This window comes from Podarcis liolepis (genome assembly GCF_965112155.1).
Source record: "Podarcis liolepis genome assembly, chromosome: 5".
NCBI lineage: Eukaryota > Metazoa > Chordata > Lepidosauria > Squamata > Lacertidae > Podarcis > Podarcis liolepis.
In genome coordinates, this window is record NC_139556.1 from 99297698 (window position 1) to 99357406 (window position 59709).

The window sequence follows — 59709 nt, forward strand, 5'->3', positions numbered from 1 at the left end:
ACACGACTAAACGACTAAACAACAACAAACAACAACAATAGTTAAATGAAATGTTTTTTATTTGCAAAATATGTGTAGATATATTTTTTCAAAATGAGAGCAAGAGAGCATGAAGCCGTGATATTGAAGACAATCCTAGTTGTGACCCAGAATCGCCGTTCGAACAAAGTGCTGGAGAAAACTTCTTCATAATTATATTTTGGTAATGATTCATGTTATTATGTAGCTGCATTGTTTTGTACTTTCTGTATTTCCCACGATCGTATTTTATAATAACAGTTGTGTTCTGTGTTATAAATCCAACACAGCTGGGAGCTGTTCCTTTTTGTTTTCCAATCTATTGCTTATCAAATATATATATATATATATATATTGTGGCAGGAGTAAATTTTTATTCTGAAAAGTGTGGCCCCTGGTTTGAAAGAAAAGAGACCCTCACAGGACTGGATCCACAATCTCTCACAACTACCGTAAAGCCACACACGTGTGCGTCAGGCGATGATCGCGTAACGTGTGAAGGGTGCCCGTGTCTAGCGCGACCCGCAGGTCCGGCCGCCAGGGGGCCCTCTTCGCCCGAGGCGGCCGCTTTCCCCGCGGGAGGGACGGCGCGCCCGCCTTCCGCCTAAGATTGTCCTGCGGCGACACCCGTCTTCCCCCCGCCGCCAGGGGGGCAGTCAGTCAGTCAGGCGTCCCTGCCTTAGCGACCAGCGGCGAGGGAGGCGGGGGCACCACCGCCGCTAAGCCCGCGGATTGGTCACCGGCGTTGCCAGTCGCGCGCGCGAGGGGGGGCGATTGGCTGGCTGGGCGGGGCCAGCCGGGACCAAAGCGGGTTGGTTGGTTGGTGGGTCTGTCTGGGCTCAGCGGCGGGCGCAGCGGGGTCCGGGCCGGCGCGCTCTCGCCTCCTTCCGACGCCCCCGCCCAGGTCCGTGAGGGAGCGAGAGCGGGAGCTCAAGGCCGGGCCGGGGGGCGCCCAGCCCAGCCGCGAGGAGCGGGACCATGTCGGGCCAAGAGGAGGAGCGCGCCAAGGAAATCCTGAGGGGGTTCAAGCTGTATCCGGCCTGGCTTGTGGGGCGGGGGGGGGGCGGGGAAGGGGGGTAATTACGGTAGAGAGATTGCGGGGGGCGCGCCAGACGGGGAAATACGGTAATGGCTAAACATTATTATGGGCGGTTTTAGCGCGGGGAGGGGGAAAGCAATGGATGCATGGGGGCGTGATATTCGGAGGGAGCGTCAAGAGTTGTAACTACGGGGTGTGCAGATTCCTGCATTGGAGGGGGTTGGACTAGATGACCGCCGGGGTCCCAGCCAATTCTGCAGCCCTGTGTTTGGTACGCCTAGCTGGTGGAGAAGAATACCCATAGATGTGCTTGCAGGATTTATTTGGCCGGGGCGTGGGGAGCTGGGTGTGTAAATGTTCCCTTGTAGGTGTGTGCAAGTATTGGGATGAATGGGGCATGCCTGTTCATTTGGGGTGTTCAGCGAGTCAGTAGAATATACTTGGGTGTGATTTAAGGTGTTTCTGGCATGGGGAGAACTCCAGTAGCCGGTTTTGTGTCTTCGGGGGTGTTTGGGAATGGTCTTATGTCTGCAGCAAGCCTTCCTCCTTATGCACTCTCCATGGGAAATGGGAGGTGGGGACTTTCCCTCTGTTTCAGATGCTCCGCAGTTCTAGTCTGCTGGAAAGGGGTCTGCGGTAAGCTTCAGAAACACATTGACGTGTCTGTTTGTGGCTTGGCGCCAGCGGGCCCTGGAGCTTGGCAAGTTTGCAAGGCTTCCATATAGGAGAAGAACTGGAGATCTGGAAAGAGCCAGAAGCTGCGGCTCCGGCCCTATCCCCCTTCATTGCAAGATTCTATAGATGGGAGCCTCTGCGGGATTAACCCACATAATCCAGATCATAGTGTGCCAAGAGCAGGAATGGGTGCGTTGCAGGAAAGGGTTTCCAGAGCACTTGAGCAAATGGGCCCAAGTCGGCCTGATCTGAGAGGTGGTAATTCGTTTACCCATCAATTTGTACTTTCAAATGACAGCTGTCTTGGGCTGCGGTTCTAGGTATGATTACTTAGGAGTAAGTCCCATCAAACTCACAGGAATGGACTTCTGAGTAAGTGTGCCTAGTAGCTATGGCCACTTCTCTCTCTGCCCCCTGTTTCTTTACCATCATATACCTACGAGAGAGAGGAATGCAGAAAGCATGCCTACAACGTCCTGCACGACAGTCAGCTGGCTGCCAGTGTTTGCAAAGTGCTATGCACTTTGTCGCAGGCACATCTTTATCTGCCTCCCATCTAGCACCATATAGATATATAATATGTTCTTAATTAAAAGATTTTTCTTGGGCAACAATAGACCACACACAGTCTCTCTTTTCAAGTCAGAGAATCATTCAAGCAGATCAGTCATTTTCAGAGTGAAATTCTAATGCTACAGGCAGCATGGGTCTGAGGGCAAGAAAGAGGCAAAATTCATTCTTTTACATGGTATATGAACAAAGCTTTTGTGTCAGCATCACGTAAACAGATACTTTATTTTTGCTGGCGTTGCGAAAATCCGGAGGGCCCAGGAGGTTACACCCAGTCCTTTTTTGCTGGCAGCACTCAAGGGTATGCAGTGCCAGCACCTTTCCCCCCAAATGTTAAAAGTGTGGCACTTACTGTAACACCTTCATGATAAGAGCCAGACCTTTTTTTCCAAAAAACAGGAGCACTGGTTACGCCTAGCGCCAAGTGTGACATTAGGTATCAAGTAGGTGGGTGCAGCTGAAAGGAGACAACTGGTGGGCCTGGTTAGGCCTGCAGGCAAAAGCTTCTCCCTCCCTGCTGTCTTTGGTGCCACATGTTTTGAATGGTGGTGGTATAAAGCAATCAAACTTCCAGCTCTGGGAGGTGCCATGTATTAGAACTGAGTGTCTGTAGTTTGTAGAAGGAGGCATTTGTGGGGATCAGTACTTTGTCTCCAATGGAAACTCTGGCCAGCAGGTGGACGGCATGCCTCTCTGGTTTGCTTTTGATTATGAGCACTGCACATTTGGGCAGCCTGGGGACTGTTATCACACGCAAAGTGGGCTCAAATGAGCTTACTAAACTCCAGGAAGTTTCAAACACAGGCTTCCTGGCTGAAGCAGAGCCTCATCCGAGGACCCCTGTGCTTGATTGGTATGCTTTGCACAACCTGTGTTCTAGCCCAATTGTGTTTGTGGCGGTCCGTTTTTGTTTGGTGTTCACAACTGGAAAAAGGACAATTGGAGGAGTGGAATGGTTCTTCTCTAGGGCAGAGGTCAGTATCCATAGGGAGTGGCTCAGTAACGCTGGGTAAATAACTTTCCTGAGAAACTCTTGCAGCCTTTCTCTAATGTCTCTAAGAGCTTTTATGCACTCCCAGCTGGCAGAGGCACATTTCATTGCAACTGCTCTTGAAATTTTAGGGACGCGGGTGGCGCTGTGGGTTAAACCTCAGCGCCTAGGACTTGCCGATTGCATGGTCGGCGGTTCGAATCGCCGCAGCGGGGTGCGCTCCCGTTGCTCGGTCCCAGTGCCTGCCAACCTAGCAGTTCGAAAGCACTCCCGGGTGCAAGTAGATAAATAGGGACCGCTTACCAGCGGGAAGGTAAACGGCGTTTCCGTGTGCGGCTCTGGCTCGCCAGAGTAGCTTCGTCACGCTGGCCACGTGACCCGGAAGTGTCTGTGGACAGCGCTGGCCCCCGGCCTATAGAATGAGATGGGCGCACAACCCTAGAGTCTGTCAAGACTGGCCCGTACGGGCAAGGGTACCTTTACCTTTACCTGCTCTTGAAATTACCCTGACTTTTCAATAGTTATTTCACTTTGCAGTATATATGGGGTTATTAGTTTTTTCTTTTTTAGGAACTTGGTCAGCTAGGCCTCTAAATAGCTGCCTACCTGGTCACCTGTGATGAGTTAAAATTTCTTCCAGGTGACCAAGAAGTAAAACTTTGCAAAAAATCTTCAGCTGACGGACCAGTATACTGGTCAGTTGGTGGACTAGTATAATGTTAGGGCAATCTAGTAACTCTGTGAAATTCACCTGCAAGGCCAGACCTCAGTTTTTAGCAGAAGTGGCTCGTTATTTTTCTTCTGGTTATGAGAACTAAGAACTAGCTGGTAGAGGAAAAAGCTGTAACTTGCCATGTAGGCCCCAGGATACTACAGGAGACTCTGCATCATGGTTACCAATTTCTTGAGCCCTTGCTTATGAGCCCTTGTTTCCTGATGTTTTTCAGAGCTAGGGAGGTGTGGACAAGGTAGATTGAGAAGATTCATAGTCAACAAAAACGGAAGGCTTGATGAAAGTTTAAAGACCACATTTTGAGTTCCTTGACAGCAAGGTGTCCATTGAAAATAGCGCCAGGGAACCTTCTTTATCTGGGCCCCGAGAGAAGTTTCTCACATCCATCACCCCCCCCCTCCTAACAGTGAGAGCTTGCTAACGCCAAAGCCTTACTTTGTAAGTTTCCTGATGTGATTCCTCCTCTGTGATTTTTGTATTTGTGCTGTGGCTTTTCCATGTCAGGATTGGTGTCCTTGCAGTGCGCTCACCTTCGTCCTTTTGGCTTCGGTGGAGCTGTCCAACAAAGCTGTTTCTGATAGGAAGCCTCTTGAGTCTGACGCTGTACTCTTGGAAAGCAAGCCATGCCCTGAAAGAAGAGATAAAGCCACCAGTATCTTCTCTGCAGTTCAGCTGTGCTGAAGCATGGGCTGTTGACCGAGCTTTCACATTCTCCCTTGCCTTAGATCAGGGGTGGGCACTTGTGTCCCCACTGCAGTTGCTGGACATCAACTCCCATCCTCCTCACCTTTGGCCATGCTAGCTGGGGCAGGAGTTGGTGCCCGGCAACTTTTGGAAGGTCGTGAGTTGCTCACTTCTACCTTAAAACGTTGTGCTTGTCCATCCGTCCTTTTCCATCCTTTCCCCTTTTTGCTGCCAGAGCTCATTGCTCTGAAATGTGAAATTGCAAGCAGGCAGAGTACTGTACCACTAAACAGCAGCATACCACACATCTGACATAAGAGCTTCCAGGTCACATGAGGCAAGTTCCAAGCAGTTATGAGCCTTGACAGTTTTCTCTCCCTCTAGAAATTAAGTGGTGTCAGCCACCCTTGTTTTATTCCTCTTTCACCCAATTTCTTTGGAAGCAAGTGACATTAGCGAGGATTGGATAAGCTTGATTCTTCTCTTTTCCCTCTGCCCCCAGTGGAGGCTTTTTCAAAGCACGAGGTTTCGGTAATGTTGGGTGGGAAACTCCAGAGAGAGCCATTATTGTACTACCCTCCCAGCTCTGGGATTTCCAGAACTCTTCTTTGTGCAGTTGATGCCACAGTCCTCTAAACTTTCTCACAGTTGCTTCTATTTACTTCTGCGTCGCTCAGGAAGTTTTCTTTCAAGACATGATGAATATAGACATAGCTGAGGGAATCCACCCTCTGACTCAGTCATGTTGGACAGTGATTTCCTTCCTGTAACAGTAGTAATGCAGCGATGTTCTGTGGGAATAAACCTTGGGCCTGAATAGTTTGGTCCAGACTCCATGGATTTAAATATTTAATTAATGGGATTTGTGTATGGGGTGTTTTTGGGTCCTCTTGGTTGGGCTTTGCTCTAAGAGAGAAGATGTGGGTTCAGAAGAGTTGAGGACAGTTTGGTTGTGTGCTTTTGTTCAGTGTCCTGGGCCTGAGTATGGGATCCTTTCAGTGGGGTAGGAGATGGGGGCTAAAGGGTGGAGATAAAAATTATGTAAAATAATATAGTTGTGTGGTCATTTGCTTGTTCACCAGCCTGTGGGCAACCACTCATGTCCCACTGCCACATACACAATTTAACCCACAAAAGTGTGCCTCCTGAGAGCAGATCCGTGCATGGGATGATGGCCTGGTGTGTGTTAGGTCTGAATAAACAGCTGTGTGTGAATCAGAATTTGCTCCTTTTTATAAGGAAGCAGATTGTGGGTTGGTAGCTGTTGAAGTGAGGGTTCCTACAGCCAGCTCATACTTGATTGCTATCTTACTTAGGGTTGCCATATTTCAAAAAGTGAAAATAATCTCAAAAAAGAAAGAAAAGAAAAGCAAAATGTAGACTTCCTACATGGGTTGCCATACGTCTGGATTTTCCCAGACACTTCAGTGATTTCAGCCTGGACGTTGCTTCCGACTGCCGTATTCCGGCTATGTCTGTGCAGGCGAGGTGAGCAGGCTGCCCTGGGCTGAGTTCTCTCACCTTGTGGAAACTCAATTCTCCGTATGGTCCTGCCAAGTGACCTGAAGAATCTGATTGTGCACCTGGTTGAGATTTCTGGTAAAATGACTCTGTAGCCATCTTAAATTTCTTCCTGCTGACCAATCTTCCCTGCAAAATGTGGGTCAAGTTGTCACTCCTACATACATCTGGTGTTCTGTGGATGGTGGTGCTTGGGATGCCTTCTGTAAGATACACAGGTTGCACCTATAGCCATCTGGCCAATGCGTGATCCCCATACTTCTGTTTTCTACTGTGTGTAAATCCTGAATTATTTTTGAAGTATAGGCGTGAGCTCTGTGTGCTACAGATGTTAAACAAGACTGACAACTGAATCAGTTCCTAAAAATGAAATTCCTTAGCCAACAGCCTCAGGCAGGCAACCACTTACACATGTGTTTATCTGTGTAACTGTGTGTTTAGCTTCTGACTTGCATGGGGAAATGGTTGGGCATCCTCCAATATCAATACGTCTATTACTATTGCTACTACTACTACTACTATGTACTAATATTTAGCTCTAATATAGTGCTTTTGAGTGTTTCAAGCGCTTCATGCAGACTATATTATGGTGAGATTTACAACAGACCCATAAGGTGGGCTGATATTATCCCCATATTGCAATTAGATGGTGAGCCTGACCAAATGTGACTTCCTGATTTGCTCATGGCGTAGTCAAGATTCAAAGTACAGTTTCTGGATCCACAGGTCAGTCTCTTAAGGCCAAAATGGGAAGTGTTGGCAACAGACTCATATAGCAGAATTTGGTTGCTGCTGAGAATCCCTACAAAGGTGGGTTTGAAAGTACAGTGTGAGAAGCTGGGAAGAGGAGTTCTGTGCCTTCCCCCGAAACTGCCTCTCCCTAGCCTCTTTCTCCCAACGCTGGAAGTAGCCCCCGCTGGAAGAAAACCAAAGTGGAAGAAGTCGTGCTGGGAGGGAAATAACACGATTGTGTTTTTAAGTTCCTCAAACACAGTAGAAGGGAGACGGAGGCACCAGTGGGTATGATCCCAATGCTTTCTGGGTGTGAGGGCAAGGGAGAGACATTTATCAAAGGACGGACGTATGTGCTTCTTAGACTGCCAATGAGCTGCAAGATAAGGCGCCTCAATCCAAGCTGTCTTCCAAGGATTCCTCGACGAAGAGACTGAGATTCTCAAAATGCATTTGGGAACATAACCACTCGTACAGCTGTCATCTTTTTAAACATTTGGCTCTTTTCCACAGCTGTTTTTGATCCGTTTTTATCTCCTTTAACTCCCCCCCTCACCACCACTATGGATCTTTGTGCACGCACACCTGGAATTTTGGCACAATCTAATTTGGATCATATGCTCACCAGCTCACATTGAATTCTGTGATAACCCAAAAATAGATATACCGTATTTTTTCGCTCTATAACACGCACCCAACCATAACACGCATGTAGTTTTTAGAGGAGGAAAATCCGTAGGCATCCACCCATAGGCATTCCCTCCATAACACGCACAGACATTTCCCCTTACTTTCTAGGAGGAAAAAAGTGAGTGTTATGGTGCAAAAAATACGGTATATTTCAGGCATGTGTTAGTGAGCGCTGATTTTCATGCTTAGCTTGTCTGTCAACTTTCAGCAGTCTGGGTCTTGAATTTTCAGACGCAAAATTTGGGATTCAGTATTCACCAAGACTATAACATCCTTATGGATGTAAGGAGCTGCCTGATATGATTCTTGGTCTGGTTCTGGATCCAAGGTTCTGGGCAGAGGTCTTTCAGACTAGTACTGAGACCGGGGGATTGAACCTTGAATCATCTGCCTTTGAAGCGTGTGCACCCTTTACTGAGCTGTGGTGCTTCCTTGTTTCATCTTCTGTGTCTATACATTGAACAAAAAGCTTCAGTCTTATACAGTCGCACCTTGGTTCTCGAACTTAATCTGTCCCAGGAGTCCGTTTGACTCCTGAAACCGTTGACAAACCAAGGCACGGCTTCCGATTGGCTGCAGGAGCTTCCATTCAGCTCATGGTATTTGAGCTGTTTCTGAATATATGGGTTGTGTGGTAAGTGAATGTTTGTTTGAATAGGGCGCTCTGGCTTGTGACTGCTGTATGCAACATGCCTGTGAGACGGCAAAAACTATTTGAAAATTTGGGGAGCTTTTAGGTAGAGCAGGCAGAACCTTGGCACATCCTTCTGGGGAGTGCAGTAGAAAAGAATGGGAGTTGCATGGTTCACCACCCCGGGGTGGGGTGGGGGTTGAATCTGTGCAGGATTGGACTTTTTAAGTGAACAATGCCCCCTCCTTTGAAAAGCAGAGGATTCGGCTATGGTTGAATTTCAAGGCAAGCCCCTGCCAAAGAGCAGCTCATAGGAAAGCTGAGCTTTTAATCTGACATAAGTCTTCCACTAAAGTGCCCGACGGAAATGCTTCTGATGATTGCTATGAGCATACGCCTGGTAAATAAAGCAGATCATGCCCTTTCCCAAAATATTAGCAAAAACTGGATTAAGCAGATTCTGCCGACTCCTTGCTCCCAAGGACACAAGAGTTGCTCACTTGAGGAGGTTTAAGGCCATGCAGGGAATGCCAAAGGCAGGCAAAGAAATGGCTGGATGACCAGTAGTTGCCAGCTTGGACCAGGGAGCTTTGAACTTCGTACTTTGGCAGCCAGGGTTGGATATTTGAACGGAATTCCATTTCTACATGTGGCCCATGCAGTGTGGTTCTGTGGCCACCGAGACAGAGGTCCCCACTTTGTGTCTCTTAGCCCTTTCATGCTTCTCACCTGGCCACAGGAGAAATCCCCTTCCTAATGTTTCCAGGATCTTCTGCCCTGCCCCTTCTACCCCACATACTGTTGTATTGGGTCCTACAATCACTTCTTTTGCCGCGCCTCTTATTCCTGAAAATTAAGCTGTGTCCACAGTGGTTGGGAAATGAGACTCGTTTCCTGCTGCAGCTGGTGTGCTGCTTGGAGAGTGGACAACCCTCTTGCACGAACGCTTTGCAAGGCTGCGTTTGCTTCTTGATGTAGAGCAAAAACTCCGGTGCCCTGAGCAGACAGGCTGCTTCATCCTAAAGCCATCCCTGTGTCTGCTTGGGTGTGGGAGAGACATATGCAGGCCAATAGCTTCGAGGTGCTTCAAACATGTGCTCCGTAATGTGTTGATATTGATCACAGTTATACTAGAAGGTGTAAATAATATTTCCCAAAGTGCACTTCAAACTGAGCATGTTTGCTGTTTGAATGACTACTAAATAGAATCTGTGTTGTGAGGGGAAAGGGGACATGAATAACTCTGAAGGTAAAGCTGAATAGCATTTGCTCGGTTGGAGTACTTTGCAATTCTCTGTGGAATGAAGGTGGACAGATGGCTTGTGTGAGAAGCATAAGTGAGTTCTCCAATTACTCCCACCTGCAATTTTCAAGCTCTTTAAATTGATCTTCCGGGGGTGGGTGAGGGTAGAGTGACAGAGCACTCGGGTGGGGGGCTAAAATGTAATACAGGGATAGAGCACCTGTGGTCCAGCAACATCTACCAAACCTGACCATTCCCCATGCTGGCTGGGGCTTATGCGAGTTGTAATCCAACAATATCTGGAGGGCCACAGGGCCCCCACCCTCGTATTTCCGTTTGTGGCTAGCATTTGCACACGGCAAGCCTTTTCTCTCGGTGGATGAGACTTGGAGCAAGCCAGCGAGAGCTGGGGCGTGAGATCCTGCCAGCGTCTTAGTCACTCCCCTCTGTGCTCCTTCTCCTGCAGAATGAGGCTTTTCTTTCTCTAGCTCCTGGCTTCTCAAGGGGGTTGTTGGCAGAGGGGGACTCTCCGCGCTCTTGTTTCCTTCACAACTCTCAGTCTGTAGAACGTGGAACAAACGGCCACGCTGTTCAGGAATGTGTAAGGCAGCAGGGTTGGCATGGCACCAGAAACGTCTGATATGGGCTGGTTCATAAATAAGTACCACAGTGCGCAGTCGCTTTCTTGGGAGCAGTCTCGCTCTTGACGTATTGTTTTGCCTCTCGCAGAAATGCTTAACACCTCCAGCATTAACCTTGCAAGGACTAAATGTCTCTGTGTGTGTCGTTCGTTCTAAGGACAGGATGAGCCTGCCTTGATTGTGAATGGCTTACTACAGCAATGCCCGGGAGATGCCCCATTCCCCCTGGACATTGTAGAAACAGTGTGAGCTTAGCTAAGGCTGACTACAGCGCAAGTGCCGTGTGCCGTTTTGAAGGCAGAGCAGAGAAAATCTTCACTGTCTGTTTCTGAAGTGTCAGTTCAAACTTCTGAATGGCTTGTCCCACAAACAAAGGCTGGAGGAACGCATCTTGCTTTTGAGCCTTCGGTGACCATCAGCATTCTGGCACCGGTTAGTTCCCAGCACATCTTTCTCCCATTTGCTCTGTGCCTGCTCTGCTCAGGGACCATTCTCTCAGTCCCTGACTTCCTCTCTCTTCCTCCCTTGCAGATGGCTGTTATCGCTCTGTGAGTAGGGCAGCAGCAGAAGCGATCAGCTTCTTAACTTTCAGAAGCCCCTTTCCAGTGTGTTGCCTATGGCTTAGACCTCAAGGTGTCATTCCAATCCGTGGAATTTATTATTCCGTCTAAGAGAATATTGACACCCGAGTCTCCAAGGGCTGCCGCTTTGGCCAATAACCAGGTGCAGCGTTAAAGAAAAAGGAAGTCCGCTTAAATGTTTCACTAGAGCACAGCTGCTAACAGCCGAGGAAAGGATTGGTTAGGCCTTGCTTAACAAAGACTGAGGTGGCTGTGTTGATGAAAAGTCTTTTAGTTGCTTTCAGGTGGAAATGAAGCACATAGATTCAGCTCCTCCTCCACATGCATACCTCCAGTAGCTGCAAGCAAGTCTCTAGTCCAGTGGGAGAGAAGGTGCCATAGTTTTGGTGGGAGAGAAGGTGCCATACGGTGATGTCTGGCAGTGGAAGTTTAAACTGGGGCAAAACACTGTCAAGGCTTCAGAAAATGAGCTTCAGGCTAGCTGGATATGAGGACTGATGCAGACAGCTGTTTAGTGTGGGCATAAGGTTCAGTGTCTCTGGCACCCACAGTCCAGCTAGTCAGTTCTGGGTTTCTTCTGCCCACTGGAACAGGGCAGCTTGTGCAGGTACTTTCCTCTCCCTGGACTGCTGCTTATGATTCTGTTTCTGAAGTTTAATTCGCATACTGCTGTGCTGGGTGTTGTGCTGGCCACCATTTGGACTTCCTGTTTGCCAGCAGTGTACTTTAGCATGAACAAATCTGGACTCCTAATCACTCCTAACTCATACCTAGGTATCTATAGACACAGAGTATTGATGAGTTAAACCGAAATAGCCTAGGTAAACGAGGCCTGAGACAGGGAAGGTGTGTTTTTTTAGTGCAGTTCTGGGGGGCTATGCAGGTTTCCTTTAGTGCCACAAGTATGCTTTTGAAGTTGTATGTAAAATTAAGAGTAGTACAGTGGTACCTCGGGTTACATACACTTCAGGTTACATACGCTTCAGGTTACAGACTCCGTTAACCCAGAAAGAGTACCTCGGGTTAAGAACTTTGCTTCAGGATGAGAACAGAAATCGTTCTGCGGCAGCAGCAGGAGGCCCCATTAGCTAAAGTGGTGCTTCAGGTTAAGAACAGTTTCAGGTTAAGAACGGACCTCCGGAACGAATTAAGTACTTAACCCGAGGTACCATTGTATGCCCTAAGACAAGCATAGAGCAGCCCTAATAGTGTGCCTTCATCCACCAAATATCCTGTTCCTTTCTCACAAAAGACTCAGATACCACTCAGATGATCTGTGCTTACAAAGACCAGGGGTTTCAGCCTAAGGGAGTGAGGGGTTAAATTTCACATAGAATTCACTTTCTAGTTCCCCGCCCCCCCAAAATCCTCAGGACTGACTAGACCAGGGGTAGGCAACCTAAGACCTGGGGGCTGGATGCGGCCCAATCGCCTTCTCAATCCGGCCCGCAGACGGTCCGGGAATCAGTATGTTTTTACATGAGTTGAATGTATTCTTTTATTTAAAACACATCTCTGGGTTATTTGTGGGGCACAGGAATTCATTCTCCCCCACCAAAAAAAATATAGTCCTGCCCACCACGTGGTCTGAGGACCAGCCCACAGCTGAAAAAGGTTGCTGACCCCTGGACTAGACCCTCTAGTACCAGAGCAGTTGAGTCAGTGGCAGCAGGTGGGCCTGCAACATCAGATGTAGAGCCCAGGAGTTGATGCCCTTGCGAGAAGAACTCATGCTCACTGTAACACCACAACAGATCAGGCCAGGGCATTGGGGCTTACAGAATGCATCTGCCACTGAGCTACAGCCCATAGAAATAAATAAAGTAACTTGGTTACTTTCCCATAGTATTTTAATACTTTTAAGTGCAAAGCACGCACAGCCGTGCTGTACAGTCCAGGTTGATGTTCTTCCTTGGGAATGTTGGGCAGGCAGCCTGTCGTGCCTTGGTGCTTCGTCAGCAAATAGAAGCCCGTTGCAGCATTGGCATAGGTTTCCCAGGGAGTGCTTGCCTCAGTCCTGATCAGAATTTTTATTTTGCTCATTAGATGCTGCAGCAGCCCAGGGCTCAGTGTGAGTCCGCTGTGAAATTTCAATAAGTTTAAATCTGTAAGGACAGGAGGCCCATCTGCATTCTCTGGGCTTGCCTGGAATCCAGATTTATTGTGGGTAATTGATCGAAGGTGCGTGCTAAGTGTGTGTACATTTCATGCTCTTGGAACTATCCTTTTAATACACGGCTTTAGCAGGATAAAGTGTCGAACTTCAACCACTCTGCATTGCTAAATGTGTTCATGTAAATGGCTAGTCTGCTTCTGGGAATGGGGTGTGAGGAGAGAGAGAGAGGAAACATCAAAGCTGGGCGATGGAAGTGTGCAAGAGTTCGGATTCTGCTCAGTGTGCAAATGCCGACCCTCACAGGCTTATTAGCATCCCTGCCGCAGTATCACCACTCCTTTTGACATGTTCCCAGAAGGGTACCCCTGCTTTTGTGGAGGGGAAAAGCAATTCCAGCTGTCAGGAGCTCACATTTGAAACTGCTTGCTTCAGCATCTGGCTGTGTAAGATAACGCCCATTTCTGCCTGGTGATGCGGTGGCTCTCTGGCTCATGTTTACCCATATTATTTTTTATGATGCAGAGCCTCCCTCCTCTGGCACCTATTGCCATGGTAGCAGTGTGCCACTTGGCAAGTGACACAAGCAGCTCTCCCTGGTGAGACTGGCATTCTGCCATGCTTCCTCTCTCAGGTGTGCTGAGGATGCCAGGCAGGGAGGGTGCCAATATCCTTGCTTTGCTGTTCAGGAGCAGGGCAGTCGCTGCTTCTGGAGATGAAGATGCTGCTGAGTGTTTTCCAGCAGATCCAAAGTTGTTCATGTGTGCCGTGTGATAAGAACAAAAGGATGAGGAACGGCACGTCATGGTCTGCCTCTTCTGGGGAAGATTGTCTTTTAAAAAATATTTTATTAGTTTTTTAGCATATCATTTTCAACAATTATTAAACATACTTTTATATCTTATACAATTTTTTTGGCTTCGATCAATCACATCTGAAAATTTTCCAATCTTTTCCCTTTTATTTACATTTCTAACTTTCACTATTACGTTTAAATATCATAACTAATATCTCTCTTCTTTGCAATATTTCCTATATTCCTCCTTACAAATCTTCTACTAGTGTAATTTGTTGATTACAGTTGCTCTTCAAATAGTTCGTACATTTCTTCCAATCTTCTGTGAATCTCTGGTCCCGCAGGTTTCGAATCCTTCCTGTCATTTTATCCAATTCTGCGTAGTCCATTAATTTCGTCTGCCATTCTTCTTTCGTTGGGATTTCTTCTTGCTTCCATTTCTGGGCCAACAAAACTCTTGCGGGGAAGATTGTCTTTTGATCCTGGATGTGGAACCTAGGAGGCTTCCTCGGGTTGAGTCAGACCATTGGCCCATCCAGCTCTGTTCTGTCCACACTGACTGGCAGCAGCTCTTCTGGGCTTTGGGCTGGACATCTCCCAGCTCTTCCTGCAGATGCCGGGGATTGAACTGCGATCCTTTTGCATCCAAAGCATGGGCTGCACTATGGAGCCACAACACTTCCTCAAAGGGCCCGGAACCAGCTTGTACTTTCCCTGAGTTGACATAGGGCCCAGTCCAGATAAGTGCTGCTACCAAACGGAAATCTCTTGGTGTTTTCTAAAAACAGCAAAGGGTCTTGTGGTGCTTCACGGACTGACAGGTTTATTGTGGACTGGAATCCGCTTCATCAGGTGCATGAAGCATTCTCTGCAGTTGGCTGGCTAATACATCACACACGTGTAGAAAGAGAAAAGAACCGGCAGCAGTGGCCTCCCTTTCGATGGCCTTTCTGGGAAAGATCGGAAGCTGCAGTCGCAGAGTGTACAAGATCAGAATACTGACCTCTTCACAACAGCAGTAATTGATGATATTGCTATCTTTCTAATCATGCTTTTGATAATTTAAAAGCTGCAACGTGAAGGAAATGCCTCCTTCAATAAAGCCTGAACTGAATAAATCTGATTTGCCGATAATCATTAGTGCGGAGTAACAGGAAAGAGTATATTATTGTCAATTGCTGCTGTTGTGAAAGAGTCACTCTCTTCTTATCTTGCATACATTTGGGTTCTGCATAGACCTACAGCAGCTATTAATATGCCATGGCCTTTGGCCTCTCAGCTTGTCACACACACACTTTTAAGTGTGTGTGAGAATGCACACACCAGCTGAGGACAGCATTTCATGCATCTGGGGAAGTTTCTAACCCACAGAAGCTTATGTGACACCAAATCTGTTAATATTGAAAAGTGCCACAACTCTGTTGCAGCAAAATCAACACAGAGCACTGCACAGTTGTCTTTCTGGAATCGGCCTTGTGTTTTCTAGCATCTTCTGGGCTAGGATCAGCCATAACCTGGCAGGTCATATAAGCTGCATTTACCTTTAATAATGATGCTAATTTTATTATTTATACCCTGCCCATCTGGCTGGGTTTCCCCAACCACTTTGGGAGGCTTTGTAGTAAAGAAATACTTTGTCCACAAATCCCCTTGCTAGGAAAGAAAGGGAGATTCTCTTGAATGAGAAGCAATAAAGATTTCCTCATTTGAAATGGTTCCTTCCCGTCCCCCGTGGATTTGATATACCTTGGTTTAAGAACAGTCCTGTTTACGAATGATTCGGTTTACAAACTCCGCCAAACCGGAAGTAGTGTCCCGGTTTGTGAACTTTATCTCGGTCTAAGAACAGAATCTGAATGGTGGAAGGGCACCAGTGGCTGGAGGCCTCAATAGGGAAAGCACGCCTCGGTTTAAGAACGCACTTCCGGAACAGATTAAGTTCGTAAACCGAGGTACCACTGTATAACCTTACTCAAGAACACATGTACCTTGAGGCTAGAAGGTGCCAGCTTCACTATACAGTCTGCTATCTGAAAAGTGGTTGTATTGAGTGGGAAAATCTATGCTACACCTGACTGGAGAATAGGGTTGAGAAGTTGCCTATGTTTCTTCAAGGCTTAGCTAGATACTTGCTGTTCTGGTACAGTATTTCTGTCTGCGGCAAACTGCACAACACCATGTGTTTGATTGCATTATAAAATGTTCCTGCATGTACACATATATGTCACTGCTATCACTTTCTAATAGTTCTGTTGGAGCATAATGTCTAAACATCCCACCCCTCTTTCTGGTCAGGCTGTAGCCTTTGAACCCCTCTGGAGGGAAGCGGGCAAATGAGCCAGCTAGGATAGCTGCAACTTTCTGGAGTAGCTTTCTTGTCTTCAGCTGGCTTCCTGGAGAAACTCCTCAGTGTCCTTGTTCTGCCAGAGTCTCTGATTTTGTTCTCCGGTGCCAGGAATGTCAAAGTTTTGAAACGGATTGGAAGCAGCCTTGGAAAATCTCTGTGGCAATGCAGGGAGGAAACACTGAGAAGCCCAAGCATCTCAGGGTTGGGCTGCCTGCCTTTGCCTTAAGAAGAGGACCAGGATGAGGGTATAAAGCTGGGCATGCTGTTGAGTGCATGATGCAAGGAATGAGCAGGGGGTGTTCCTGGAAACTGCAAGGAAGAGAGCAATGGTGAATTGAATGCATAGCTGAGGTTGGAAACCAGGCTCCTTGACGTTAGAGACTGCCGCTAAGGAAATGGACTATATTACGCTCAGAATTCTGAGGCTGGTGTCTTAAGGCTTTGAAACAACTTTTTCCTACTCCTCTTACGTCATCTTTCCACTTCACATATGCAAGGCTGGAAAAATCCCAGTCATCTAGGCCTCTTGCAAATGTTTTTCTCCCTCCCTCCCAGCTCTGCTACTTTGCATGTTGTGTTTCCCCCATATTCATCTAAGACAGGTTGTGCCAGGATTAACAGGGGCTGGCTGGGAAACTATGGCTTCTATTTTGGCTGAGCGTTAAGGGTAGGCAACTTGACTCTGGCCAGAATACAGAGAACTGTGAATCTCCTTCTCTGAACCCTTTGAGAGGGTTTTAAGCTGCCTTCCTTTCTGAGATGGAAGTCCTTTCAACGTGGGACTTGGACCCCAGAGGGCATGAAATTTGACCAGTGGCTTTGGGCCAATCACTGAGCGTGGAGCGTTCTCTTGAGCTCCTAGGAAGAAGGGCAGGTGTTGGTGAAGAAGTGCAATGGGGAATTGCTTTAAAAGACGGGCGATGATGGATCTAAAAATCGTTGACTCAGTTGGCTGTACATTGCTTGTGTTGCGTGCCTGATTTGGCTCTGTGAGTTCTCTACTGAAATGAAATCATGGCGGTCATAAAGAGTATGAACACCAGCAGCTATTTTGTGCTTAGCATCCCTTTCATCCCCCAATCATGATCATGACCAAGTCCAAAGAGTAGTGCTGAGAGAATGCTTTATGTCTTCCTGTTTGTTACACTGTGGGGTCCTACAAGAAACTACTCTATCCACAATGCTATTTAATATCTACAGGAAGCCGCTGGGAGTGGTCATTAGGAATTTTGGGACATGCTGCCATCAGTTTGCTGATGACACAACAGCTCTGCTTCTCCATAACATCTGCATCAGGAGATGCCTTGCCAGGCAGGATGAGGGAAAGTAAGCTGAGCTTGAATCCTGGCAAGACGGAGGCCCTGTGTGTGAGTTATTACCAGATCTGAGAAATCGGGTCAGTTATCTGCCATGGACAGGGTTGCACTATCCCTGAAGGAGCAGGAATGCAGTTGGGGGTGCAATTCTGGATTCATTCTGCAGCTCCATCCCTTTAAATGAGCTTCAGCAACAGCAGCTTGATGGAACCTTTTTGGGACTCTTGGGCTTCCATAGACTCTGGAGACATCCTGAGCGCTAAGGCCTCATTCTGTTTCCCCTTTGTGAGAACCATTCTGTCAATAATACTTTCCTTGTCTTGGGTTTATCACTCAAGCTCTAGGGGTGTCTTTATGCAAAACTGGTGATGGGCAGATATCTCAGGCTGAAGTGTCTGAGGGGAGCTGCACTCTCAGCTGAGCCCTCATTTCGCCCTGGAGTGGGAAATGGAAGAAAATAAGCAATTAAAGGACAATGGATGCCTCTGGAGCAGTTCCAATTCCCTCCTGAAATCCATCTGTTGCAGCATTCGCTGTTGCTCTCTGCTTGGCCTCCCGTTACAGTCTAATAATGTTAGTGGTTTAATAGGGATGGCTGCAGAAATTGCTGTGCAGGGTAGGGGACTTGGTACAAATGCATTGCAGGCAGGAAGCCCATATTTTCCCTCCTCTTCCATCCAACTCCCTGGGCTGTCTGGGGGGGGGGGGAATAGGTGGCACTTCAGGCTTAAATGCAAAAAGGGAGTGGCTGTTAATCTTTTGAGGACTCATGTGATCTCTGCTTTTTCCAGCTAGTCTGTTCATCTGCCAGCACATTGGAGATGCAGTTGTGTTCTCTAGAGCCTGAGTAGACCAGTGTTTCCCAAACTTGGGACCCCAGCTGTTTTTGTACTACAACTCCCATCATCCCTAGCTGGCAGAACCAGTGGTCAGGGATGATGGGAATTGTAGTCTGAAAACAGCTGAAGCCCCAAGTTTGGTAAACGCTGAAGTAGACACATGGATGATCCCGTTGTTAAATGTTTGGGGGCCATGCCTCCTGAAATCTTGATCTTAAATTAACAGATTATGTAGGATTCTTCAATTCTCTCCTCTGCATTTTTTTATACCCATAGCATCCTAAGTAAGCTATGTCCAAATAGCAGAAGGCTGAGTGAAGAGAGACTACTTAACCCTCCTCCACTTGGTTTTCCATCTCAATGCCTCCTCCCTGACCTGTGGTTTTTACTTCCCAGGCAGGGAGGAGAGATGGAGGGCCCTTGATTTGAAAAACCACCTTGGGGAGGACGGTTTGGAGCTGGGAAAGGGTTAAGCAGTCTATCCCCACTTGCCATACTTGTGGTCAGACAAGGCCTGTCCATGCTCCTTCCAGGCTTAAATTAACACAGTGGAAAGAATTGCAGAGTGCTGCAGAATGTGAGTTTGAGTCTTAGAAGAGCAGGAAAAGTTTCATGTTGTTGGGGATGGGCTTTGAGTGATTGGCTTAGCTCCTTTTTCCTAGCCATGGGGGGGGGGGGAGAGTCAGAATACGTTATGCAAAGCAGTGCCCAATTGCAGTAAATAAATAAGCAAACCTGCTCAGTTTGGATTGCAGAATTAAGCTCTTCTTACCCCAGAATTTGGCCTGTCTGGATGCAGAGCTGAATGTGGGTTGCAACAAAACCTCAGCTGTCCTGCATTAAATGGAGACGTGGGAACGGAGGCTTCGTATCCCAGAGGAAAAAAGGTTCTTTAGAGAAATGCAAGCTGAGTGTGTCACAAAGCAAGAGAAAGTTTGTACTTCTGAATCGATTTACTACATGTACAGAATAAAATAGCTGAACATTTGAAAGGTACCTTGCCCTAGCCTCCCTGCTGCCTGCTTCTGGTTAGCAGCATCTTCCCAGCTACTCAGGCAGGGGTGTTTCCTGCTGCTGGTTCCAGGGATCTCTAGAGATGCCTGGGATCGAATGTGGGACCTCCTGCAGGGACCACGTCACATGCTGTGTCCCCCTTGGCAAGTTTTCTGGTGTAGCTTCCAGATCCCCTTCGGCCAGAGAGAACATGGGCTTTGAATCCATGGCTGCAAACATCGCCAGCTGGGTAAGCCTCAACCACTGCACCACGGTTCCTTGGGCATTTTCTTTTCTTTTTGATGGTGAGGATGTTGCCAAAACCTAGGCCAACAATGATCTTGTGTGGTGGCTGCGTTGGTGTTCTCCGCTTGCCATTCTCTTTCATTGCATTTCACAGGCCCAGTTCTGTGTTTCAGCCGGTCAGGTCACCTATTAATACATTCCGCATCCTGGTCAGAGTTCTTCCATCTTCTGAAAAACGATGAGTATCCTTGAGGGGTGAGACTTACATTGGTCTTGGCACCTGACCTCTCCCGCGACCAGTTCACTGGGTCCCCTGCCTGATGACTTTTAGGAAACAAATCAAAGAATCTGTTTATTTCTTTAGCTTTCAATGGGAATCCAGTGCTGCCGCCGAATGGTTTTGACTGTTTTCTTTGTTTGAACTTAGCTGTGTTTCGTATTGATTTTATGCCTTTCTGCTGTTGGCTACCTTGGGAGTCCCTGTGATTGAAAGGTGGGGGGAGATTTTACAATAATAAGTGTGTGCACAAACCAAGTTAAATGTCAGCCCTGGAAGGGCACTGCAGTGAGACATGGCTGATTTGGGAGGCAGGAGAATTCCTCTGCCTTATGCTGCTCATCTCAGTCTGTGCTTGAGGAATTGGAGGTTACTTGACCCTTGTCTGTAGCCAGACACCTTTTCTGGGTTGAATATTGCATTTGCTTTGCGGTTTCTTCATCCCCTGATGGCTCCACTTCCCAGGTTTGTCTTTTTTCTCCACTCCCAGGTGCAAATTTTCTCCTTCTCCAACCTCCTCTGACAGTCTTCCTTCAGATATCCATACTAACGTGGCCTCAGTGACTTAATGATACTTAATGCTCTCCAGATTCTGCCTACAGGTCCCGGCTGCTCTTCTTGAGATAAGAATCTATTTTTAAAGACAGCCTTTCTCTCGCTCAGGTAGAAGACTGGCTAAACCAATTAAACACATTAGGAGATAACCGTACATGTGGCTCTGGTTCAAGATGTCTGATTTCTGCACCGCAGGACATGTTTCAGTTGCCGACCTTCTTCCTTGTTACTTTGGCAGCTAACTAGATCTGCTAGGCGTCACCTGCTCTGCTTGTCATTCCTCCTCACCTGCTTCTGAATGATTCCCCCCTCTGCGTATTGTTCCTGGTCTGTTGTATGTACACAAGGCCCATTTTGCTCATGCTCTTCTCGACTGCTGTTTTCTTTTCTTCCTTTTTCCGAAAAAGAATTGCAGCTATTGAAAGATGTTTCTGCTGCCAAAGAGAGAGCAGTCTGTATCACAAGCTCTGTGGTGTAAATCCTCTTCACCAAACACTGGTGCTTCCCTCAACAGCAGCCTTCTGCTGAACCTTTGGGAGTAGGAACTGGGAGGCTGCAAGCTCAGTGCTGGAGCCTGTGCCTTGTACACGGAAGATCCCAGGTCCGCTCTCCTGACATCTCCAGCTAAAAGGTTTGCAGGTTTTGGAGAGTGGCTGCAGTCAGAGTTGAATTGTATTGGTCCAGATCAGCAGTTCTCAACCTCTGGGCCCCAGATGTTGTTGGACTACAACTCCCATCATCCCTGAGCTCCGGCCTTGCTAGCTAGGCATGATGGGAGTTGTAGTCCAACAACATCTGGGGACCCACAGGTTGAGAACCGCTGGTCTAGATGAACTTAGTATAAGGTTGCTTCATAGAAATACTTTAAAAATTAACAATTCAAAAAGCAGCTTGCAATTGGAGTAACAGGAACGCTGCTCTGTTTCCCTCAGCTGCTGTGGGAGAGCACTCTCCAAAAGTCAAAGCAGCCATGATTTTTTGTGTGGAGAAGGACTGTTCTCAGAGTTAGAGCACATGGTTTGTATGCAGAAGGTCCCATGTTCACTTCTGGCATCCCCAGTTTGAAAATAAGGACCGGGCAGCCAGCGTGGGGCCGTTTTCTTCCCTGATCCCCATGCCAAAAAAGAAAATACTGGATTAGATGGATATGGGAGCCTGACATAAGGAAGTTTCCTTTGTTCATGGGAGCTGAATGTTGCTGCTCATTTTCAGTTTGGGTCCATTTTATTCTTGGTGCCACAGGAGGCCTTTGTCCCTAGAATAAGTCCGTGCTCGGTATCGTTCCGCAATGCTGCTGCTTTTTTCCTTAATTGCCTTGCAAACAGAAATTGGATGAATCTCCGTGATGCAGAAACAGGGAAAATTCTCTGGCAAGGAACAGAAGACCTCTCCGTCCCTGGAGTAGAGCACGAAGGTACTGTTGAGCCTTGGTGTGTGACTGGACTTCCCGTGGTTTGCGCGTGAAGGATCCTGAAATACTGAGCAGGTTCAGCGCTGTTTGATGGGGTGCTGTCTAGCGCTGGGCGATATCTGGTTTTCAATATAACGATATATCACCAGCTAAATATCACAAAATCTCAATATATCATGATATATATATATGCGGCGGAGGGCCTTAAAATGTAAGGAAGTAGTAGATTTAATAAAAATATTAAATAAACTTCCATATACCATTCTTTTCCGTGTATAAGGGTTTTTTATTTTAAAATTATGATCAAAATTGTGGGTCGTCTTATACACAGATACAATTTAGATTGGCCTGCCATCTAAACTTTTGACTCCCAAAAGGTGAGGGACGCTGTCATTCAGTAAGATATTTCCAGGATGATGCAGTTCTTGAGCAAGGCTGTATATCCAGGAACACACACCAACTTTGGCTTTAAGTGTGAAGCAATCCTAAAGTGTTCACTCTTGCTTTGTGAGCTTAGCAGGTGTTGGCTAAGGAAATTCTAGCCGGTTAAAAAGGGAGGAAAAGGGTAGACCCTCCACTGCTTGAGAAAGCCCTCCCCTGCCGCTACTTCGGAAGGGGGAAAATTTGGCTCCCTCTGTTCTTCGGGGCCTTTTTGTCCCTTCCTACTGCACTAGCATTTTGTGCTTTGCTAAGGATATTTGTGGACATGTCTAGAAATGTGAGGCCAGATTGGGGGGGGGCAGTGCCCTGGCAAGCCATTAATCTGGCTTTTTGCTTTGCTCCCCCCCCCCCAAGATCCACTTTAGCAGATCCCTTGGCCTTTTTATGCAGTGCTTTTTGCGGGAAATCACTGCTCCTAACCTTAATAACTTAAAAGCGGATCTGATACCTCCTGAATCATGCCTCAGTTGAAAGGCTAAAAGAAGTCATTAACGCCTCCCCCCCCAGGGAATGGATTCAGCCACAAAGATAACTCAGTAATACCTTTTTCCCATGCTGGCTTCTTGTCTTTGGAATCACGGGACTGCTCTCCCTTTTGGAACTTGGTAGTCACATTCCTCTCCCTCTTTACATTGTCAAAATCCCAGTTGATGCAGCGCTCATCAAGAACGCATCATTGAAACCCTCCTGACCCTCAGTGGCCTGAGTCTGATGGGTGGCGTGTCTGAGTCACGAAGCTTTAAGCGTTTTTGTGTGCTGGTTCGCAAGGCTTGGGTCTTTTCTTTCAGCATGTGCTGAGTATGGAATGCCTGGTTTGGGAGCCCAGACCCTGAAAAAGATGCAGCTTCAGTGGTTAGACACAGAGACCTATAAGCAGCTTACTTCATGGAAGCGCTTTTTGTGGAGGGAAGCCCTCGTGCCCCGAAGTGACCCTTGGAACAGTGGTTCCAATCATCTCTGTCCTCAGGGAACGCCTTCTGCATCCATTTCTCTGATATGATGCTGCCGCCTTTGCAGATCATTCGCAGGAGGGGTCTAGAGAGTGTGCAGTTTCGAGAGGGTCACTGAGCTGACCTTTGGCAGCTCTATGAAGCAAGAAAGGGCCCCTGGAACAGGCATGAGCAGCCTTCAGGCTTGCAGGGTCCAATTTGGGTTTTACTAGATACGGGTGGCGCTGTGGGTTAATCCACAGAGCCTAGGGCGAAGGTCGGCGGTTCGATTCCCCGTGACGGGATGAGCTCCCGTTGCTCAGTCCCTGCTCCTGCCAACCTAGCAGTTCGAAAGCATGTCAAAGTGCAAGTAGATAAATAGGTACCACTCTGGCGGGAAGGTAAACGGCGTTTCCGTGCACTGCTCTGGTTCGCCAGAAGTGGCTTAGTCATGCTGGCCACATGACCCAGAAGCTGTATGCCGGCTCCCTCGGCCAATAAAGCGAGATGAGCGCCGCAACCCCAGAGTCGGCCATGACTGGACCTTTACCCTTTAGACCCCTGAAGTCCACTGACTGGAGCCCATGTGCAAATCAGCCGTGGAGAAAGGAAAAGGACCAGATGGAGACAAGACTGGAACTATGGTACCCCTTAAGAAACTAGAAGTCAGAAATGAACAGCATCTATTTCAGAAGTCCGATTTGCCTCCTGCCCTCTCCCTTTCCTGGAACACGCTCAGTATCTCCCCTGTGGCCGCATGCTTCAGGAGAGCCATGACGGGTCAGCTGCCAGTCAGAGAAGTCTGTCAACGGTGGCTGATCTCATTCATAAGTTTCCAAGGGGCCTTGAGGTTGCAGCAAACACCCTTTGAAAACCATGGTCTTAGGAGGAAATTATGCGATGCAGCACCCGCCCTGTTTAGAGCTGGCCTGGATGTTGGCAAATTGTCTTAAACCAGTATATATGGCGTTCAGATCGCAATACCAGTATCAGACATTTTGAGCTGGCAATACATCATGGTGGCTGGGAACCTTCCTGCCCCCCCAGCTGAGCAGTTTAAGGAAGCCTCGTGTAAGCCGGAGAGGTATTGGGGCTTGCTCAGTAGGGCTGGGGGATATATCTTGGCTGTTTCTTCCTCCCCTAAGCAGCCAAGGTACATTCCGGACATTGTAACATATCAGCATATTGTGGTATTTAGCTGCTGATATATCACAGTTTTGAAAACCAGATAACCCCCAGCCGTAGCCCTGATTGTCTCGTGTGTGTAGTGTAAGCCCAGCCTGCTTGACCAACATACTGCATTTAGTCATTTATGACACGTCAGTCATTTATGGCATTTAGTCATTTATGGTTCCTTTCTTGGTCACTTTCCTGATGCAGGAGATCAGATGAGTGGTCTGTCTGAAAGTGCTTGAGGTTACAGCTGGGGTGGGTAGGTGCAAAAGAGGCCTAGGGCTCCTGTACCTTTAATTGCTTTAAAAAAAACACCAAAAAACACACACCCAAAACTCTCCTTTCCTACACAACTATTAAAGGTGTAAGAGCCCAGGCCTTTTTTGCATCAGACTACCCTAGTTACAACCTGTTGCATGTGTTTGCTTCACAAAAGTCGGACGTGTCTTTTTCTCCTCTTTTTGGACCCCAGTGCCTTTGGCAACAGCAGGGTACTCAGAATGATAATCTAATTTCCCCCTTTCTCTCTGCTAGCTCGAGTTCCTAAGAAAATTCTGAAATGCAAGGCTGTATCTCGGGAGCTAAACTTTTCCTCGACTGAGCAGATGGAGAAATTCCGACTGGAACAGAAAGTGTATTTCAAAGGACAGTGTCTAGAAGGTAATGTTCTGTTCTGTGAGTAGCTGTAGGTGATGTCTAACAATATGGAGGGAAAAGCAGATCTTAGATTGGGTGAAATGGTTCTCTGCAACAGATAAAGCTTATGACCTGTAGGGTAGAAGTCCAGATTTGCTTCCCAGTCTGTTGCTTAGGTGGGTGATAACCAGGGTGAGGGAAGGGGGGGGGAGAGAGAGAGAGAGAGAGAGATGGAATTAGAGCATTTGCAATAACTGTCCCCTTCTTCCCTTTACAGAATGGTTCTTTGAGTTTGGCTTTGTGATTCCCAACTCAACAAACACTTGGCAGTCCTTGATAGAGGCCGCTCCTGAGTCACAGATGATGACTGCTAATGTTCTAACGTGAGTTGTCACATATATCTAGTGCCATTTTTCTTGAAAAAGAGGTGCCAGAACTCACCGTGAGCACCTCCCTCCCTCCCTCTCTTAGAATGGCAGTGGTGCTCACCTGAGAGGTGCTGACTTGAGTTCTGGCTGGAAAAAAGCCTTGCATATAACACACACTGCAGAAGGAGAGATCCAAGGGCTGCCTGGAGTGTGGAGCGGGCTGGACTGACAAAGCATGTCAAATTCAGTGGTGCCAGTGTAAAGCTATTCTGCGGCCGAAGGGGTCAGAATTATGCTCCAGACCATTGAGCTCAGTGCCCTGTGCAGCAGAAGAATTGGCTTCTGCACAGCCTAGGGAGGGATCTGTGCACCCTGAACCACCCACTAGAAATTGAAATTGAATTGAAATACTTCATTGTCCCTTGTACAACTTGTATACAGTGAGATTACACGAGCACCTGCCACTCGGCTCTCTTAGTCTTAATTCCCCTCTTTTACTGACGCACACCTATCAAACGCGAAAGTCAGTTGCCCTGTTGTTATCTTTTCATTCAGCAGCCTAACAGCCCACGGACAGACGCTGTTCTTTACCCTGTTGGTGCAACTAATCATGCTTCTATATCTTCTGCCTGAGGGCAGGAGATAAGAAAGTGCCGGCCAGGGTGTGAATCATCCCTGAGAATTTTCCTCACTCTCCTGAGGCACTGTTCTTCCGCTATTTCATCCAGCGGATTCACGGGACAGCCCATAATATTTTGTGCTGTATTCACCACCCTCTGTAGGCACTTCCTATCAGATGATGTCAAACCAGCGTACCACACATAGAAATCTCACTCACGCGGTGTCTGAGAGTTCAGGCGTTGCTCTTGCACTTCCAATCATAGATTCCCCCAGCCTTGAGGCCTGCAAACCTGCTTCTTACCCAGTGAGCCTGGCCTGGTCTAAGATGTCTTTGACACTTCCTATGTTCTGCAGTGGGATGTGCCTTCAGAAAGCTTCCACCTACCCCCATTAGCTCTCCTGGGAGCTCCCTCACCTGAAGGCACCTCAGAAGCAGGTGTTGCTTAGCCCCGGTGCATCTCTGCCTCCCAGCATGTAGGTTTCTTTTACACCAAGTCTTTTTTTCTTTTCAACATACAAAATCTCTTCTTGACTTCACACCCCTCCTTTCCTGATGTTTGTTTTCTGCTCCTAGCTGTTTTATAGCACATAGATGGGATGCGGGTGGCGCTGTGGTCTAAGCCACTGAGCCTCTTGGGCTTGCTGATCAGAGGTTTGGCGGTTCGAATCCCCGCAGTGGGGTGAGCTCCTGTGGCTCTAGCCCAGCTTCTGCCAACCTAGCAGTTTGAAAGCACGCTAGTGAAAGTAGATAAATAGGTACCGCTGCAATGGGAAGGTAAACGGCGTTTCTGTGCGCTCTGGCTTCCATCACAGTGTCAGAAGTGGTTTAGTCCTGCTGGCCACATGACCCGGAAAGCCGGAAAAGTGAGATGAGTGCCGCAACCCATCGTCGTCTTTGACTGGACTTAACCATCCAGGGGTCCTTTACCTTTACCTATAGCACGTATATTTTTATTGTCTAAACCCCGCCACCGTTAGATCTTTCAATAATCCACTGCTTATATTTCAAATCCTGCCTGCGACTTCATATAGGGGTGACAATTTGATAGATAACACTGGTCAACAACAAATTTGTTGTCTGCGTTTTTTCAGTTGATTTAGGACGAATCTGATGCGCTGAATCCAAAAATCACATTGGTTTTGCTCAATCAGGTCAAGTTTTTGAGCTATGGCCACATGTCGTTTTTTTACGTTTTTGTTCACATGTACGCTTGTGTGGAGCATTTTAGAAGAAGTTGGTGGGGGTAAAATGCCATGTCGAATAATTGTTTTGATTGGAAATGATTATTTTAATGACAAGAAGTATTCAGGTCCGATAGTTCTGGGTGATTATGTTGAAAAGGGATCAGTTTGAAGTCATAAAACCTCGAAATCTTCCATAAATTGGTGAGGGAAAGCATAAAGTTGGGGGATCAAAACTAAGTTAATGGGGCAGCCGCCCCACGAAGTATCCTGATCTTCAATCAGCACATCGTCCTGTAGCTCATTGTGATGAAATACCAGTGCCTATCTTCGGAGAACTTCCTGACATTAGTGAGGAAGATGCCTCCAGTGTTGAAGGACATGAAGAAGAAGAAGTGGTTCTTGAAGATGATGCTCCACATCCATTTTCCCAAAAGGAGTTGAATGATCTAGTTCGCGACCTCAGCTTGTCAAAGGACTCTGCCGAACTGTTGGCATCCAGATTGAAGGAAAAAAACCTCCTCTCTGACAGTGCTCGCATCAGCTTCTTCCGCAACAGGCATCAAGAGTACCTCCGTTTTTTCTCGGAAGAGAAGGACTTGGTGTACTGTGCAGATATTGCGCAGCTTCTGCTCAAGCTTGGAGTGCCACAGTACGAACCGAAAGATTGGAGACTGTTCATTGACAGCAGCACTGAAATGTGTTCTGCTACACAACGACAACCAGTTTGCCTCTATACCCCTGGCTCACTCGAGTACACTGAAGAAGAACTATGAAGCGGTGAAGTATGTGCTGGAGAAAATTGGTTATGATCAGCATAAGTGGTTTATTTGTATTGACCTGAAGATGGTGAACTTTTTGTTGGGACAACAGTCTGGCTTCACCAAGTACCCATGATTTCTGTGCATGTGGGATAGTAGGGACTGTGCTCAGCATTACACGAAGAAGGACTGGCCTGTGTGGGAGGAATTGGTGCCTTGCAAAGAAAGGAACGTCATCAACGACCCTCTGGTGGACAGAGACAGAATACTCTTCCCACCGCTGCACATCAAGCTCGGCTTAATCAAGCAGTTCATCAAGGCTCTGGACAAGGATGGTGACTGCTTCACTTACTTGTGCCAGGCTTTTCCAGGATTGACCATGGAGAAGGTGAAAGCTGGTATCTTTGACAGTCCTCAGGTCCGTCAGCTCATCAGAGATCCAGAGTTCAGAAACTCAATGAACGAAGTGGAACTGGAAGCGTGGAAGGCATTTGTTCTGGTAGTGAAGAACTTTCTTGGCAACAATAAGGCCAGAAACTACGCAGAACTTGTCAACAACATGCTGACTGCTTTCAGAAACCTGGGCTGCAACATGAGCGTCAAGATGCACTACCTATTTTCACATCTGGACCGGTTTCCTGAGAACCTGGGTTCAATGAGTGACGAGCAGGGGGAGAGATTCCATCAGGACATGAAAGAGATGGAGACCAGGTATCAGGGTCGCTGGGACGCAGTCATGATGGCTGACTACTGTTGGACTCTGAAGAGAGACTCTGAAGAGAGACCTCCCTGCCGCTGAGCATTCCAGGAGTTCCAAGAAACAGAAGTTCAAGCCCTGAAGTTTGAAAAATGGTGAAGCAACATGCAATTTACGTGTACTTACCTTTATCAATGCCCACCATTCAGTTTACAGCAAACCTGACCTGATGGAGAGAAACGGATGCCATTTCCTGATTCAGCAGTGCTAAAATACCCTAAATCAGTTGCAGAAATCTAGACAACATTCAAAAAGTAAAAAATTGTTGCCCAGTGTAATCCATCAGTGGTCTCCATTCTTCCTTAAACACTTTGTCCTTATGTCCTCTTAATTTGGCAGTTCATTTCACCATTTCAGCATAGTCCATCAGTTTCATAAGCCATTCCTCTAGCTTGCAGTTTTAAGAGCGGCCCTTTGATTCTATGCATCTTGTTCTCCCCTGACCCCCCCCTTTCTCTCTCTGCAGTGGGAACGTTATCATAGAAACCAAGTTTTACGACGACGACCTCCTCGTCAGCACGTCAAGAGTAAGACTGTTCTACGTTTGAAAGAAGGCCCCGGCAGGGCGGGGCACAGGCCTGATTTAGTTCTCCCCCCCTCACCTGGTTCCTGGTGCCGAATCCCCAGCCCACATCCAAAAAAGTGTCCCGTGGAAGAATCTCTCTCTCTCTGTCTCTCTCTTCCCGTAGGCGCTGAGCCCGGGGACCAGCTCGGCGCAAGTTGCAGCCTTGGCCCATTCTCTCTGCTCTTCTGGCTGGATGAGGCCGAGCCGCAACACGGCGTGTCACCATCTGCTCAGAATGGGGTGGGGGGTAGAAGAGGGATTGAGGACTCTGTTTTATTAGAGACCCAAATGGGCATGAAGGATCAAGACTGTAAATTATGTTTAGGTTTTTTAAAAATCCTTTGTATGTCTCTGTATCTTAGTACCCAAACTTCCCCTCCATGGCAGGCTGGAAAAACCCTTCAGTTCTCCATTGTTCTGTTTGTCAGTTCGGTTTTAAGTTAACTCTCTTGCTCCTTCTCCCTTCCTATCTCTCTCTCTGTGTGTCTTTTGCTCTCTCTCAATTCATTCCATCTCTTTATTTCTACATAGGGGGCCCAAACATCATCACCTCCCTCCCACACCCCTTCGCTCCTTGAACTTGTAAAATAGACTGATATTATTACATAATGTAATTAAAATAAAACATTTCTGAATTAAAAAGCAAACATTCCTACCACTCGGAGGTCCAGGCGAGATTTTAATCCTCTCTGGCTCCTTGACCAGCCGAGCCCAAACACAAGGACATAAAAAACTATTTGCAGGCTGGAGACTGGCATGGTGCAGGGTGTGAATGGAGGGGGGGGGTTTCTCTGCTTAGACGAGCGGGGAGGCTTGCGAAGGAAGGATAACTGCTCCTTCATATACCAGAGAGGTTGGAGATGGGTGGCAGAGCACATGCCTTGCATCCAGAAGCCCCCAAATTCAATCCCTGGCTGCATCTCCAAGTAAGGATGGGAAAAGACTCCCTGGGTTGCTGTTCCTAGTCAGTGCAGAGGATATAGAACTAGTACGATACGATAATCTTTATTATCATTGTCCCATAGAGAACAACGAAATTGAAAAAATCTACATCAGACATTCAAAAACCAACAAGCCTGCTATCTCAGCTATCCCAGCCTGGTTAGCCTAAAAACTCTGATACCCCATAATTGAATACAATATACTCCCAGAGAGACTTCCTCACGCTGGATTTAAAACCAAAATCGCATTTGGATAGAAACTGTTTCTCTGGCGGCTAGTCCTGGTCTTTATAACCCTGTACCTTCTTTCAGAAGGTAGAAGCTGAAAGAGATCATTTCCGGGGTGCGCACTATCCTGCGCTATCTCTGCAGCTTTCTTATGGCACCTGGAAGCATAGATTTGATCCAAGGTGGGAAGAGTGCACCCAATTATTCTCTCCACAGTCTTTACAACCCTGGGCAGCATTGTTTTTTCCCAGATAGACCAGGGTAGCTTCCTGGGTCCGTGGAAGGCTGAACATCGCTTGACCTCAGTGCCTTGGAGAACTTTCCACCTGTGAAGGTGGCTGCATATTGGGACACATCGCCTAGAGCATAGAAAGAAACAGGGCAGGTAGAGCAAACATATTAGGTCTGTCTTGGGCAGCCTGGGCCTTCCAGAGACTTATGGGCCACAACTCCCAGCAAAGTTGAGGCCTGCCGATTGCTGTGGAGCGACAATTTGGCCCAGCCCTTGAACTCAGGCTTCGCAGCTTGAAGTTACCTGCTTCTTCTTTTCTGTCCCAGCGGGAAGGCATCCAGGTAAGATGTAAGGTGGACCATTGCTCCTTTCTGAAGGACAAGCCATGCTCAGGGCAGGAAGTCGGGTGCCCTAATGGCCACAGCTTGTTCTTCCTTTTCCTTTGGGAAATGCCACTGCCTTGCCCACAGACTTCACCTCCCTTCATGTTCTGTAGGCCCCAGGCAGCTTTCTAAGAAGGGCGAGAAAGATGGTACGCTGGCATCAGTTGCGCTGGTAACTAAGCACAAGCACATTTCTTTATCTGAAAACTTTCAACGACCCATTGGTAGAGCCATTTGTCTCTTGCATCTCTGTACGTAAACTTGGCACATCGCCTTGTGCGGATATCCGACTCACCTCCTGTGAGGGCAAGCAGTCCTCTTTCTCTGAATCTGAACAAGCTGGTCTCACCTGCTGCAGAGAGATTGTAGAATTCTTCGGCGCTGAGGAAGGCTGGCTAGAAAGGGGGCGGATCAGAGCTTTGCCTTTTGCAGACACACTTGGACAGGCTGTGGAACGAGGGGCTGGTTGTGTGCATGTAAACTCCCCTGGGCCATTAATTAAGATTTTTGTGGCACCCCAGCAGTTCAGCTACTGGCACACGCTTTAACCAGTTGTTACCCTGCTTTGTTCTCCCCCTTCTGTTTCAGTGTATCTGAAGAAGTGTGCATGCACACGAAAGCTTATACCAAGAACTAACTTAGTTGGTCTTTAAGGTGCTACAGGAAGGAACTTTTTTATTTTGACTATGGCAGACCAACACGGCTACCTATCTGTAATTGTTCTCCCCCCTTTAGCGTTGTTGTTGTTTAGTCGTTTAGTCGTGTCCGACTCTTCGTGACCCCATGGACCAGAGCCCGCCAGGCACTCCTGTCTTCCACTGCCTCCCGCAGTTTGGTCAAACCCTTTAGCATTAGACACTTTAAAAAAACCACCCAGTTGAAACAATAACATTGAAGTAGTAAGACAAACATCTTGACAACTCGTAGCTTCTCCAGCCTTCTTTCTCTCCCCCCTACATCTCAGGTGGTGGAACAAAAAACGGGCTCAGCTGTGCTGTGCTGGGGAAAGGCGTCCTACTCTAGAGGTGCTCCAAATAGCTTAAGTGCTCAAGTGGGTGGAGAAGGGGGCAGGCGCTGCTGCGGTCAGAGCGCCTAGGGGGAAACATGCAGGAAAAGGTTATTCTTTTGAGACCTGCAAGAACAGAATAGCCTCCTGTCACAGTGGCCGAGAGGAGTACCCCAATGGGAAACCCAAAAAGTGCAACAGCCCTGTGCCCAGATAGTATTGAGCCACTTGGGGCAGAGCACTGAGACCATAACCCCCCCCCCCCCATTGCACAGAGTGTATCTCCAAGGGCCCCCGTTGCAGAAATGAAGGCAGGGGGTCTTGCATAGCAGCGGTTGTGTCTCTGTGGTGCATTGTGCGCCCTCAGCCTTCTGAAGCCTGATTATCCCGCCACAGCGAGGCGGGCTGCGGGCTCATCTGTGGCTTTCTAGAAGTGGCTACGTAACTCTCCCCTGCTCTTGTCGGTTCCTATAGAAACTGCTTCCCCGGGCGACTTTCCTCCTTAGAGAGCTGCCTTAGTTCCACGCTGTTGCCATGGTGCTGCCTTTGCAACAGTCCCGTCGGAGATTCAGGCGGGAGCAGCTTTTCGTGGGCCTGGGTCACTGGGTGAGTTCCAGAAATAACATCCGTGTGCATGTACAGAGGGGGCAGATAGGGCAGTTGCCTCCATTAAGCCCTCTCTGAGTGACCTTCCCTGGGGCATCTAAGTGGCCACCGTTGGAAAGGCAGAGCTGGACCACGTGGTCTGATCCAGCAAAAGCAAGGAAGATGGACAGAAAAGCGATCGGGACATCTGCAACCGACTTTACGTTCTTCCATCGAGAAATGGAATTTGCACCCCACCAGCTTGCCACACCAAGCCCCACATGGTCTATGCTCCGAACTTCAGAATTTTAGAGCAATCTTAGTTAATCTGGAATGACTTCTGCCCATTCACACATGCATCCTGACTTGCTAGGAGCAGAGCCCACAAGAGTCATGAAGGCTGTTAAACCGCCTCTGGCTGTCCGGCACTCGCCTTCCTGAACATCCTTGCCTCTCACTGCCCCCTCGGCTCAAGCCACTGCTGGCAGAATTCTCCCAACCCAGCTGGCTGCCATTGGCTTAGCTGCTGTGATGTCACAGAAATGCTGTTCTGCCTTGGGTCAGGCAGTTTAGGAGGACTTGAGACAGAATTCCAAGTTGCCTCAACAAGTTGCACCATATGTTTTGGGTCAGATCAATCAAGTGGGGGGGGGGGTTGGAGCTGTAGTGGGTATCTTCAATAACCACACTATTGTGATGTTTAAGGCAACTTTACTTGGCTTTAGCAGTGGGGAAACTCACAAAAGTAGGGTTTCCAGGACTAAAAGTTGCACAGGCTGATAATAGAGGCAGCCCTTCACCTTAGCTTTTACACCTGCATTGAAATTGTCGTGTTCTCACAGGAAAGCCGGATGCCTGATTTGCAGAGAAGAATAGGGTCCCTCCATTATTTCTGGCTAGCCCAAGGCTGAGTTTTACCTGCACAAGCATTATTGACTCAGCCTGCGTGAGCAGATTCTCCTACTAATATCCTTTCACACTCCTTTTACAGTTATTACATCTCTCCCCACGTAGGCTATCCATCAATGTGCGCACTACAATTTCTGCTACAGGCCCTTTTGAATAAAACAGGATGCTTGCTGTTGATGGGTCAGAGGGTGAACGCGGCCTCGAATGTGGTGGCACCTGCTGAACTCGGAAGGCGAAAGAAAAGCCTCTGGAACTGTTGTCGCCGCCTCCGAAATCATTTGCGAGAGGGAGGCACACAAACCTCTCCAGGGCCGCAGAAAGTTTTTGCCTGCAAACATCCTGGAGGAGAAGCGTAGCTGTGGCAGGAACTGTCACAAAACCATCGTGAGAAATCCGCTCCCGTGCAAACCATACAAACATGCCATATAGGATGCATAGGGGACTGGATTACAAGCGGCTAGAGAACCAGCACTCAGCTTTGCTTTTATATAACTGGAAGCCTAATGATTCAGTTCTCTCTGGGTGAGGTGAAAAGCCCAGGCAGGTAATGAGCTGGTGGAGCATTAATGGCTTGGGTTGGAGGGAAACTCGTCTGGTGTTTAGCTTGTTTCCTAATTAGTTGCAGGGTGGGGGCGATTTGGCAGCATGGCAGCGTGCAGGAGTTAACCCTATACGCACTGTAGCCCCAATCCTCAGCACACATACAAAACTGCCCCAGAATTTGAATTTATTATTAATATGGTCACTGACCAGCGTCAACACACACAATATCACAGATCATAAAAAAATATATATACCAGAAGTACAAAGGACAATATGAGTATAACAAGGATTTAAATATAAAAATTAAAATTAATTATTAGCGTGCTCCCTGTAGTTTACATTTAGGAATTTGGTCATTATGGGATACCACTTGCTTCCTGCGATTGATTGCAGACACACAGAATTTAGCTACATTTAATGTAGTCTTGGGATTCTTGTCCTCTAGCAGTAGTTTTAAACTATGGTGTTCCGATTCTTTCCTGGACTTTTGCAAAACAGGTGTAATAAAAGTCAAGCGTATATCCTCATAAAGACGGCAACGTAATAGTACATGTGGGGCAGTTTCAACTTCCAGCGAGCCACAAGGGCAAACCCGTGCTGTATATGGTTTTACCCTCAAATCTGCCCTGAAGTAAGGCAGAAGGGAGAACGTTGAATCTAGCGAGGGTAAAAGACCGTCTGTATTTGGGTACCTGAAGACCTGACAGATAGTTAGCTGGAGAGAAACCTCTCCCATGGTCCCTTATTGCTGGATGTTTGATCATTTCGCTCATGTGGCATTGTAATTCTACGTCCCAGATACGCTGGCGAATTGTAGTCCTAGCTTTCTCGAAGCCTATCGCTATCAGGGTCTGCCCCAGAAGGAAAACTTGCATTTCTTGCATTTAATACCATTCTACCACAACGTCTGATGTCTAAACTGGAAGATCTGGGGCTTCCGTTATCACTTTGTGGGTGGATATTGGACTTTTTGTCAGACCGCCCCCAGAGGGTTCGGTTGGGCCCTTATACCTCTAGTATGCTTAGGACTAACACAGGAACACCACAGGGATGCGTACTCAGTCCGCTCCTTTATATTCTCTACACGTACGATTGTGTCGCTGCTCACCCTAGCAATAGGGTTGTCAAATTTGCAGATGACACAACCGTGATTGGGCTCATCTCTGAAAGGGAGGGTGAAACGGACTATAGAGATGAGGTGGAGCGGCTGACAGAGTGGTGCAGAGCTAACAACTTGCTCATAAATACAAGGAAGACAAAGGAGCTTGTGGTGGACTTCAGGAGACAGAAGAGCAATGTCCAGCCACTTTTGATTGATGGGGTCTGTGTGGAGAGGGTAACAACGTTCAGATTTTTGGGCATTGAATTACAAGAGGATCTGTCCTGGAGTGTCAACACAAGGGGGCTTGTGAAGAAGGCGCAGCAGAGACTGTACTTTTTGAGAATTCTAAGGAAAAACCATCTTCCGCAGAAACTGCTGCTTGCCTTCTATCACTGTGCCATTGAGAGCGTGCTCACTTATGGCTTATGTGTGTGGTACGGAAGCTGTACTACCCGGGACAGGTTGGGGTTGTGCAGAGTTGTTAAGGCAGCAGAGAGCATTGTTGGCTGCCCACTCTCCACCTTAGAGCAGATTTATGCCACAAGGTGCCATAGGAAGGCACTGGACATAGTAAAAGATCCATCGCATCCTGGTCACTGTCTCTTCGAGCTCCTGCCATCGGGACGGAGATACAGGACGGTGAAGACAAGAACAAGCCGTCTTAAGAACAGCTTCTTCCCCAGAGCGATCTCGGCCCTGAATGGGAAGCCTGGACTTTGAAAGTCATCTAATCTTCCTTGCTGTTTTATACTGTATTGTTTTAATTAGTGTTTTTATAGTTGATTTGATTTTGTGTGGAGTGCCCTACCTGGGTGGATGGAGCAGCCAAGTAATTTCGTTGTCCCCGAGAGGGGGCAATGACAATAAAGATATTATTATTATTATTATTATTATTATTATTATTATTATTATTAAACAAGCACTCTTTCCGACTGGTTTGCTGGGAGGTCAGATGACGTTGCATCCAGCAAGAATTATCTCACATTTTCCAGTGTGGTTTTCCCATCTCTTTCCTTGCCGCAAATCAAGTCAGATATTTTGGTTTGCTACCTCCCAATCAACTATAATTGCGCCATCTGAATTGGCCGGCATGTGACTGAATCCCACCTCAAAAGAGTGACAGCGAAATGTCACTCTTTTGTCACGTAACAAGGCTGGGAATGGCTGCCTTGTGAACTTTGCAGAGTGGCTGCCAGCCAGAGAAGGAGGTTTGGGGCTAGATGGACAAGATGCTTGACCTGGTATAAGACAGCTGACCACTGACGGTTTGGCTTTGTTTGTTCCAGTTGTTGGCTTCTGGTGATTTTCCCTATTGCTGCCCGCCCATAGGGAATCCGCCTAGCTTTCGTTGGGCCCTGTCACCATCATCTCAAGTTGTGCCCTCAGTGACCTCTTGCTTTCTCCAGATTCATTCTGTCCATTGGATCCAACCTTAAAAGCTGCAGAGGCGGCTGCTGTGATCAGTACAATTGGGTGGGTTGGGACCAGTTGGAGGGGAAGGGTGGTGAAAAATGATAGATGACTGGGACTATCTTGCCTTTTTTTTTTTTTAAGGCTGCATATTATCTGCTAAGGGACGTGGGTGGTGCTGTGGGTTAAACCACAGAGCCTAGGACTTGCTGATCAGAAGGTTGGCGGTTCGGGGTGAGCTCCCGTTGCTCGGTCCCTGCTCCTGCCCACCTAGCAGTTTGAAAGCACATCAAAGTGCAAGTAGATAAATAGGTACTGCTCCGGCGGGAAGGTAAACGGCGTTTCCATGCGCAGCTCTGGTTTGCCAGAAGCGGCTTAGTCATGCTGGCCACATGACCCGGAAGCTGTACTCCGGCTCCCTCGGCCAGTAAAGCGAGATGAGCGCCGCAATCCCAGAGTCGGTCACGACTGGACATAATGGTCAGGGGTCCCTTTACCTTTTACCTTATTATCTGCTAATCATGTGTGCTTAAAGGTGGGGAGATCTCACATGCGCCAAGAGAAGTGAAATTCTACTCTCCCAGATTCTCAGCTAGAGAAATTGTTGCTGGCTACGATGCTCATCACCCCAAACCATTGGGCAGGGCTGTCTTTACCCCGGGGGTGCAAGGGGTGTGGGGCACTCAGGCGCCGAATTCTAGGGGACGCCAGGCACCCGCCGCTGAAGCCGCCTAAACTCTTAACTATTTACCTGTTATGAAATAATAATTTTGATCAAGCTAGAAAAACAAAATACATATATACCCAAGTATTACCAAAATGTATACCTACTGTTAGTGAAAGGACTTTCGACTTTGTGCGCTCTTTTACCAAAGACGTGTTGTGCTTGTCATTCACAACGGCGGCTTGTCAGACTTGGGGGGGCTGGGCGGATATGCTAAAAGACTCCCCTGCTTCTGCACTGGATGAAAAGCCGAAGTCTGCAATTTAGAGCTGCCTGAAGATGTGAGTATAGGGGAAGGCTTTTTCTTTCTTTCTGTAGAGCTAATTACGTTAGGTTAGAATTTGCTTTTGGTGCAAAAAAAAAGAAAAAAGACATTAGTTTGCAGCAAGGCATGCTGGGACAAAGAAGCAATGGCGGCTCTCGCCTTGCGGAGTGAAGAGAGAGCCTCTGGTCATAATGAGAACTTCCAGGTCCCCTAGAAAGGTGGAGAAGGGCTTCCTCCATCTGCCTCTGTTCAGCTGCAGATTGCAAGCTCCTCAGGGCAGGGACCTATCCCCTTGTACACACTAATAAATAGGTGAACAAATGTCGTATATGAGCAGAGAGGAGATTAGTTTTAGATGGTGCAAGCTGTTAGAACTCCTGCTCCGTGATTGCAGTCATGGGATCGTTGTCTCACACATGACGGTGTATGTTTTGACTCCACAGAGTGAGAAGTGACGGAGACAGGATGTTTGTGTTCCTGTGTTCCGTGAAGTGGGACTGTTGTCCTTTGTTCTTTTCTCTCTTTGCTGTCTGATGCTAGTGATAGAGGGAGCCATGTTGCAGTGCTCCGTGTGTGTTTAGATGTAAATAAAGTAGATTAGCCAAAATGCTGAGTTGCTGAGGTCTGTAACACGCATGATGCACAAACTCTGCAAATCCCTAAGTGTGCCGGTGTCGGTTGGCATCAGTTGCTGTGATATTTGGGCTGAAGAAAGCTTATGAAGCTCCTGAACAATCGACCAGGAGGCAGAGAACATGCCAGTCAAATATGTGTCTCTGCCAGGGTCCTACTCGAGTGTAGGCTGAGCTCCTGACAGTTATAATAGCCAGTGGAAGATGAATGGGTTGAGCTCACCAGTTAGCCACTGAAGGGCTTGTCTCTTCCCCTTTAGATCTAAAAGGCCCATCGTTTTGTTTCCAGGAATTTCCTCCTGCTCAGAGTCCCCTGGGAACTGGAGATGGAAATGCTTGTGTCGCAGCCCCATCCATGTTTGGCCACGTGTGGGAGAGCGTGAGATCACAGAGTTTGAAGGGACCCAAAGGATCATCTAGCCCAACCCACTACAATGCAAGAATGCTAGTAAATATAATTAATCTGATAAAAGCAGGAAGTGGGAGAACCGGCCTTGGTCCTGTATACCTGAAGCAGCATCTCCACCCCCATCGTTCTGCCCTCACACTGAGGTCCAGTGCCGAGGGCCTTCTGGCGGTTCCCTCACTGCGAGAAGCCAAGTTACAGGGAACTAGGCAGAGGGCCTTCTCAGTGGTGGCACCCGCCCCGTGGAACGCCCTCCCACCAGATGTCAAAGAGAAGAACAACTACCAAACTTTTAGAAGACATCTGAAGGCAGCCCTGTTTAGGGAAGCTTTTAATGTTTAATAGGTTATTGTATTTTAGTGTTTTGTTGGAAGCTGCCCAGAGTGGCTGGGGAAACCCAGCCAGATGGGCGGTTATAAATAATAAATTATTATTATTATTGTTATTATTATTATTAGATGGGAAGCTGCCTTCTGCTAAAGCAGGGCACGTGCCATGCATCCAACCCCCAAAGGATTATTAGCAGGGGGTGTCAATGTGTTTTAAGTTTATTTGCATCCTGAGTCTGTCCATTGATCCATCTAGCTCAGTATTGTCTACACTGACTGGCAGCAGCTCCCTAGGGTTTCAGGCAGAGTAACTCGCCCAGTCCTACCTGGAAATGCCACCCAGGACTGAACCTGAGATCTTCTGAATGCAAAGCAGATGCTCCAAATATCTCAAGGGCTGTCACATGGAAAGGGGAACAAGCTTGTTTCCTCCCGCTCTGGTGGGTGGGACTTCAACCCATGGCAGTGACAAAGAAAGGAGATTCAGACTTAACATCAGGAGAAATTTTCTGACATTAAGAGCTGTTCAGCAGTGGAACAGACGTCTCCCTCATAGCTGTCAACCGTCCCTTATTTGGCGGGAAAGTCCCTTATCCCAGCGCCGTGTCCCGCTGCTCTCCCGGATTGTTGATGTCCCTTAAATTTCCCAGGTTTCAAAGGAAGCAGCTCCTCTCCCTCCCTCCCTGCTGGCCAGGGAGGAGGGAGGCTCCAACTGGGTTGCTTGGCTGTGTTGCTCACCCAATAAGGAGTCTAAGAACGACTGGGGGGTGGAGCTTGCATGCATTGTGCTGATCAAATCAGCCGCGTTGCCTGGGGACTTGCCTTTGCTCAGCGCTTCCCAGCAAAGAAGTGACAGTGATTTTCCTTGCTGCATCCCCTTTGCCGGGTTGCTGCGCTGTGGGAACCACCGCTTGAGGCTTCGTTTGGCTGCTGGCTGGGCTTTCTGCCTTTGGCTCGGAGGGGCTCAGAAGTTGAACATACCTGTGCTGGGAAAATCCCTTATTTTGGCTGCTGATCCCTTATTTTCAAGGCTGCTGGTCCCTTATTTTCAAATCTGTAAGTTGACAGCTATTGTCTCCCTTGGCCCACAGGGTCCCTTCCAACTCTACAATTCTATGATGGTCTGTTCCACAGGTGAGTCCTAAGACTGACAACAGGCTCTGGGACTAAGCCTTGGCATGCCTTGGCTGAGCCTGTCAGGCCGATGCCCCACAGGTACGGACTTTTCCCTTGGGCGCCTCTCCTTGCCAGCACTCTCTGCGTTGCAGTTGGCCAACTGGCAACAGTACCAACAACGGCTGCGGAAGTAACGTGCCCTGTAGGAAAGGCTGGCACCTTTTGTTCAGCGTAGATCCTCGCACTTGTGGATCATTAAGTTCATTAGGAGGCACAATTTAACCAACTTGAGGTTGATCTGGTAAGACAGGCCCAGGGAGGGCAGGCTGCCAGCCGGCAAATCCTTGTGGCTTGGGGCGAAGTTTCTCTGGGCGTTGATGCGTGCTGTTTGCTGCCAGCTGTCTGAAAGAGCAGCGTGAGAAGACTGGGAGGAGAAGGCAAGAGCGATGGTTCCTAATGCCTCTAGAGAAGACTTTCCCAAGCTGGCACTCCCCAGGTGTTTTGGACTCACCTGGAGGGCACCAGCTTGGGGAAGGCTGGACTATAGCTGTCAACCGTCCCTTATTTGGCGGGAAACTCCCTTATCCCAGCGCCGCGTCCCGCTGCTGTCCCTTATTGATGATGTCCCTTAAATTTCCCGGGTTTCATGCTCGCCCGGCTCAGGAGGAAAGCAGCGGCTCGGGGTCCTCTGCCTCGAGAGAGCGAGAGAGAGCGTGTGCACACGAGCTGCCGCGTCTCTGTCTCTCCCTTTTCCCCCTCGGGCGCATTGTGAGGAGACGGGTGGCGGCAGGCAGGCAGGCAGCTCCTCTCTTGCGAGACTTCTGCCGCGCTGCCAGGGGAAGCCGGAGGCAGCGGCGGCTGAGGAGGCGGCCTGAGGGAGGAGGAAGAGGAGGGGATGGGGAGGGATGCAGAAGGGCAGTGCTTCAGTGGCCGCCGCGGCACCACAACTGCCTCATGCCGGGCTCGCGGGTGGTGTGGGCGAGAGTCTCTCTCTCTCCCTCCCCCCCCTCTTTCTCGGGCAGGGAAGGGCCAATGGAACTCCTCGCCCCAGGACGACGGCAGCCCTGACGTGCTGCTTAGCATCCCCTCCAACCAGTGCAGCATCTTAATGTAGTGATTTCCCCCTCTGCATCCCTTTGATATCTCTATTTTTATTTGTCCATCCATAGTTCAAATTTTTACTACAAGTTTTCTGTCAATCCTACCAATGGATGTAACTCTTTCCAATAGCTTTTCAACTAAATGATAAACTTTCCCCATTCTTTATGAAAGAGGTCCTCTTCCTGGTTTCTAATTCTGCCTGTAAGCTTTGCCATCTCGACGTCGTTCATCAGTTTTGTCTGCCACTCTTCTTTGGTCAGAGTTGTAGACCCTTAGGATCATCTAGTCCAACCCCTGCAAAACACAGTCAGTCGCAGCCAAAGCAGCCTGGCTCCATCAGTGGCGGGTTTATGTATAAGCTAAGCCAAAATCCCTTATTTTGGCTGCTGATCCCTTATTTTCGAGGCTGCTGGTCCCTTGTTTTCAAATCTGTAAGTTGACAGCTATGGGCTGGACTGCCCCATGCTGTAGTTGCTGATGAGGAGTCTTCCCACATGGTAGCAGCAATCCTGCCTTCAAAGGCAATAAACAACTATTTTACTTTTAAAAGAAATCTGACGGCAGCCCTGTTTAGGGAAGTTTTTGATGTCTGATGCTGTATTGTTTTTAATATTCGGTTGGAAGCCGCCCAGAGTGGCTGGGGAAACCCAGCCAGATGGGCGGGGTGTAAATAATAAATTGTTGTTGTTGTTGTTGTTGTTGTTGTTGTTGCAGACGGTTGCCACCATTATGCAACCAAAGTCCAGCAAGCCACTCTATTCTGCCTTGGTTAGACCCCACGTGGAATCCTGTGTCCAGTTCTGGGCACCTCTATTTAAGAAGGATGTCGACAAGCTGGAAGGTGTGCAGAGGAGGGCGACCAAAATGATCAAAGGTCTGAGATTCCTGCCTAGCAGGGGGGTTAGACTAGATGGCCCTCGGGGTCCCTTCCAACTCTACAATTCTAGGGTTCTTTGGGCACAAGCTATTTCCCCAGATGCCACTAGAGGGCGGCAGAAACACACGTAGGTGACATATCCAAGGGACAGAGTCCATCGCCATTACATCACACAGCAAGGAGGAGCAGCCCGGGGGGGGGGGTGAGGGCGAGTGGCTGGCAGAGTCCAAGGAGAGCCCCACTTCCCTGCCTTAGTACAGGGGAGGCATAACAGGGGGGCGGCAGCCTTACCCCCAATCTGCCTTGCCGCTCTTTGCAAATCACGCTGCGAAAACGTAAGACAGCTTGATGGGCTTGCTGCAAGGCCTTCTCGGTGGTGGTTCCCTTTTGGAGGCCTTCCTTCCTTACTGCGATGCATCTGCCTCCTTCATTATAAACCTCCCAGAGGACCCTTGGGTCATCTGATTATTATTTTTTTAAATAAAAAAGTCCTGTTCAATCAGGCTTTTGATGGCTGAAAGATACTGTTAGGAAAGATACTGTTACTAACAGCCTTGAAATTACTAGCTGTGTGATTGCACACACAGTATCTATATTTATATCATCTATCTATCTATCTATCTATCTATCTATCTATCTATCTATCTATCTGTTATGTACTGAGTTGAATAGGATCCAAAAGGCAGCAGTCTGATTGGTCCTAGAACAATAGGGTCCAGAATACAGCAGTCTGATTGGTCTACAGGAGCCACCCAATCCAGCTTCAGGTGGAAGTGAATCCGCAACCTGATTGGCGTACACGAGAATCCCGGAATTAGCCAATCACATGGGGCCCATTGTGTAAATAATGTATATAAAGCAGACATTCTGGGGGAACTTCCATTCCTCCTCACCACTATGAGCTGAATAAAGAGCATGAAATCCACTCTCGACTCCGAGTATATTTCACTATCTATCTATCTATCTTACAATATGGGTTTTTTCCACTTTTGTGCTGCTGTCGTCCCAGCCTTTCTTGGGAAGAAGGGCAGGGTGTAAGTTTAAAAAATGAAATGAACAAGGGGGGGCAGGGATGCATGCTCTGCCCTGGCACACATGCTGCGAAGGAGTTTCAAGGAGGAAAAGGCCACCCATTCTGCCCCAACTGCAATAATTTTATTGGCTTGGCTGAGAAGCGAGGGGCTTTTCAGGGGCTGCAGGTACACACAGTGTGGAGAAACAAAGAGATGGAAAAAGGAGGTGAGGAGGGGACAGGGGCTGAGGTTGAGTCTGCAGGGCTGCCCTGCTCCCCCCAGACCCTGCCTGGCATTCATTTAAAATAAAGAGGTTCAAAGCAGGCTAGTCATCTCTAGCACCCAAGCTGCAAAGCAGATCGATATTATCAACCTGGGTGACAATTACCTTGTGGGCTGCCTTTTCGCTCCTTTTTATGTCCTAGTAAAAGCTTTGCTGCCTTGCGCAAAAGTTCATAGTTGTGGGCTTATTCGACTTCAAAAAAGGCTGTAGCGGATTTGCTGCGGGGTTTTTCCCTCCTAAAGTCACATTTAGTGGATTTAGGTTTTAAAAGTTCCCCGGAGTCCAAAAGGTGGCTTTTATTAGACAAACGTATGTAAGAGGAACAGACTATTGGGAGCTAATGGCCAGGATAGCTAAATGGACTCTCTGTATTCAGAGACAGACGCCTCTATTCCAGTTGTTGGGAGAGGAGACAGCACAGGAAGGATCAACAGCCAGCGGCTCTTTGGAATCCCAGACTGCAGTTTTCTCCCAGCCCAACCTGGAAATGTCAGAGGGACCTTCTGCAAGGAAGATGCTGTGCAACAGAGGTACCAGTAAGGGATTCCTTGCATACCCTGCCTGGGCTTTGCAGAATCATCTAAAGGGAGGAGCCAGGAGAGTGGCCTAGACAGAACCTGCTACATGATGCAACAAGGCTTTTCTCGGGCAATTGTTGTGGAGTGAGACAATGGAGTGTACCTCTGCGGGTGAAGCCAAACTGCTGTCTTAGCAGCACCGAAGTGACGTCTCTAGGACACAAGCCTGGACAGTGGAAGTCCTGGGCTGGCCAGGAACAAGACCCCGCTCTCAGCCTCGCTGATGGAGTCCAAAGGAAAGCAGAGCAAGCAGAGCAAGATGGCACTAACTCATGGGTTGGCAAACTAAGGTCTGGGGACCGGATCTGGCCCAATCACCTTCTGAATCTGGCCTGTGAACGGTCGGGGAATCAGCATATTTTTACATGAGTAGAATCATAGAATCAGTCGGAAGAGACCACAAGGGCCATCGAGTCCAACCCCCTGCCAAGCAGGAAACACCATCAGAGCACTCCTGACATATGGTTGTCAAGCCTCTGCTTAAAGACCTCCAAAGTAGGAGACTCCACCACACTCCTTGGCAGCAAATCCCACTGTCGAACAGCTCTTACTGTCAGGAAGTTCTTCCTCATGTTTAGGTGGAATCTTCTTTCTTGTAGTTTGGATCCATTGCTCCGTGTCCTCTTCTCTGGAGCAGCAGAAAACAACCTTTCTCCCTCCTCTATGTGACATCCTTGGGAGAAAGCTTGGGAGAAACATCAGCTGGATCTGCAGAGGGGCGGGGGGATAGGAAAGGTCTAAACCCTAGAGGGGAGCAGGTAGGTCGTTGCCTGCAGACTGCCAGTATGTTACACCAGGGATTCAAGGGCATACCAGAACTTTAGTAAACACACAAAACGTAACCGGCTGTACTTTTGAATAAATATAGTATGTAATATTGCAGGATAGTGAATCTTATAGCATAGTGGTGGTTATGAGCCTGTGCTACTGATGAAGCCTAGGATGGCGAAACAAGGCTAATATTCCGGAAATCCTTGTCTGAGACTCTGTGAAAGGATTCTGTGGAACTGTAACAACCCTGCATGTGGATTATTGGACTCTTTGAACAGACAGGTGGAATAGACACTTATACATGTGTGGACCTTATGCATGAACTGAGTAGAGCAGGGGTCTGCAACCCGCGGCTCCGGAGCCGCATGTGGCTCTTTTACACCTTTACTGCGGCTCCGGGGCGGATACTAGCGAGGGGAGGAGGCGCATTGTGCGCCCCGACACTCCCCACTGTGGCGGGCACTGTACTGGCTGTGACGTCGCATGGGGGCGGTGCGTGTGTTAGTCACGCACCGTCCCAACATCACTTTCCCACCCGCCCGCTACATTGTAAGGGGCATGTACGCTGGTCACTGCATTGAAAGGGGGCATGTACGCTGGTCACTGTTTTGAAGGGGAGTGAAGAACACACACACACAAAAAGGTAACTTGTTAATTTAACGTTTATTTCTATGAGGAGGAGTAATTCTGAGAGGTCAAACAAAGAAATAATAAAAAAGTGACAAAAAAGTTATTTTTATAATGACGAGGATGACATTGGGCCCTCATTATTAATTATTATTTACATCAGGCACTGATTATGATTTATGGTACACTGGGGCCCTGATTAATTTTCTATGTCGCAATGGTTTTGCGGCTCCCAGTTTTTTTTCCTTCGGAAACGGGTCCAAGTGGCTCTTTTTGTCTTAAAGGTTGCAGACCCATGGACTAGAGAATGAACTGATTCACTGGGTCTTCTGGGTTTTTTTTGAACCTTATAAGACTTCTGTTGAAATCTACAAATTGATACAATGAATAGTATACTTTATTTATTCAAAAGTACAGCTGGTTACGTTTTGTGTGTTTATTGAGTATGTTCCACGTAACCACAGATTTGTTGTTGTTTTACCAGAACTTTACAGCAGAGTACCCCAAACTTGGGTCTCCAGCTGTTTTTGGACTACAACTCCCATCATCCCTGCTAGCAAGACATGATGGGAGTTGTAGTCCAAAAACAGCTGGAGACCCAAGTTTGGGGTACTCTGCTCCAAAGTGACAGGTCTACTTTTTAAAGGACCCTTTTGTGACTAGGAAAGTGACAGGACCAGGTGCGCAGCCTGGGAGTCATTTTGGACTCACAGCTGTCCATGGAGGTCAATTCTGTGTCCAGGGCAGCTGCCTACCAGCCCCATCTGGTACACAGGATGAGACCCTACCTGCCCTCGGACTGTCTTGCCAGAGTGGTGCATGCTCTGGTTATCTCTCGCTTGGACTACTGCAACACGCTCTACGTGGGGCTACCTTTGAAGGTGACCCGGAAACTACAACTAATCCAGAACGCGGCAGCCAGACTGGTGACTGGGAGCGGCTGCAGGGACCACATAACACCGATCTTGAAAGACCTACATTGGCTCCCAGTATGTTTCCGAGCACAATTCAAAGTGTTGGTGCTCACCTTGAAAGCCCTAAATGGCCTCGGTCCAGTATACCTGAAGGAGCGTCTCCACCTCCATCGTTCAGCCCAGACACTGAGGTCCAGCGCTGAGGGCCTTCTGGCGGTTCCCTCATTGCGAGAAGCAAAGCTACAGGGAACCAGGCAGAGGGCCTTCTCAGTAGTGGCGCCCTCCCTGTGGAACACCCTCCCAGCAGATGTCAAAGAGAACAACTACCAGACTTTTAGAAGACATCTGAAGGCAGCCCTGTTTAGGGAAGCTTTTAATGTTTGATGTATTACAGTATTTTAATATTTTTTTGGAAGCTGCCCAGAGTGGCTGGGGAAGCCCAGCCTGATTGGCCTGGTATAAATATAAATATAAATATAAATATAAATATAAATATAAATATAAATATAAATATAAATATAAATATAAATATAAATATAAATATAAATATAAATATAAATATAAATATTATTACTACTACAGTAAAATGCACTGAAAATCTTGGAATGGATGAATGGTCAACGGGAAGGTATGTAAACATCCCCAGAAGCAAAAAAGGATGAATGCAGCACGGATCACAGTGTCCTGGGACCGTCCAGGACACAAATCAGAACAAATGCTCGGAAAGGACTGGGTCCAGTCGAACCGCCATGTAAGCTTTGTGCCAGCAAATCAGGACGAATACTCCCCAAACAGGTCACCTGAAGGAACCGAAAGTAAAGTGCAAAAAGCAGCGCCCTGGTTTATACTCGGAGCTTGTCCTCCTGCAGATCTCATTTCAGACACCAGAGGGCGCCCTCTATTCATAAATCCAGCAGGCGGCGATTTCAATGTTCTCATTTAAATCAGGGATTCCCAAACCTTTTCGGGCAGTGGCTACCCTATAAAAAGCATTATTCGGAATAGAAATTTGCGCAACCCAAGATACATATATTTAGGCGCCTTGCAAAAATGTTTCTCTGTTACCCGGCCTTTGGTTGATTAACATTCTTTGGACTTTCAAGTGTGTTTGTGGGAATGTGAGGGGGTGCCGGTTTATTTTTGTTTTATTAAGCATGTTATGTTCTCACTTTGTATTTTTATGCCGTGGATCTTCTGTTGGGATCTTCGGATGAAGGGCAGTAGACAAATTGTTGTTGTTGTTATCGTCAAACTGGCATCCAGGTGGATATTTCCTCCCTAAAAGCTCAACAACATCAACCTTGCCAAAAGTCAATAGTTTTGTCTGGATTTTCACTTTTATTAATTACAGTCATACCTCGGGTTACAGACGCTTCAGATTGTGTGTTTTCGGGTTGCGCACTGCACCAAACCTGGAAGTACTGGAACGGGTGCGCAGAAGCACCAAATCACAACCTGCGCTTGCACAGACGCAGCATTGCGCATTGCGAACGCTGCAGGTTGCAAATGTGCCTCCTGCATGGATCACGTTCGCAACCCGATTGTCCACTGTATTATTATTATTATTATTATTATTATTATTATTATTATTACATACAACAATAAAATTCAAAACAGTAGCAATCCATTGCACGGTTATTCAAAATCTAGTGAAAACTAGTTTAATGAATTCAACAAAACGGATGGACTTGCTCCAGTGATAGCAGCTTTTCAAAGTTTCTATGCAAAAGGATAAACAAGCACAAATCTGACATCAGAAAGGGCAACCAACGTGTGGGGTAATATTTTGGTTGCTGGACTTAAACGTGGCTATTCTTGAGAAACAGGCCTTCAAAGGAAGACCCCCACTGTGAAACAATTAAATTTGATTCTATCACCTGTGACACGAATAGAGATAAGGGGTGTATTTTTTTTTTATAAACTCCACTATAGGTGTGAATCAGCAAACCAATGCCAGGATGTCAAGAGTTTCTGCTGCTGGAAATCTTGCTGGTCTGAGCATTCTCCCCATGCCTGCAGACGGTCCCAATCCCTGAATCATAGCTGTCAACATTTTTTTAATTCCCTTATTCCGAATATGATTCCTCGCATGAAAAGGGAAAAGTTGACAGCTATGCCCCGGATAGGGCTGAGAATGTCCAGTGCTTGAAGCCCTGGAGAGCCTCTGCCAGCCAGTGAGGGCAATATTGGGTTTTAGATAAACCCAGTCTCTGGCATTTTCCTTTGCTCTTTCCCGGAATTCTTCTTCTTTGACGATCCCTCGTAGCCAAGTAAGATTGTCTTCCATAAACATGGTTTTAACAATGAGCCCATAAGTGACTGTGGAGGCCAATTCTGGATCCACACATCCTTCCACAGCGGGGACAGAGGTTTCCGGACGGGAGTTGATCCTGGTGAGAGTTTGCCAAGCGTGCCTTCCTCTTAGCACATTTCTCCCTTGCGTCCTGAGTTCAAGTGTCTTCAAATGACACCTTTGATAAAGACTGTTTTTTTAATATACATTTTTATTAATTTTTTAACATATCAGTTCCAACAGTCATACAACATTACTTCTCATCTTATACAAAATATTTAGACTTCCATCAACACCTCTGATGATTTTCCATTTTCTATCACTTATTATGCATTTCTTAATTTCTATATTACATTTAATTATCATTAACTAATAATTCTCCTCATTATATTTCTTGCAATATTTCAAATGATTCACCTTACAAAACTTCTTGAAATCCTACGAGCGTAATCTGTTCTCCAACGGGAGCGCTCGCAGGCAGGTGTTTCCCAAATGTTGGTGTTTATACTACATTTTTAAAAATTGGAATATTGTAGCTCAGTGTGGTGATGTAGGGAAGCGAGAGCTGGACCATAAAGAAGGCTGATCGCCGAAGAATTGATGCTTTTGAATTCTGGTCTGGAGGAGACTCTTGAGAGTCCCATGGACTGCAAGAAGATCAAACGTATCCATTCTGAAGGAAATCAGCCCTGAGTGCTCACTGGAAGGACAGATCCTGAAGCTGAGGCTCCAAGACTTTGGCCACCTCATGAGAAGAGAAGACTCCCTGGAAAAGACCCTGATGCTGGGAAAGATGGAGGGCACAAGAAGAAGGGGACGACAGAGGATGAGATGGTTGGACAGTGTTCTCGAAGCTATGAACATGAGTCTGACCAAACTGCAGGAGGCAGTGGAAGACAGGAGTGCCTGGCGTGCTCTGGTCCAGGGGGTCACCAAGAGTCGGACATGACTAAAAAACTAAACAACAACAACAACAACAACAACAAAGCTCAGTGCCAAGCTGGGCTCCGTCTCTTCTCCGTGCAGCCGAACGCACCCTGTCTGTGTTTTCTGCAGGTCTCTCACGTCAGATCTGGGCCACCAACATTGCAGGAGAAGAAAAAACCGGCCTGATGTGCGCCAGCTGAAGGAGAAGGCCCAGCCCTTTTCTGGTGTAACTGGGAGCGTTTGTCTCCAGCTGTGCAGATGTGTGGTCTTCCTCTTTGTTCCCTCCGCCATCTGCAGGGGGAATTCCCCCCTAACCTGGCAGGCCTCCGTTGCTCTCATCCAAGAGGCTCCGAAGGTGGAACGACTTGGCAGGCTTCCCCCCCCCTCCCAACCTGGCGCCCTCCAGGTGTCTCGGACTACAAATCCCATCAGCTCCCCAGACGGCTGTTGGAGAAAGGCTGAGCTGTCCTTCATTGACCAAGCAGGGCTGCATACACACCACCCATGGGACAAGCACATTTATAGCAAAGCCTTCCCTTTTAAATCAAGGAATGGAAACTGTAGTTTGTTAAGGGTGCCGGGAACCGTAGCGCCAGGAGGGGCAAACTATATTATTGCTATTTATTGCTGAATGTGTTGCCCGCTCTTAATCAGAAGGTCCCGGGGCATGTTGCAACCATTTAAAATTCAGAATTAAAAACAGTTAAAGCATGTTAGTCTACATGAACCATTTCCATCCCAGCTGCTTCTAATAAGATCTGTGACTTGTAAGAACTGGTGCCTAAGCTCGCATTCCCTCCTCCCTCTCCTTATTCCTTTTTCCTTATGTGTTGTGTCTTTAGGGGACCGGCTGTTTACTGACGATAGGATATTTTGAAGAGAGGGATTGCGCTTTGAATGGATCCTGCTGGCCACCACAGGAGAGTTTTTCCTTGATGCTGCAGAGACATCATAGCTCAGTTGGGAGAGCATGAGACTCTTAATCTCAGGGCTGTGGGTTCAAGTCCCACCTTGGGCAAAATATTCCTGTGTTTAAGGGGTTGGACTAGATGCCCTCAAGCAGCGTTCAACATGAGCCAGGCACCAGTTGCATTTTACGACGAGTGACTGGTCAGACCCTCCAATGTCCCTATTTTCCAGGGACGTCCCTGATTTAGAGAAGCTGTCCTGGTTTCTGATTTCATTCCAGAAGTTCCCACTTTTCCTTAGGACAGGCATCCCCAACCTGCAGCCCTCCAGATGTTTTGGCCTACAATTCCCATGATCCCTAGCTAACCGGACCAGTGCTCAGGGATGATGGGAATTGTAGTCCAAAACATCTGGAGGGCCAAAGGTTGGGGATGCCTGACTATTTTCATTGGAGAAATGTTGGAGGGTATGGAGTTATCCGACCCCCGAGCCGTCTGAAGGCAATCCTGTATAGGGAAGTTTCTTTTGAAAGGTTTAATGTTTTGTAATAATAATAATAATAATAATAATAATAATAATAATAATAATAATATATTTGTACCCCACCCATCTGGCTAGGTTTCCCCAGCCACTCTGGGCGGCTTCCATAAAAACCAAAAATACAGTAAAATATCACACGTTAAAAACTTCCCTGAACAGGGCTGCCTTCAGATGTCTTCTGAATGTCAGGTAGTTGTTTATCGCTTTGACATCTGCTGGAAGGGTGTTCCACAGGGCGGGCGCCACTACCAAGAAGGCCCTCTGCCTGGTTCCCTGTAGCTTTGCTTCTCGCAGTGAGGGAACTGCCAGAAGGCCCTTGGAGCTGGACCTCAGTGTCCGGGCTGAACAATGGGGGTGGAGACGTTCCTTCAGGTATACTAGACCGAGGCCGTTTAGGGCTTTAAAGGTCAACACCAGCACTTTGAATTGTGCTCGGAAACGTACTGGGAACCAATGTGGGTCTTTCAAGTTATGTTTTTATATAACTTGTAGTTATATAAAACAATGTATATAACAATGTAGGTCTTTCAAGTTATGTTTTTATATATGTTGGAAGCTGCCCTGAGTAGCTGGGACAACCCAGTCAGATGTGTGGGGGTATAAATAGTAATACAGTGGTGCCTCGCAAGATGAAATTAATTCGTTCCGCGAGTTTTTTCGTCTAGCGAATTTTTCGTCTTGCGAAGCACGAAATCCCATAGGAATGCATTGAAATCCAATTAATGCGTTCCTATGGTCAAAAAAAGTCCAAACAAAGCCAAATCTGGTACAACAAGAGTTTATTAAGTGCTCTTTAAAGTCACACATGCTGTAAAGAGCATTTCAAAAATTGAAGGAACAATAAATTAAGTTTCTAAACATGACAGAAAAACATTTAAAAATCAACAAAGTGTACAGTACATTTTCTAAGACTCTGGGGGACAACTCGAAGAAGGTTCCTCTTCCACTCTTTGCTTTTTGCTGAAGAACCCCCTCCCCAACTGTTCCCCCAGCCACCCACCACACAGAAATTCAAATCCAGATTTTTTTAAAAAAAAACAGCAGAGTGGCCCAATGGTCACAGAAAATCATAAAAATGCAGGAAAAAAACCACAAGCTTCCAGATTCTTGCAAACCTCTCCCCAACACCAAGTCCTTGAATTCCAAACACCCCAACCCAAAATCCAACCCCCCCAAAAAAAGTTTTAAAGGTTTAAAAGAAGTTTTGGAAAAGCTTCAAAAATCACCAAACCTCAAAAAAGGCTACCACACCGCGTTCGAATCCTTCCTGTTAATTTATCTAGCTCTGCATAGTCCATCAGTTTCATCCTCCATTCTTCTTTTGTCGGTAGTTATTCTGGTTTCTATTTTTGTGCCAATAATATTCCAAACTCTACAATTCTATGGCTCTATGATTTCTGAAAACTGTGATGCCCTACAGTGCAGAGGTTGCCGTAGGAGCAGATGTGAATCAGTCAGACCCCAAAGGTAACTGCAATAAGAAACGTGATATTTACAAAGTACGGCTTTACAGGGTCCAAATGCTTTTATGGTCATTAGTTCGGTAAGGAAGCAGCAGGACCGGCACTATTATGCCCCTATTACAGACAGAAGACTGAGGTTGAGATACAATGAATAGCCTAAGACTCCTCACTCCAGGCAGTAGGTTTTTGGAGGAAGCGACTTGTTTGTGATGACATTTTAAAGGCATTTGGATTTTCTGCCTCCAGCACAAAAACATCCTGGGCTGCTTCTACCAGGGGAGGGCAGTTTGTGGCTGAGGTGAGATTTGAACTCGGGTCTTCCCTCCTTGTGCGTCTGACCGCTATGCCAAACCCACGGGAGCGGCATTCCCTGCAAATGGGAGCATAGTAAAATGCAGAACCAGCAACACATCTTGGCAGCTCTCTTAATTTCTGCCGCCGTGGCTCCTTCCCTCCTCCTCTTCTGCAATCCAGCCTCCTTCCACAGCTCCTGCTGCTACGTGCCCTATATATTCACCTAGCAGGCCTCAGCTGGGGATCTGCCCCATTTACAGTCTCCCAGGCAGCTCAGGAAAATTCTGCCTTCTTCCCACCCCTCTGTTCTCTAGGATGAGCAGAGCCCAGCAGGCATTAAGGCATTCGAAACCAAGCAGATGTCATGGGCTTGAGAGCAGGAAGGATGCCCTGCGATGGGAGCAGGGGAAATCTTCCGGTATCAGAGGAGGAAGGAACTTCAGCTGGGATCTCCAAAGGTCGAGGTGCACAGGCAGAGGGCGAAGATTCAGGACAGGAAAAAAAGAACGCAATTCTCCAGTGCATAGTTAAACTATGGAACTCCTTGCCACAGGATGATGACCACCCTCTTGTTGTTGTTGTTTAGTCATGTCCGCCTCTTCGTGACCCCCTGGACCAGAGCACGCCAGGCACTCCTGTCTTCCACTGCCTCCCGCAGTTTGGTCAAACTCATGTTCATAGCTTTGAGAACACTGTCCCACCATCTCGTCCTCTGTCGTCCCCTTCTCCTTGTGCCCTCCATCTTTCCCAACATCAGGGTCTTTTCCAGGGAGTCTTCTCTTCTCATGAGGTGGCCAAAGTATTGGAGCCTCAGCTTCAGGATCTGTCCTTCCAGGGAGCACTCAGGGCTGATTTCCTTCAGAATGGAGAGGTTTGATCTTCTTGCAGTCCATGGGACTCTCAAGAGTCTCCTCCAGCACCAGAATTCAAAAGCATCAATTCTTTGGTGATCAGCCTTCTTTATGGTCCAGCTCTCACTTCCATACATCACTACTGGGAAAACCATAGCCATACAGACCTTTGTTGGCAAGGTGATGTCTCTGCTTTTTAAGATGCTGTCTAGGTTTGTCATTGCTTTTCTCCCAAGAAGCAGGCATCTTTTAATTTCGTGACTGCTGTCACCATCTGCAGTGATCATGGAGCCCAAGAAAGTAAAATCTCTCACTGCCTCCATTTCTTCCCCTTCTATTTGCCAGGAGGTGATGGGACCAGGGGCCATGATCTTCCTTTTTTTGATGTTGAGCTTCAGGCCACCTTCTTAGATGGCTATAAAAGAGGACTGGACAAATTTGCAGAGGAGTAGAGGGCTACTGATGGCTATGAATCCCGATTGCTATGCGCTGCTTCCACAGTCAGAGGCTGCAATTCTTCTGAATACCAGCTGCCGAAAATGGCGGGGGGAAGGGGGGGGGAGGATGTGTTCTTGTGCTCAGATCCTGCTTGTGGGTTTCCTACTGGCATTTGGCCTGATCCTGCGTGGCTGTTCTTATGTTCTGATACCTCCCAGGAAGTCCACAAGCAGCACACAAGGTCAACAGCATTCTTTCCACTTGAACTGGTTTTCGGAGGTAGACTGCCTCTGACGCTGGAGGCAATCTAATAGCCGTAGGACTAGTTGTCGGCGAAAATCTCACCCTCCGTGACACACATGAGATGGTGCTAGCTGCAGGGCTCTTTACTTCTGGCATGCCTCAGTTGGCCGAGCAAGAGCCTCTTGACCTCAGGCTCGAGGGTTCGAGCCCCACCTTGCGCAAAGGATTCTTGTATTGCGGGGGGCTGGACAAATGATCATCAGGATACCTTCCAACTCTATGATTACATGTATTTTGACGAAGAAAAATCAATCTTAACATAATCAATCCAAATTTCCTTCGACTTCCCTCCCCTCCTTTCTGTGGTCACTTATTTCATATCTTTTTGTTACTGCGTCTCCAATTTATATCTAGTTGATAGCTTCCCATTGAAATAAAAAATTTAAGGTCATATATATATATATATAATATGAAGACAGGAGTGCCTGGCGTGCTCTGGTCCATGGGGTCACGAAGAGTCGGACATGACTAAATGACTAAACAACAACAACATGTATATAATAAATGTTCATAAATGCACCAATCAAGCACATACATTGATATATAAACCACATGTCTGGAACCCCACAGAAAGTCCTGAAACCATTTTGTCCCTCCCAAAATGACCTCAAACATTTCTCTGCAAGGTCAAAGGAAAATGGAAAAGCCTCCCCATTGTCTTTTCCTTCACAAATCCTGTCTTAAGGGTATGTCTGTGTTTGAACAGGGTGATCCTGTGACCTGGCTCAGGAACTAAGTATTTGTCATTACAAAAGACTGGCCAGGCTCCCCAGGGTATCCAATCGAGTAAGCATTAACAGGTAACCTGCCAGACAGGAGGTAAACAACGCACTCAGATTCCTGCTGTAGACCGCCTTTTCTGTGGTGTAGGTATGATGTATCTGGGGGTGGTCTTGGACTCCAGGGCAGGCAATTTAAAATGCCTATATAAGGGCAGGCACACCTTTGTTCAGGGTCCTCCTCCTTTCCTGCGTGTGAGGGGAGCACCCTGTTGCAACAGTTCAATAAAGATCAGGCTTACTAGCTGCTTTGCTTCTCAATATTCTCTGGTTGGCCTCTGCTCTTTTCTCCGACCGATGGAGAACCTACAAAGGACTCTATAAGGGCTCTTGGGTTCCCCATAAGGGAATAAGGGCAGATTTTTGTTTATTACACCATCATAGCCTCAGCGCCTAGGACTTGCCGATCGCATGGTTGGCGGTTCGAATCCCCGTGACGGGGTGAGCTCCCGTTGTTCAGTCCCAGCGTCTGCCAACCTAGCAGTTCAAAAGCACCCTCGGCTGCAAGTAGATAAATAGGGACCGCTTACTAGCGGGAAGGTAAACGGCATTTCCGTGTGCGGTTCTGGCTCGCCAGATGCAGCTTGTCACGCTGGCCACGTGACTCGGAAGTGTCTGCGGACAGCGCTGGCTCCCGGCCTATAGAGTGAGATGGGTGCACAACCCTAGAATCTGTCAAGACTGGCCTGTACGGGCAGGGGTACCTTTACCTTTCCCTTACACCAGTTTGTGTCAACCCTGCTAAGGTTTCAAGTTGTTTACAGTGCATCTTCAAATAGCCAACAAATTTCCCAACTCCACGATTCTAAGATTCTTCCTGGAGGTACCTTCAAGATGCAACCTTCTCTGGGAAAGTGGGGCCTGGGCAATAACTAACAGCCACCAGCCATCAATGCTCATTTAAAGAAGGCTCGTCCCAGGTGTCAGCATCCATTAGAGCAGGGGTCAGCAACCTTTTCCAGCCGTGGGCCAGTCCACTGTCCCTCAGACCATGTGGTGGGCCGGCCTATATTATTTTTTATGGGGGGGGGGAATGAACGAATTCCTATGCCCCACAAATAACCCAGAGATGCATTATAAATAAAAGGGCACATTCTACTCATGTAAAAACATGCTGATTCCCAGACCATCCGCGGGCTGGATTTAGAAGGCAATTGGGGCCTTAGTTTGCCTACCCATGCATTAGAGGATCATTTTGAGCCATTAGTGGTTCCGAAAGCCTCCTTTCCTCTTCTCCTGATGGCCCACAACACTGGAAATAAGTGGAGCTGCTTCTGAGTTTGGCAGAGCAGCCTCCCAGAAACATCCCACTCTGCCGTGGCTCTGGAGGGCCATTTCGAACAGGTGGTAATGGGTTGTGTCTTCCACTTTTCACGCACACACACCACGCAAGAGCAGCGTTTGCATCAACCACAAATTAAGCTCCCCCTGCATGGCTTTCCCAGGATAGAACAGAAGCTCAATGAATTATGCAAAGATCGGGGTGTGTTTGTGACATAGCTGCCAATTGCAACAGCTCAAACGCAGTTTTTGCTTCTGTTTTAGGGAGGAAATCAGCTTTAAGAGGGAAAAGCAGGAAGAAGGGGAGGTGGAGCATTTGTTAAAGTTCCTCACCTGCATCACTGACCACTCCCCTCCTCTCTGATCATCTCTATGTGCATCGCTGAAATGTTTAGGGTGTGTTTCCCAACCTGGTGCCCTCCAGCTGTTTCGGACTACAACTTCCACTAGTTATGCTGGGGAGGGGTTTATGGGGGCTGATGTGCAACAGCTGGGGGGCACCAGGTTGGCAAAGCCTGGTTTATTTAGAATGATCTTACTAAAGTTGCAATAATATTGCCTCCACCTTTTGCTGTCTAACCCTCTTGCTCTTAAAAAAAATAAAAATCACATACCCTTGCTGACATATTGAATCATATTTTACCCTTATTATTTCTCGTCATATGGTGCACACATGATAAGAAAGCAGGGAATTAAGATTAACATTTATGTTTGATCCACCTTCAGTTCAACATATTGCTAATTACAGCGGCATTTTCTTTTTCAAATATTTGTTAAACCTGAACAATATGTCGCTGTACTTATGTTTCATGTTTGCATTGATGCCGCACAATGCATTGTTCTTTATTTCTTTTTCTTTTTTAAAAATTTGTGTTTTATTGCTTTTCAGTTGCAAATGAACTAGATATAAAAGAGAGAAATAATAATATCGACAAAGAATCATATCAACTTGTTCTTCTCAAGAGAACTTCCTTTCGACCCAGACCGGCAAAGACTTTGAGACTAACCAGAGCAACCACATATTGGACGTGGAGAGAAGTCTCTCTCTCCCCAGCCTGGGGGTTGGTTTCCATCTTTATTCCCAACTAATATATTAAACTCATTAGTTACACCATTGACACTGATAGCCAAAGAGCTGCATTTTCTGCATTGAAAGGAAAGCATCTAAAATTATCCGTTTGGAGGAAACAAAGCAAACTGGAACTGTATCATGTGTTTACCTAATCTGTATGCATAATTATATGTTTTTTCAGAACGGCATTTGTTCGAGTCTTGTTTCGTTTCAGTTTTTTAAAAAAGTTTCCAGCATTTAGGAGGATATTTGCTGCGGGTCCTCATGTTGCACAAGATGCTCTGGGGAAGAATCTATATTCTGTGCTCCACTGCAGCCGGCGTTCTAGACTCTTGTTCACTAGCCGTCTCAAAAACGTGACCTGTGGCAGCTGCCTTTCTAGAGCGCCACATCTGCTCCAGAAGAAACTGGGAACTCCTGAATGCAAAGCATTTGCTACTGAGCAAACACCACTTCCCTCTCTCTCTGTTTCCTGCCCCCCCCCCCCCGGCAATACACCAGCCTTCTACATTTGCCTATTTTTGGGAGCGGGGAGGGAAGAAGCTGGTACAATCCCTATGGCTTTTAGCCACTTCCTCCAGCAGGAAACGCTGCACCCGTCTAAACCCTGCTCATCGCTGCGCAACTGCTAACGACGCAGGAGCCCTCGCCAGAAATAAAGTTGGCAGTCTTCACCTAACTGTGAAGATACACAGAATGAAAGGGCTTAAGGTCAGTGAGAAAGAGGAGGATTGGTTTGAGAAGGTACTGAGTTATTTGGGTAGGTTTGAACAATTTGGGGCAATTAAAATAAACCAAGTTAAATAAACCTTGTGGAGGACTAACCTGATCTCGTTTTTTGACAGAATTACAAGCCTGGTAGATGAAGGGAACGCAGTGGATGTAGCCTACCTTGATTTCAGCAAGGCATTTGACAAGGTGCCCCATGATATTCTTGTAAAGAAGCTGGTAAAATGCGGTCTTGACTATGCTACCACTCAGTGGATTTGTAACTGGCTGACTGACCGAACCCAAAGAGTGCTCATCAATGGTTCCTCTTCATCCTGGAGAAGAGTGACTAGTGGGGTGCCACAGGGTTCTGTCTTGGGCCCGGTCTTATTCAACATCTTTATCAACGACTTGGATGATGGACTCAAGGGCATCCTGATCAAATTTGCAGATGACACCAAACTGGGAGGAGTGGCTAACACCCCAGAGGACAGGATCACACTTCAAAACGACCTTGACAGATTAGAGAACTGGGCAAAAACAAACAAGATGAATTTTAACAGGGAGAAATGTAAAGTATTGCACTTGGGCAAAAAAAATGAGAGGCACAAATACAAGATGGGGGACACCTGGCTTGAGAGCAGTACATGTGAAAAGGATCTAGGAGTCTTGGTTGACCACAAACTTGACATGAGCCAACAGTGTGACGCGGCAGCTAAAAAAGCCAACACAATTCTGGGCTGCATCAATAGGAGTATAGCATCTAGATCAAGGGAAGTAATAGTGCCACTGTATTCTGCTCTGGTCAGACCTCACCTGGAGTACTGTGTCCAGTTCTGGGCACCACAATTCAAGAAGGACACTGACAAACTGGAACGTGTCCAGAGGAGGGCAACCAAAATGGTCAAAGGCCTGGAAACGATGCCTTATGAGGAACGGTTAAGGGAGCTGGGCATGTTTAGCCTGGAGAAGAGGAGGTTAAGGGGTGATATGATAGCCATGTTCAAATATATAAAAGGATGTCACATAGAGGAAGGAGAAAGGTTGTTTTCTGCTGCTCCAGAGAAGCGGACACAGAGCAATGGATCCAAACTACAAGAAAGAAGATTCCACCTAAACATTAGGAAGAACTTCCTGACAGTAAGAGCTGTTTGACAGTGGAATTTGCTGCCAAGGAGTGTGGTGGAGTCTCCTACTTTGGAGGTCTTTAAGCAGAGTCTTGACAACCATATGTCAGGAGTGCTCTGATGGTGTTTCCTGCTTGGCAGGGGGTTGGACTCGATGGCCCTTGTGGTCTCTTCCAACTCTATGATTCTATGAGGGAGGAGTGTTAAGGTTCTATAGAAGTGTACATATGGTTGATTTGAATATGTTATTATTGAATATTATTGAATATGTATATTATTGAATATTGTATACCCAGTGTATCAGCCGACTTGGGGGGGGGGGTTCACTGCTTGTGTTTTGGTGGTTGGTAAAAAATAAAATATATTTAAAAAATAAAAAATAAAATAAAGTTGGCAGCCCACCAGTTGCAAGGGAGGAAGTGGGGGGAGGCAGGATGTGGTGTGTTGCACAGGAGCAAATCAACACTTCAAAGGCCCCTTGTGGCCGTATCCTGGCTCTATGTGTGGCACGTCCTGACACAGAGGCATCTGCATGTACGTCATCTTCCCAGCCGGCTTTTGAGAGTCCTTCATTGCAGCGGGTTGGGCTAGATGGCCTTTGGGGATCCCGTCTAGCACTAGGCTTCTATCAAGTGAGGGCTCATCTACTTAAAAAACAAGCAAACACACCCTGA

At 47.4% G+C, this 59709-nt stretch overlaps 1 protein-coding gene across 1 annotated transcript; it reads left to right on the plus strand.

Annotated features, from left to right (window-relative positions):
• The first annotated feature begins 821 nt into the window (after positions 1 to 821).
• Positions 822 to 29733, plus strand: PDE6D (phosphodiesterase 6D). Its single transcript, XM_083504642.1, has 5 exons — positions 822 to 1049; positions 21557 to 21645; positions 24720 to 24845; positions 25099 to 25204; positions 28977 to 29733. Exons 1-5 carry the CDS (start codon positions 997 to 999, stop codon positions 29056 to 29058), a joined length of 456 nt encoding a protein of 151 aa, XP_083360768.1. The 5' UTR covers positions 822 to 996; the 3' UTR covers positions 29059 to 29733.
• The last annotated feature ends 29976 nt before the right edge of the window (positions 29734 to 59709 follow it).

Bases quoted from the DNA above. Each gene is read 5' to 3' on its own strand.
- PDE6D (XM_083504642.1), top strand. From the start codon at position 997: ATGTCGGGCCAAGAGGAGGAGCGCGCCAAGGAAATCCTGAGGGGGTTC. The intron at 1,050-21,556 runs GTATCCGGCCTG...CCTTGCAAACAG, and splicing joins ATCCTGAGGGGGTTCAAGCT to AAATTGGATGAATCTCCGTG. The intron at 24,846-25,098 runs GTAATGTTCTGT...TTCCCTTTACAG, and splicing joins CAAAGGACAGTGTCTAGAAG to AATGGTTCTTTGAGTTTGGC.